This window comes from Arvicola amphibius, chromosome 11, assembly GCF_903992535.2.
Source record: "Arvicola amphibius chromosome 11, mArvAmp1.2, whole genome shotgun sequence".
Classification (NCBI taxonomy): Eukaryota; Metazoa; Chordata; class Mammalia; order Rodentia; family Cricetidae; genus Arvicola; species Arvicola amphibius.
This window is the reverse complement of record NC_052057.2, coordinates 95,398,929-95,459,876: the sequence shown is the minus strand read 5'-3', so window position 1 is coordinate 95,459,876 and position 60,948 is coordinate 95,398,929. Positions and strand designations below refer to the sequence as shown.

Sequence of the window (60,948 nt, the reverse complement as noted above, 5' to 3'; positions counted from 1 at the left end):
ATTAGTTAGGAGAGTGCAGTGCCAATAGAATGGATTAGGAACTGGGGTGCTGCTGACTCAGTACTAGGGTCTGGAGAAAGGGTGCCTAGAGCTAGTCTATCTCTGTAGCACTCGCTGGCTTCAAACTCTCAGCCCTCCTGCTCTTAGCTGTGGAGTACTGGCATCTAGGGTCAATACCACCATACCCAGTTGTTTTTGCTTTTTAAAATTTTATTTACTTAGTTTTCAGACAGAGTCTCACTATGCAGCCCTGCCTGGCTGTGACTCTTTTTTTTTTTTTTTTTAAATTAATAGATCAGGCTGATTTATAACTCAGAGATCGGCCCGCCTCTGCCTCTGAAGTGTTGAGATTAAAAGAATCTGCCACCACACTGCTTTTAAAATTTAATTTTGAGACACTGTATCGATGCTAGAAGTATAGATCTGCGCCACTACACCCGATCTGGTTTTGTTTTTCAGAAAAGGTCCTGTCTCCTGAGTTGATCTCCAACTAATAATCCTCCTGCCTCTGCTTCCCAACTGTTAGAATTACAGACCTAGCTCAACCACCACGCCCTTCGTCGGAGCCAGTGTTGTAAAGGAGCACGAAGGGTTGGTGTAGTGGAGTAAGAGGATCCCCAGCCAGGATTGGCGAGAAATGAACTATGTGGGTTACCATTACAACCCGACTAAATTAATAAGGGTTCAAGCCATTGTGTCAGGTTCTTCCTGCAGCTTATAAACTGAGGAGCCAATCAACTGGAGCCAAGTAGGAGAGGCCTCCTCGGAGGAATTAAAGGCTCTCCTTTTACCAGCTGAGCTGGCCTATTGCTTTTGCTGATTGGTCAGGAATCCCAATCCGTCGAGGAAGCGTAGTGCTGCGGCCAATTGACGTGGCGTTACTAGGCGTGTTGCAGCCTTGAGGCGGGGCCAGACCCTAAGCGAATTTTCTGATTGGTCGTGGTCCGCGGGTTGCTGGGGAGAGGCCCGGAGAGGCGGGCACGAGTCCCCAGGCAGGCGCTGATTGGTGGAGGTGAGGGCAGCTCTCCTTCCGATGATTCGGCTCTTCTCGGCTCAGTCTCAGCGAAGCGTTTGCAGCCGTCGTTTGATTAGTCGCTGCCGCTGCCCCCCTCGCGGATCCGGAGCTAGCGTCTCCCGCCCGCCTGCCGCCCTGGTGCCGCTGGGAGGAAGCGAGAAGGAGGCTGTCTGAGGGTCTGTCACTGCTGTTGATCCACCGCCTGAGTGAGTCAAGCCCGGGCCTAGCCGGTCGCCTGCCATTCTCGTAGCCGTTACCCTCAGGCCGCCACAGCCGCCGACCGGGACAGGCGCGCGCCATGGCCTCTGGAGCCGAGTAAGTGGATGCGCGCGCACGGCCGCCGGCTGCGGCGGCGCGCACCGTGGGACTCGCCGCGCTGGGTAGGCCCGGTAGGGCCGCGTCGGAGAGTCTAGGCCGGGAGGAGAGAGACGGAAGGAGAGGAAAGGGGCGAGTGAGGGCCTCGGGCCGGGCTGTGCACCCGCGCGCCCCCTAGGTCGGGCCCGCGCTGGGCCTGGGTCGGAGCCTGGACAAGATGGTGCTGTGTCATGCAGGCCCCGGTCGGCCTGCCTCGTTCCCTCGGCACGGTGGCCCCGGCCTACTTAGGCCTTAGGGTCCACGCTGCCGGCGCGGAGTTCCATGGCGCTGGGACACCGGTCAGGCGCTTCTCCGACCACTCGCGGAAGACCCTGAGCCCGCGAAGAGGAAACACTGCGAGCCGGAGGCCCCGACTGGGCCCAGTGGGCGTGGACTTGGGGCCACGTGAAGGCCCCAGGAGCCCCGGGACTCGGGAAGGCCGGGCCGAGCCACCCGGGAGAAGGAAGCCCGGGTCGGTCCTGGTAGAGCCGGACGGCCTTGCCGGAGGTTGGCATCTTTTGCACCCTGGGTAGTACGGGCCCGATAGGGAGAGGGAAGGTTGTGCTTTTCTCAAAAGTCGATTTTCACCTCGTTAGGCCTTTTGTAAATACAAGAAAGCTTTATCTATTATTATTACTATTATTATTATTTTATCTTTGTCCAGGGGGTGGCTAGAAAGGTGTTTTTCTATTTTAAGGTGCTGAAGTTAGAGTCTGAGTTGGTTTTGTTTTGTTTTTGCTTTCTGTATTACGGCTTTCAGAAGTTGCAGGTTAGAGTTGACTTAGTCTTAAATAACTCTTAAAAACATACACTTCTCTTTTCCAAGTAGCTACGATTAGAGATTGTTTGGGCCTTGGGATTTTATGGCCCCAACTTTCTCAGGAAAGCATCAAATAAAACCCAGTTACTTCAGACATTCCGTTTAGAAACTAGAGCTACCCAAGCAAAAAAGAAAAATCAGCAAGCCTAGGAAAATAATTTATACAAACCTTCTTGCTCTTTGAGGCGATTAGGTGTTTTAAGTTTCATTTCCTTGGGATGAAATATTCACTCGGTTGCTTAGTTAAAAGGACTATTAGTATTTTAAATAGCCAGGGTGGGTGGGGTGGTGCACGCCTTTAATCCCAGCACTTAAAGGCAGAAAGTTCTACCTAGGCTAGCCTAATTTACATTGAGAGTTCCCGGGCTACCTAGTCCTCGTCTCAAAAACAACAAAATATACTTTAAAAATATTCTGTAGTATTTCACCTTTGTTTTATTTATCTTTTTAAAAAAACTTTATTTAACTTTATTTCATGTACATTGGTATGATGATGTCAGATTCTCTGGAACTGGAGTTACAGACAGCTGCGAGCTGCCATGTGGGTGCTGGGAGTTGAACCCAGGTCCTCAGTTAGTGTTCTTAACCACTGAGCCATCTCACCAGCTCCCTGTTTATCTTTTTTAAAAATTAAGTTTGTTTGTTTATTTTTCAAGACGGGGTTTCTCTGTGTAGCCCTGGCTGTCCTGGAACTCACTCTGAAGACAAGGTTGGCCCAGAACTCAGAGATCAGCTTGCTTCTGCCTTCCAGGTGCTGGGATTAAACTCAGCCACGGTAGTCAAGGTTGTTTTGAATATCTGGTCTTGCTGCTGTGCCACCCTTATCCCCCAATAATGGGGTCATAGAAAAGTCACAGTATGCACTTTTATATCCAGATTTTTTTTTTAAATTAAAATTCCTGAAATCTGGCGTCATAGATGGTTTTTACCTTTAGGTCTTCTTGATGGTTCTTACCTGAACTTCTTCCAAGTTCCCTTGTGTGGTTTTGAGTTCTGAAAAGGACCTGAGTCATGCAGACAAATAGATTTCCCTAAAGAACATTTAGAGCTGCAGTTGCTCTCAGCTCTTTTCCGATGTTACCAGCTCTAAACTCCATGGGTAGATGAATTACAGGTCTTTAAGGGCATACCACTCATCTCTAGAGCCAGGGTCTGGACTCAGTCAGATTAGAGTTGCATTCTTTTTTTCCTTTCCAGACAGGGTCTCTCTGTGTGACAACCTCCCTGCCCTGGTACTCACCTTGTAGACTAGCTGGCCAATCTCAAGTGCTGGGATTAAAGGTGTTCCCCACCATGCCCCCATTCTGAAATGCAGTTTTGAGATTAAAATGCAAAGTGATAACTTGAGGAATTATCTTTAATTCAGTCCTGTAAATAAAATAAGAAGATGGGCAGCCTCTGGGCAAAGCAGTTTGGTAGAAAGCAGTTTGAGAATATGGGAAAATAGAAAATTTGGTGAATACACTTATTTTTAGCAGCATTGTGGCCACACCCTTTGAAATGAGGAGGCAAGTTAGAGCTAAGGAAACTACTCTGGAAACTAGTTTATCTGAAGTAGTGATTAAAGATGTAACATAGCTGAGTGTGGTGATGAATGCCTCTGATTTCAGTCAGGAGGATCACTGCAAGTTCAAGGTCAACCTAGTTTATATAGTCAGGGCTATATATAGCAAGGCCCTTTATAATAATAATAAAACAACAATAGTCTATAAGTGAGGGTAAGGTTATTTCCAGTGGCAGTGCTTTTTGTTTGATTTTGCTGTCTCATCTAGCTCCTAGAACAATGTGATGCTTTATAGGCACTCATTTATGATTACTACTATTGAAATAGTCTTGCTGTGCTGCTCAGGCAATTGCTGAGATAAATACAGGCATGAAGCACTATGCCTATTATTAATTTGTTGCAGAAAGTTTTTTTCCTCCCCTTCATTTGCTTTTTCCATCGTTTGACTTCTATTTTGGTTAATAAAGTTTCTCAAAACTTGGAAGAAAAGTGTTTTGGGGGTTTCATTTGTTTCTTTTTGATGAAATAGGGTTTCATTATATAGCCCCAGCCTGGAACTCTGTGGACTAAACTGGCTTCAAATGCATAGATAAATCGACATGCCTCTTCCTCCCAAGTGCTAGGATTAAAGGCTTATCCCACCATTCGTGGTTAGAGGTAACTTTTCAGAGGGAGAGTTCTAGTAGGTGGATGCTAGAAATGAGCTAGTTATGACATTTGGTACCAGTGTAATAATTTAGAAGATAAAGGCACATGCTGCCAGACCTGACAACCTAAGTTCAGTCCATTGAACCCACATGGTAGGAAGACAGAGCAACTACCATAACATATACACATTCAAGACAGATAGATATAAATGTAGAAAGAAAGGAATTAGTATCACTGTCCAGTGAATAACACTTAGAAAATTAGTGGGGAAAGGCCCATAAGGTCCCACCAGTTCCTCAGAGTTAGGGGCAGCTAATGGTTTGCATGGGTAAAGAGACACATTTCCTCAAGTAGTGTAGCCACTGACAGGTTGTTCATGTAGATTACCCCTCATCATGTTAGCTCTTTTTTTAAAAAATATTTATTTATTTATTATGTATACAATATTCTGTCTGTGTGTCTGCCTGCAGGCCAGAAGAGGGCATCAGATCTCATTTCAGATGGTTGTGAGCCACCATGTGGTTGCTGGGAATCGAACTCAGGACCTTTGGAAGAGCAGGCAATGCTCTTAACCGCTGAGCCATCTCTCCAGCCCTCATGTTAGCTCTTTTTTTTTTGTTTTTGTTTTTTTTGTTTTTATTTTTGTTTTTGTTTTTCGAGACAGGGTTTCTCTGCAGCTTTTTTAGAGCCTGTCCTGGAACTAGCTCTTGTAGACCAGGCTGGCCTCGAATTCACAGAGATCCGCCTGCCTCTGCCTCCCGAGTGCTGGGATTAAAGGCGTGCGCCACCACCGCCCGACTCATGTTAGCTCTTAATTAAAATAATTGGGCCACATATACAAAACAGAAGAAAAGGGTCAGTTGGAGAGGGCCTAGAGAGGGCAATGGGGGCTCATTAAAATACATACATGTATGAAAATGTCAATGAAACCAATCATTTGTAATTCATGTGGTAATTAACTTTAAAAAGAAACATGGTTTCCCTCCTTCCTTCCTTTCTTTCTCTTTCTTTCTTTCTTTCTTTCTTTCTTTCTTTCTTTCTTTCTTTCTTTCTTTCTTTCTCTTTCTTTCTTAGAAAAGAAAGGTGTTCCTCTGTAACTCTGGCTGTCCTGGAACTCAAGTCTATAGACCATGCTGGCCTTGAACTCAGAGATCTGCCTCCCTTGAGTGCTGGTATTAAAGGTGCCATTGCCCAGCAACAACTTAGTTTCTTTTTTTTTTTTTTATACACACAGACACACAGAGTTTTATTCAACTATAATGTCATTATAATTATGTCATTTATAGGAAAATGGATAGAACTGGAGGTCAGCATGCTAAAAGAAATAACACCCAAAAAGCTAAATGCTACATATTTTTTTCTCTCATAGGTACAACTTAGTTTCTTAATTTAAGTGAAGGATTTGAATTTTCCCATGTCTCAAAAATTCTTGATTTTTGTTTCTGGATTAACAAAAGTTATGTGCTTTTATAGATCCTCTTTCTGAAGGTTCTAGGCATTTTTTTTTTGTCCTGTTATATATTACTTTTTGTTTTATGTTGTTTTGTGCTTGGTGAACTTGTGGTACTAGGAAATGTTCTTGGATTCATGAGGTTTATTTTTTGAGGAGGATAGTGTTAAAATTGTTTTGTTGTACAGAGGCTTGCTAGGTAGAACATGGCTTCCCTAAACATTCTCTGGCTTACTTCATTCCTTTGGAAGACAAGCAATAAGAGAACTTTGTCAATGGTGACCATGCACTAGGCGCTGTGAAAGCATTTTCATTTCTTTTTTTTTAAAATATTTATTTATTTATTATGTGTACAATATTTTTTCTGTGTGCACACCTGCAGGCCAGGAGAGGGCACCAGACCCCATTACAGATGGTTGTGAGCCACCATGTGGTTGCTGGGAATTGAACTCAGGAACTTTGGAAGAGCAGGCAATGCTTTTAACCACTGAGCCATCTCTCCAGCCCCAGCATTTTCATTTCTTAGTCGTCGTCCCTCGCCCATTCCCCCGTCCCCCCCACCCACCCCCTCCTCCGTCCCCCAGACAGGGTTTCTCTGTGTAACAGTCCTAGCTGTCCTAGAACTAGCTCTGTAGACCAGGCCTGCCTCAGATCCACCTGCCTCTGCCTCCCAAGTGTTAGGATTAAAGACTTGTGCCACTACCGACCTGCTTATCTGAGCTTTTAAGCTTCATCTATCCATTCTTTCTTGCCCATGTGAATCTTAGGGATTGGTGGGGCTCAGTATCCTTTAGGTCTGATCCCATTTTCTTTCTTCTAGTTCAAAAGGCGATGATTTATCAACAGCCATTCTCAAACAGAAGAACCGACCCAATCGGTTAATTGTTGATGAAGCCATCAATGAAGATAACAGTGTGGTGTCCTTGTCCCAGGTAAATTGGGTATACAGTCCACTCTTTACTGCACTTAAGTAGAAAGATTTCCCCAGCTTTCTTTTTGTCGTTTTTCTTGCAGTGATGGATAAAGTGGGGGTTTATAGGGAATTCTAGCCTAGAGGGCTTCAGCCTACTGAAAAGCTCAGTGGCTCCAAGTCTTTAACTGTTTTTTTTTTTTTTTTCTTAGCCCAAGATGGACGAACTGCAGTTGTTCCGAGGTGACACAGTGTTGCTAAAAGGAAAGAAGAGACGGGAAGCTGTGTGCATTGTGCTTTCTGATGACACATGCTCTGATGAGAAGATTCGAATGAACAGAGTTGTTCGGAATAACCTCCGTGTTCGCCTAGGGGATGTCATCAGGTGTGTATGGGGTGGAGGGGGATGTGAGGCCATATACTACAGCATGCATTATAGACAGCAACCCTCCTCCATTAAAACCAGGACGGAATCCATGGCAGTTAAGCTACCTGGTCATGGGAAGACTCATGTTTTCAGGGTTGTCTTCAGGTTGCATTGCCTTTCTAGAGACTTCAAAAATCCACCTCCCCTGCATGGTTATTAGGACAAATTGGCATCTCCATGGCTTTCTTAATGGCTTGTGATGGTTCTGTAATGAAGTGGAAGTGTGAGTAGGAAGGTTGGTCTTCTAAAACAGTACTTCTAAAAATAAGTAAACCTAGGCTGGGCTTGGTGGTGCACACACCTTTAATCCCAGCATGTGGGACCCAGAGACAGGTAGGGCTATGAGTTCAGGCTAGTGTGGTCTACATAGTGAAACTGTCTCCAAAAAGAAAAAGGAAAGCAAAAAGATAAGTAAACCCGGGGGAAAAGAGCAGTTACAGCTAGACCTAGGGTTGCTCTTCCCAGCTAGGCACGAGGCTTCCACAATCTCCAGTTACTTGATCAGGATCAACCAAGTTTCTGAAGTTTTTTAAAACTTAAGTATCTTCTTGAGCCCACTTAGTCACTTTCTCAAGGTGTTTTGATCTTGTGATTGAGATTATTTTTTTATGTCTTTTCACTGTCATCAAGTTTCGATTTCTCTTGTCAAACCTTGCTGCCCCCCTCCCCCTTGTAAAAGTGGGATATCAATATTAATTAGAAGGCCAGACATGGTAGCATGTACCTATATTCCCAGTAATCTTGGGAGAGACAGGCGATGGTCAGTATTAACTAGAAAAGATTATCCTTGACTATTCCATATTGAAGACTCCAGTGGTAGAACTGTGCATATGTGCGGCTTCCAAGTATTTTTAATTTTGACTTAATGATGAGTGACTTCTATTACCTTTTTGTGGTTGTGACTTGTCTTAGTTCTGCTTGGCTGTTCCTTTGCCTCCGCTCCCACCCTGCTCTCCTTCTCTTCACCTAAGGCCATCCCTGCCTTTTCTCTTTCGCTTACCATCAGCTGTCTGTGCCAGGCCCTTTCGGACACCCAGTGCTTGGGCTTCAGTGTGGTTGGTAATGTGGAGTCTGCTTGTCATCCTCAGCATCCAGCCATGCCCTGATGTAAAGTATGGCAAACGAATCCATGTGCTACCCATCGATGACACGGTGGAAGGCATCACTGGCAATCTCTTTGAAGTGTACCTTAAGCCGTATTTCCTGGAAGCTTATCGACCCATCCGGAAAGGTGAGAGAAACTGAGTCTAAGAATGGCTGATACTTGAGTAAACTTTGGAACAGTTCCATGTTATTTTCATATCTACGAGTATGTATATATGTATCCTGCACACATATTTGTCTGCCCTCTCACCTCCTTCTGTGCTCCAGGATAGTAAGTAGTTCTCATGTATCTCTGAAGAATGATCTCTTTTTGTTGACTGTCAAGGTTAAAGTGTACAGCTCTGCCATTGTTGGTTGTAGTGAAAGCTTAGGCTATCTTACCGTAATTGTTAAAGGGGGCTTCTGTCACACCATTTCTGTATACTAGTCTTGAGTAGCAGAGAAATGCAATACAGATTAGAGTCTTACTGTTGCCTGGTTAGGGAAGAAGGGTATCTACTGAGTGATCATGGGTCTGGTGGAGAATTTTCACTTGATCTTGTTCTTGACACCTCTAATTTTGCTTGTATTGCTTTGTGTTATAGGAGATATTTTCCTTGTCCGGGGTGGGATGCGAGCTGTGGAGTTCAAAGTAGTAGAGACAGATCCCAGCCCTTACTGTATTGTTGCTCCAGACACAGTGATTCACTGTGAAGGAGAGCCAATCAAGCGAGAGGTGAGTTACTCCCTTATCCTAGTTTGTTTTCTGTTTGTGGTGCTGGGGAATTGAACCCATTCAAATTCCCAAATTGTGTATTTTAGGCAAGTGCTCTGCCACTGAACTGTATCCCCATCTCCCAATTTTATTACCACTCAAGTGGCATTTGTGTTGGTTATCAAGCTGAATGCTTTTGGAGATGAGATGATCTTATGAAAGTGAAAAATCACCTAAGTATTTATTGAAAGAACCCAATGTCATGGATTTGAGATGAAGTCTAGAAGATGTAAATGATTGACACTGAGTGTGGTAGTATATGACAATAATCCTAATGCTTAATAGGTGGAAGTGGGAGTATTACTGTAAGTTTGAGTCCAGCATGGTGGTCTATGATGGAAGATCCTGTCTCAAAAAATATAAACGGGGGGCTGGAGAGATGGCTCAGTGGTTAAGAGCATTGCCTACTCTTCCAAAGGTCCTGAGTTCAGTTCCCGGCAACCACATGGTGGCTCACAGCCATCTGTAATGAGGTCTGGTGCCCTCTTCTGGCCTGCAGACATACACACAGACAGAATATTGTATACATAACATATAAATAAATATTTAAAAAAATATAAACGGGCTGGAGATATGGCTTGGTGGTTAAGAACACTGGTTGCTCTTCCAGAGGTCCTAGGTTTAATTCCCAGTACCCATGTAGCTATGTTTGATCATATTATCCCTCCTTGGGTGGGTTTTTGTGTGTGTGTGTGTGTGTGTGTGTGTGTGTGTGTGTGTGTGTGTGTGTGTGTGTTTAAGACAGGGTTTCTCTGTAACAGTCCTGACTCAACTTTGTGGACCAGGTTGGCCTCACAGAGATCCCTCCTGCCTCTGCCCCCCAAATGCTGGTATTAAAGGTGTGCCCCACCACTGCTCAGCTTGTTTGTTTTTTAGACAGGGTCTCACTATGTCACTTAGACTGACCTGGAACTCACAGATCTGCCTGCCTCTGCTTCCCAAGCTGGGATTAAAAGGCATGCGCCACCATGCCTGATTCCACTGGTCCTCCCTTTTCTCTCAAAATCTCCCTACTTCATGTTTCTGTTTCTATTTATTTGTTTTTTCCCCTCTTGGTGGCCCACTGCATTTATTTAGAGTTGATTGTTGCTATGGGGGGTCATTGACCCAGCTACAGCTTATCAGTGACTCAGTGACTGTACCATAAGGAATATGATTCTGTCTCCTAGCAGCCATTAATGCCTACAGCTTGCTCCTCAGGGTTGGGTGGTGCTTTATGAACCACCCCCACTCCATTCAAAATGGGATGTTGATGGGCCCAGTCATGTATAGGTTAGCTTTAGTTTTAGGGATCCCTTATCAATAAGACTAAGGGCTGTGACAGAGGAGGTTTGGATTTTTGTTTCTGTTTTTTGTTTGTTTTGTTTTGTTTTCCTTTGACAGGGTATTCCTAAATAGGCTGTCTGGAACTCACTTTGTAGCCTGAGCTGGCCTCAAATTCAGTCTTTTCTCCCTCTGCCTTCCAAGTACTGGAGATTACAGGCGTGTGCTTAAGATGAGATTACTATAGAAGAGAATCTTCTCATACTGCATATTTTCCCATACCACATAGTGGGATGATTTAGAGAAAATGTATTTTTGCTGACAATACTATTCCTGTTTTCTTTGTTCTTTGTTTGCTTCCATTTCCAGGATGAGGAAGAGTCCTTGAATGAAGTAGGCTATGATGATATCGGTGGCTGCAGGAAGCAGCTAGCTCAGATAAAGGAGATGGTGGAACTGCCATTGAGACATCCTGCGCTCTTTAAGGCAATTGGTGTGAAGGTGAGCATCCTTAGCAGTTAGAGAAGGCTCTAAATTCATTAGAGCCATTATAAAGAACAAAATGGGTAGCGTATATTTGTGGATACATAAATATACATTACAGTTCTTCTTTCATGGATCATATTAAAATGTTAGTCATAAGTTTGCCAGTTTTGTAGCCCCATTACTCAATAAAGGAAGAAAATTGATCAAGTATTAGATTTCTGAGTTAAACATTTGAGAACCACCTACCTAGAATATAGTTTTCTGACCTTTTCTATGTAATAGAACATACCAAAAAAGAAATGACTAATTTGCCTAGTAAGCATACAAATGGTTTTGACTTCTTTGAGGGCAGTTTCAGTGTCCTGTGGATAAGGCTGCAGACAACTTCAAAGAAGAAAAGTTGCAAATGATTACTGATTATTAAAAAACAATTTGGGCTGGGCGGTGGTGATGTACACCTTAAATCAAAGCACTGGAGTGCCAGATTTCTTAGAGTTTGAGGTCAGCTGGGTCTACAGAGTGAGTTCCAGCACACAGCCAGGGCTACACAGAAAAACCCTATTTTGAAAAACAAAACAAATAAACAAATAGACATTCTAACCTGAGATTAAATCAGAGCAACAGTTCTCAACCTGTGGGTCATGACCATTGGAAAACACATATTTCTGATGGTCTTAGGTACTGAGACACCTCAGTAGCAAAATTACCATTATAAAGTATCAGTGAAAATTTATGGTAGGGCATGCCTAAGGCCATCAGAAATACGTGTTTTCTGATGGTCATGACCCACAGGTTGAGAATCCCTTTCCTAGGAGGTTGTAAATACCTGTGAAAGCCTCTAACAATGAAAAACAGACCCTGCTTTATCCAATGACCTAGATCCTGGTTTGTCAAATTGAGCCCTTGCCATAACATGTTAGTCATAACATTAAGTTGAATTTATAAATGTTACCAACTTGCTGGCATCACTTTCCCTGTCAGTAAAAGAAATGTACGATCGTTTAATCAGTGTTTATTTCCAAGGACTCATTATTTGGTTTTTGTTTGGTTGGTTGTTTTGGGTGGTAACAGGGTAGGATATTTGAGACTCTCTCTGTATCCCTGGGTACTTGTTTTTTTTTTTTTGGTTTTTCGAGACAGGGTTTCTCTGCGGCTTTGGAGCCTGTCCTGGAACTAGCTCTTGTAGACCAGGCTGGTCTCGAACTCACAGAGATCCTCCTGCCTCTGCCTCCCGAGTGCTGGGATTAAAGGCGTGCGCCACCACCGCCCAGCTCCCTGGGTACTTGTATCTTGGAATCTTGTTCTGTATCTTGGAACTCACCAGGTTAGCACTGAATTTAGATCCATTTGCCTCTGCCTCAAAACTGGGAATAAAGATGTGTGCTGCCAGTCCTTGCCCTTTGTGTTTTTGTTTGGTGTCTCCCATTGTTACCCAGTCTCACCTGAAGCATGTATTCTTTCCACCTTGCCTTCCTCACTTGTGAAAACAGGTCTTAAATGCTTGTTTGTTCTTTTTTATTGTTATTTTATACGTATGGGTGTTACTCCTGTATGAGTAACAAGCTGAGTCCTATGAGAGAGCAGCCAGTGCTCTTGACTGCTGAGCCATCTCTCCAGCCTCTGGAGGCTTTTTCTTAATAGTATCAGGGTAGAGCCCTGGCTCTCATCCCTCACTAGAGCCCTAGTCAAGCTAGTCTAGGATGGATGAAGTTGGGGGAAGGTAAGTTCCTGACCCTAACTACTCTCTACTTTCCTTAGCCTCCTAGGGGAATCTTGCTATATGGACCTCCTGGGACAGGGAAGACGCTGATTGCCCGAGCTGTGGCAAATGAAACTGGAGCCTTCTTCTTCCTGATCAATGGTAAGAATCTTGGTCTATCTTGTATCTGACTAGACCCATTTCTGAGTTGGGAAGCTCACAGACATATCCACTTGTACCCATACATTTCAGCATATTTTAAAATATTGTTTTATTTTGGGGCTGGAGAGAGGGCTCAGTAGTTAAGGCTGGTCTTCCATAGGGCCTGAGTTCAATTCCCAGCAACCACATGGTAGCTAACAAGATCTGGTGCCCTCTTCTGCCTGCAGGCAAAGCACTGCATACGTAATAAATACATCTTTAAAAAATTATTTTAACAAGTTTTTTCTGTTTTGTCTGCATATATGTGTGTATACTATGTGTGTACAATACCTGGGGAGGCCCATAAGAGAGCATCAGAACCTCTAGAACTGGAGTTAAAGCTGGTGTGAACCACCATATATATAGATGCTGGGGATTGAACCAGGATGTCTAGCAGAGTAGCTAGTGCTCTCAACTGCTGACTCAGCTCTCTAGCTTTTAGCCCTCTGTGTGTGTGGGGGGGGGGGGGGGGGGGGGAGTGTGTGGGAGTATGCATGCCCATGTGTCCAGTTCAGAGAATAATCTCATTCTTCAGATGCAGTCTACCTGGCCTAGAACTGTTGAAGTATATTAAGTTGACTAACCAGCCAGCCCCAGGAAATCCACCTACCTCTCTAGTGCTGGGTTTACAAGTGTGTGTCACCATGCCTGTTTTTCGGTTTTTTTTTTTTTTTTTTTTTTTTTTTTTTATTTTTTTTTGGTTTTTTCGAGACAGGGTTTCTCTGTGGCTTTGGAGCCTGTCCTGGAACTAGCTCTTGTAGACCAGGCTGGTCTTGAACTCACAGAGATCCGCCTGCCTCTGCCTCCCGAGTGCTGGGATTAAAGGCGTGTGCCACCACCACCCGGCCTCGGTTTTATTTTGACAGTAGGTTTTAGGGATCTAACTTGTGTATTCATTTTTCTAAGGTAGGTAGACTATTTTAGCACTTGAGCTATCGCAGTAACCTCACTAAAACATTTTCTGATAAATGAGTATATTTTGGGTGTGGGCAGTGAGGTGTCAGATGGGAGTTAAGACATGGTTTTACTGTGTCACCTGGCTGCTTTGCTTTGTAGACCAGTCTGGCCTTGAAAACCTACTGTTTATGCCTCCCGAGTGCTGGGATTCTTTTTTTTTTTTCCCTTAAGATAACCTGAAGACATCAGGGAAACAAGGTGTAATGATCAATCAAAAGGTTGTTTTGTTTTTGAGGCATAGTTTCTCTGTGTAGTCCTGGCTATCTTGCAACTCAGATTCACCTGCCTCTGTCTCCTGAATGCTGGGGTTAAAGGCATGTGCCACCCCCACCACCACCTGGATAAAATCTATTCTTATCTGAAGAGTTTTTGGGGAATATGGGCTAAAAGATCATTTGTCTGTCTTTAGAATGATACTTAGATCTTAGGGATCTAATGACAAGTAGCCTTTTACCAAAAGACATCTTTGTCATCTTCACAGTTGGAACTGTGCTATGGGAAGTGTGCGGAGTCCATTTCTAGTCTGGTCTGGTAGCTCTGGCTTGAGCTTGATAATGGGCCAAGAATGCTGTGAGAGACAGAAATGAATACATTCTTACTCAGTACCTGTATTGGGGCTAGGGAAGAAAATACAAAACAGTTTCTTTCGAGATTGTTTTTTGTTGTCTCTAAAAAACAACTATTTTATTAATTTATTGTGTTTGTATGAACATGTACACATGAGGACAACTTGGGGGTATTAGTTCCTTCTTTCTACCACGTGGGGTCCAGGATTAAACTCTGGTTATCAGGCTTTGTAACAAGCACCTTGACCCATTAAGCCACCTCATTGGCCCTTTCTTGTCTATTCTGTGTCTTTTCAGGTCCTGAGATCATGAGCAAATTGGCTGGCGAGTCTGAGAGCAACCTCCGTAAAGCCTTTGAGGAAGCAGAAAAGAATGCACCTGCTATCATCTTCATTGATGAGCTTGATGCCATTGCGCCCAAAAGAGAGAAAGTAGGAACTTACCTAGGGGGATGGTGGGGACTTGGAAGGTCCTGACTCAGTTTCTAACCAGACATACTGTTTTCACAGACTCACGGGGAAGTGGAGCGCCGTATCGTGTCTCAGTTGTTGACCCTTATGGATGGCCTAAAGCAGAGAGCACATGTGATAGTTATGGCAGCAACCAATAGACCCAATAGCATTGACCCAGCCCTACGGCGGTTTGGTAAAGAACACAAATTCTTTCCAGCTTGTTCTTTTTGTCTGTTTGGTTTTTAAGACAGGGTTTCTCTGTGTAGCCCTGACTGTCCTGAAATTCTCTGTAGATTGGGCTGGCCTTGAACTCAGAGATCCACCTGCCTCTGCCTCCTAAGTGCTGGGATTAAAGGTGTGCGCCCCCACTGCCCAAACCAACTTGTTCTTACTCGTTGCTATACTATAGCTCTGCTGGCTTGATTTCCTTATCTCACTGTCTTTTATCCAGGCTGGTTAAGTCCTCAGTTTCTTTGCCATGGCAGGGACTATTGTCTTTTTTTCCATTCTATATTCCCACTAGAACGGTGGTTCTCAACCTTCCTATTGCTGTTACCCTTTAATACAGTTACTTATGTTGTAATGAGCCTCCCGACCATTAAATTATTTTGTTGCTACTTTCATAACTAATTTTGCTACTGTTAAGAATTGTAAATATCTGATATAGGACCACTGTGAAAGGCCCTCTGACCCAAAGGGGCTATGACCCACAGGTTGAGAACCATTGCTCTAGAGTAACCACTTATCTTGGTTTACCTAAAGGTTTTGCAGGTTGCAAGGCATTAATTTTAACTCTAAATAATTAGAGAGTTCTGGAGTGACTTGTCTATGATCAGCAGTTATTCCTGTTTTACATCTCTGTATTGTCCCACAGGTCGCTTTGACAGAGAGGTAGATATTGGAATCCCTGATGCTACAGGACGCTTGGAAATTCTTCAGATTCATACCAAGAACATGAAACTGGCAGATGATGTGGACTTGGAACAGGTAGAGTGGTGATGATGGATGGCCAAGATTTAGGGTAGCTCTGTTTTTAGGAAGTTGCAAGGGACTACAAACATAACCTAGTATGAAAGGATTCATATCAGTAATCCTAGGACTCAGGAAGGGTTGAGGCAGGAGGATCTTGAGTTTGAGGCCAGTGTAGGCTACACAGCAATTCAGAGTTGGATGGAGATTATTTTGGTTTCAGGGCAGGAATACATTTTTAGTTGTTGGAGCAGCTTTATTTCCACCTCTCAAATCCAGGCTTGAGTATTTAACATCTCTGCCAATAAATGGTCTAGTGTGTATCTCTTCAAGAATACAGGAGGAATCAGAGATAGGAATCATGGGATGAAGTTAGGATTCTGTTTCTGACTTCTTAAGGAAGCTGGGTCTTAAAGATAGGTCGTCAGTAGATCTTCTCTCTCTGCAGGTAGCCAATGAGACTCATGGCCATGTGGGTGCTGATTTGGCAGCCCTATGTTCAGAGGCTGCTCTACAGGCCATCCGAAAAAAAATGGACCTCATTGACCTTGAGGATGAGACCATTGATGCTGAGGTCATGAATTCCTTGGCAGTTACTATGGATGACTTCCGGGTAAGGACCACATCCCCAAATTAGGAACACAAAAATGTATTCTGTTGTATGCAAAGCTTCCCTCCCCATCTCATTCCCACTTTTTCAAACACCCTTTTTAGTGGGCCTTGAGTCAAAGCAACCCATCAGCACTTCGGGAAACTGTGGTAGAGGTGCCACAAGTAACCTGGGAAGACATTGGAGGCCTGGAGGATGTCAAACGGGAGCTTCAGGAGCTGGTTCAGGTAGGCTAATTTGCCCTAGGGTAAGTTGGTCATTGCCTCGGTATGTAGTAGTTGGCCTTTTAAGCCTCAGACTCAAAAATCATGAGTACAACCCAGAAGCCTGCTGTTAGCCAGTTTTAGATAGTAAGGAGCATATCTTCAAAAAACTTGCATCATAGACCATAGCATGTACCATGAAGTAGATGATAGGCTTATGATTAATAACAATTTTATTTAAAATATGGAGGTTAACTAAATTATCTTTTTTTTTTTTTCCCAGTATCCTGTGGAGCATCCAGACAAATTCCTCAAATTTGGCATGACTCCTTCCAAAGGTGTTCTTTTCTATGGACCTCCTGGCTGTGGGAAGACCTTGCTGGCCAAAGCCATTGCTAATGAGTGCCAGGCTAACTTCATCTCCATCAAGGGTCCTGAGCTGCTGACCATGTGGTTTGGGGAATCTGAGGCCAATGTCAGGGAAATTTTTGACAAGGTGAGCTATCAGAGGTTGGCTAATGTTCATATGTTTGGGGGAAAGGTAGGTAAGAGGCTATTTCTCCAGAGTCAAAACCATTTTTTTACTGGCAGCCCAGTTGGGGCATTGGTGATTATTTTGTTTTCTTTTGAAGTCTGAGAAATCTAGTTAATATTTGAGTTGATCTCTTTCTCTTTCACAGGCACGGCAAGCTGCCCCCTGTGTACTCTTCTTTGACGAGTTAGATTCAATTGCCAAAGCTCGTGGTGGTAATATTGGAGATGGTGGTGGAGCTGCTGACCGAGTCATCAATCAGATCCTGACAGAAATGGATGGCATGTCCACAAAAAAGAATGTGTTTATCATTGGAGCTACCAACCGGCCTGACATCATTGATCCTGCTATCCTAAGACCTGGCCGTCTTGATCAGCTCATCTATATCCCACTTCCTGATGAGAAGTCCCGTGTTGCCATCCTAAAAGCTAACCTGCGCAAGTCCCCAGTTGCCAAGGCAAGTGCAAAGTTGTCATTTGTAGGGACTTTTTTTCTGTGAAGCTAATACAGAATGTTTTTTGATTCCTTAATAAAGATGCCTTTGGAGATCTCTGGGTTAGCTAAAGGAAACATGAAAGTTTTGTGACTAATAGGATAATTTAAGAAATAAAGAATAAAATGGGGTGACAGAGGCAGGAGCAGATGTGTTTAAAGTGGATGGCCCAAAGAGCCATGTGCCCCCATGGCAGGAAGGCACAATGCTAAAGTAGCTCTTTTGCTTCCTTTAGGATGTGGATTTGGAGTTCCTGGCTAAGATGACTAACGGCTTTTCTGGAGCTGATCTGACAGAGATTTGCCAACGTGCTTGTAAACTGGCCATTCGTGAATCTATTGAGAGTGAGATTAGGCGAGAACGAGAGAGGCAGACAAATCCATCAGCTATGGTGAGTCAGCTCTTTGTCCAAATGTGCCAGTCTAGGGGCCATTCTCCATGAGTTGAGAGCAGAAGGTATTAGGAAGGGTCCCTTGACTGAGGTGTTAAGATGGGTATCTAAGAAAACGAGTACTAAACAGCTAAGCTGGGTGTGGTCCATGCCTATTCCACTGTGTATACCTATTCCATCTCTCTGTAGTGAATACAGGAAGATGAGAAGCACAGGACCAAACAAGTCACATGAGACTGTACAAAAAAGGAAGTGAACCCATGTAGAAAGAGATGGGTTGACTATGTGTTCAGTTTAAACTTGATGCCTAGAGGGAAATGAAAGTACAATTGTGCAGCAGATAAACCAGGTTTTATTTTTATTTTTCAATTTTATGTGCATTGGTGTTTTATCTACTTGTATGTGTGAGGGTGTCAGGTTTTCTGGAACTAGAGTTGCAAACAGTTGTGAGCTGCCATATGGGTACTGGGAATTGAACCTGGGTCCTCTGGAAGAGCAGCCAGTGCTCTTAACAAACTGCTGAGACATCTCCCCAACCTGGAAAAGATTTTTTAAACTTAAGAGTCTGGACTTTTCCATTCTGGTGGGGAAGGGAATCCATGTACTCCCAAAATGAAAAATGTAAATTATGTATTTATAAGAATGTAAAACACAGAGAAACCCTGTCTCGAAAACCAAAACCAAACAAACAAACAAAAAAAGAATGTAAAAATTAGCTGGGCAGTAGTGGCGCACGCCTTTTAATCCCAGTACTCAGGAGGCAGATCTCTTGAGTTCGAGGCCAGTCTGGTCTACAAGAGCTAGTTCCAGGATAGCTAGGACTGTAACACAAGAAAAACTCTGTCTTGAAAAACCTTTAGGGGAAAAAAAAAGTGGTTCCACTCTGTTTGGAATTCACTCTGAATGAATAAGAAACGAGCAAGTGGCTTTCTTTGCCTTTTAGAGAGAGCCTTTGCAATATAACTGTTAAAGCGTTTCTTAAAGAAATAAAGCAATTGATGCTGGGAATTAGTCTCATAAATCATAGCAATTGGAGTTAATTCTCAATAGAAGAATAGGGGTTAAGCTGGGATTTGAATAAAGGAGTAAGAGGGCAAATAACTTCTAGAAAGGTTGTAGGAATCAGGATGTATGAAGACAGAATTTCCAGGCCAGCCTAGGCCTGGTCTCAAAAATACAAAGCAACTATTAAGTGTATAGTTGTTAACTGGAAATGAAGCTTCTAGGTAAAACAGTGTACAATATAGTATGTGTTGAATATTGAAGATCTATTGACACTCTGATTCTAAATTTGAGGTTTAAGGTGCTATAGTCTCTAAGTACTAATTTCCTTGTGTCTCACACATCTGTCTAAGTTAACTGCTAGAACAGTTAGGATACAAAAAGTTCGCTTAGGACACTTCAGTCAGTATCTTTTTTCTTTCTTAAGCCCCTGGCAACCTCTGATAAGAATTCTTTCTGTATAGTTTTCCCATTTCTAGGATGCACTGGTACATTTTTAAACAGAACAGTGTCTATCTTTAGGAAATTTGGCCTGGCACCTGATTAAGGTTGGATAGTCAAAGATCCATAAACTATACAATAATGGGAGGATAAGGACCAGGGATGGAGTGCAAACTGGGTCCTAACTAGCATAGCTGTGCTTACCAACTTTATAGGAAGTAGAAGAGGATGATCCAGTGCCTGAGATCCGCAGAGATCACTTTGAAGAAGCCATGCGCTTTGCCCGTCGTTCTGTCAGTGATAATGACATTCGGAAGTATGAAATGTTTGCCCAGACACTTCAGCAAAGTCGAGGTTTCGGCAGCTTCAGGTAATCTTGTTGGTGGCAATGGGCAGTTCCTAAGTTGCTTGGGGGACTTGGACTTGTAGAAACAGTGGTGGGGACTCATAAGGAGGCTAGAGCAGTAGTTATAAAAACCTTGCACAGGCCCTATCCATATCTCTTTTTTTTTTGGCTTTTTTCTTGTATATACAGATTCCCTTCAGGGAACCAGGGTGGAGCTGGCCCTAGCCAGGGCAGTGGAGGTGGCACAGGTGGCAGTGTGTACACAGAAGACAATGATGATGACCTGTATGGCTAAGTGGTGTGCCAGCATGCAGCGAGCTGGCCTAGCTGGACCTTGTTCCCTGGGGGTGGGGGCACTTGCCCGAGAGGGACCATGGGTGTACCCATGGCCTGTTCCATTCCTCAGTCTGAACAGTTCAGCTCCAGTCAGACTCTGGACAGGGGTTTTCTGTTGAAAAAATTACAAAAGCGATAAAATAAAAGTGATTTTCATTTGGGAGGTGAAGAGTGAATTACCAGCAAGGAATTGGGCCTTGGGCCTACACCATATTTCTGTTGCAGAGTGGGGTGGTGCAGGCAACCTGTGGGGTGTAAACCAAGGCACTACCCTCACCATTACCACAATAAAGCATCTGTACTTTTCTCAATGCTGCCCAAGCCCTCCCTTACCCCTAGCCAACCTGGGTAGGTGGATGAGGGGCCACAGTTTGCTGGGTGTTTATATAGAAAGTAGGTTGATTTTATTTTACATGCTTTTGAGTTACTGTTGGAAGACTAATCATAAGCAGTTTCTAAACCAAAAAAAAATTAAAAATTAAAAAAAAAATGACATGTTGTAAAAGGACAATAAATGTTGGGTCAAAATGGAGCCTGAGTCCTGGCCACTGTGCCTCTTCTTTTCCTGGAAGTTTGCATCCTACTGACATACTCAGGGGTCCAAAAAAGTTTACACTTTTAAAAAACATACCTGCTTTTGTGTAAGTGTGGTTACTTGCAAGTAGTTTAGAGGACACTATTGGGTATCAGTCCTTACCTTCTACCTTTTTTGAGACTAAGAAGTCTCTTTGCTGTTCTTTACATCTGGCTTGGGAATTTTTGGGGGGGGGGGATTCGCTTCTCTCTACAGTGTAAGAGCCGTGGCTGTCCTGGAACTCACTTTGTAGACCGGGCTGGCCTCACAGAGATCTGCCTGCCTCTGCATCCCAAGTGCTGGGATTAGAGGTGTGCGCCACCACTGGCACAGGTTCTTTTTTCTCTCCTTCCCATCATGCTGCCTTGAATGAGCACTAGAATTACATACTGTTGGCTTTGTGGGTCCTGGCGATTCAAACTCAGGTCCTCACATTTAACGTGGCAAGTGTTTGTTCACTAATCCATCTATCTCCCTAGCCTTTCATACTCTTGAGCCATAACTAAGGATGGGAATGAGTTTATTCCTTATTCTTTATCACAAGGGTAAAACCCACCAGGGACAGGATAATGCCAGGATACTTTGGGGTGAAATTTGTCACTGACCTGTATCTTGTACATGGGAAGAACTTAAATCAGAAATTTCCAAAAAAAAAAAAAAAAGACTCCTACACTCCTGAAGAACCCAATAAAATCCTTTGTCTCTGAGCATCCAGGATTTCCTAAAAGCAGTCCCACCCCTTTTCTTTAACACTTGAATGCAGCTTTACTGAGCAGGGTGGGTGGGGATAGCATTTGTTTTCAGTAGTGAAGGGGAGCAGCCTGATGGAGCTGCATGTGTGGCGAATGTGCTCCCCTTCTACCTGTATTTGATAGAGAAAACCAGGTTTGTAGAACCCTTTATCCTGAAGGATTAGGTTAGGGTACTCTTACTAGATTTGCCAAAAAAAAAAAAAAGTAGCTGGGCGGTGGTCTATAATCCCAGTACTCGGGAGGCAGAGGCAGGTGGATCTCTGTGAGTTCGAGGCCATCCTGGTCTACAAGAGCTAGGTCCAGGACAGGCTAAAAAAAGCTGCAGAGAAACCCTGTCTCAAAAAACCAAAAAAAAAAAAAAAAAAAGTTTTGGAGGGGTTGGACATGGTGGTTCACTCAGAATGCATGCAGGGGCAGACAGATCTCTGAGTCTGAGGTCAACCTGGTCTACATAGTATGTTCTAGGACAGCCAAAGCTCTGTCTCAAGAAGAAAAGGTTCTAGGCAGAAGAGAGTACTCAACCATTAAGAGGTCATACTCTGCAGAGGACTCCAGATCCTTGTACTTGCACGTGTTCTACATAGACATACATTTCTTAAAATAGTGGAGGTTTGTGCATCCCAGCTAAGCATTGTTCCACTGAACTGTACCCCCAGCTCTCTAATTTGGTCATTCAAGAATATACCATAGTTATGACTACTGTTTCTGAAGTCAGTGCCATGATAACCTTGCCCCAAGAGTGTAATAACTGAAAAGTTAGTAATCCACTAAGCAGAATAGGTCATCACAAAATCTACAGTAAGAAAAAGTTCTAGTCTGTATGGGCAAACTACAAGGACATAAGATAACTTAGATATCTATATATCTATATATCTCATAAGATAACTTAGATTGTCTGATTACAGACTGGAACATCTCTAGACATGTTCAGTCAATAGATTTTGCTGTTAGGATTTGAATCAGTGTCTCCACCCACCACTTAGCTTTTATTCCCCTTGCTATTTGGGCTTTCCTGATTATGTGGTCTGCAGTTTTTCTACCCACTTTGCACCGTGTCACCGTCTTCCTTGCATGTTGGCAACCCATTTTCATGGGTTGAATGAAAAATGGTCCTTCCATTTTCATGAAGGACCAGAGATGAGCCCACTTGGTGATAGACTTGGGGACTTTTTTTTTTAAAGGTTTATTACATATACAGTGTTCTGCTTGCGTGTATCCAGAAGAGGGCACCAGATATCATTACAGATGGTTGTGAGCCACCATGTGGTTGCTGGGAATTGAACTCAGGACCTCTGGAAGCAGTCAGTGCTCTTAACCTCTGAGCCATCTCTCCAGTCCGACTTTGGGGACTTTTTGATCAAGTTATAATCATAGCAAGACATGGATCATTTCCCCCAGGGCATAGGAATACAGGTTAAGTTACTGGAAGGTGCATTAGGATGATTACTTGTCATACTGGGGTTGACAGTTGGACCTCCACTTTCTTAGCTAAAATGTTTGAAAATGCCCTCTGAACTATAGGGTACTTGTGTAAGAAGGATGTGCTATGATTAGAGGACAAGATTCTTCAGGTCAAAAATATGGCATAACATTACATGTAACAACAGAAAAAGAGGCCATGAATTTGAAAGCATGGAAAGGCATGTGGAAAGTTTTGGAGGGAGGATAGGGAAGGAGGAAATAATGTAATTATCTAAAAAGAATGGCATAAACTGCATTATAGAGAACCAACATAGCAAAGGTAAGATTATAAATAACATCCAAAGACCTATTTGGGTCCAAGATAACTCAGAATTTGCCCTTAAGAAAGTCTAATGGATGTACAGTGCCACAAACTTAATGTCAAATGAACGTTTTTGAGACAGGATATCACTGTAGCCCTGAGTGTCTTGGAACTCACTAGGTAGACCAGGCTGTTGTTTGCATCAAAGGCCTGTACCACCTCTCCTAGCTAATGACTAATTTTGTTGTAGTGGTGGTCAGGGATTGAACCTAGAGCCTTGTGCATCCTAGGTAAGTAAGTACTCTTCTGTTACCGGCAGCCTGTTTCTCAGTTATACGAGTATTGGTTTATGCGTTGTGTGCTACCTCAGGCCAGAAGAATGTTGGGTTTCCTGGAGCTGGAGTTACAGGTGGTTTGCCAACTGTCTATTGAAGTTCTGCGACTGAATTGGGTCTTCTGGAAGAGCAGGAAGCTCTTAACCTCCAAGCCCTGAAATTTGGACTTCGGAGAAATGGGGCATCAACAAAGGCTCAAGGACTGAAAGCAAGGAGGGAAACCATGCTAAAATAAGAATCTCAGAGACTGGTGAAGTGAAGGATAACATTTGAGTTAAGTCACAGGGTGTGCATAAGCAGTGTGAGGTTAGGCATTCAAAGAAAGGAATCTGAGTTTGGAGAGGTCAGGAATCACCTAAAATACTTGATCCCCACAGTGCATTTTTTGCTAAAAAATGTGGGAAATTAAGGTGGTATGTAATATTGCAAGATTTAATATTAATTCACTTTTGAGCTAGGGGTGTAGATTGCCTTGCCTATGCATGGGTTTGATCCTCAGTATCGCACAAAAAAGACAACTTACTTTTTATCCCCTTTTCCTTATTTTTTGCATTTAAAATCTATTTTTAAAAATTATTTGTGTGGGCAAGTGTTTATATCTGCACCACCTGTGTGCCCAATAGCATCAGAGATCATAAGAGAGTGTCATCCCTTAGAACTGGAACCACAGATGATTGTGAACTTCCAGGTCAGTGCTGAGAAACAGGTCCTCTGGAAGAGCCCCCACTGCTCACAACTGAGTCATCTCTCTGGCCCTGAGAGACAGACAAGCAAAGTGATAAGTGCAGATGGAGGTCAGACAAATTTCAGGAGTCAAATTTTCTCATCCATGGAATCCTAGAAATCAACTGGTTGTCAGTCTTGGTGACAAACACGATCCACTGAGCCATTTCACCAGTCCCCTCTGCTCTCCTACCTTTTTTTGAGAGGGTCTCATTATGTGGGCCGTCTGGCCTGGAACTCTGTGGATCATGTTTGTCTTGAACTCTAAGAGATCTGCCTGTCTCTATCTCTTTAGTGCTAGGATTAAAAGTATGTGCCATCATATCCAGCCCTTTACCTTTAAGAAAATCCCAATCATCCAACTCTATGATACAGCACAGTGTTGTCATTCATATACTCATTGTTCTGCACATATAATTTAAATTTACCCTTGGGGGTTGGGTTTGAGGCCAAAGTGGCCTCAACCTTGGTTTTCTTTTTGTCATTCTTTCAAGTGCTGGGCTTAGAGATAAGCACTGCAATATATAGTTTTATAATTTACTCTTTTTTTTTCTCATGGTTTATTTTTTTTATATTTAAAAATTTCCATCTCCTTCCCATAATTTACTCTTTAACCTTCATAGAAGTAATGTGAGGCAGGTGTGGTGGTACACCTTTATTACCAGCAGCAGAGGCAGGCGGATCTCTTGAGTTTGAGGTCAACCTGGTCGGCAGAGCAAGTTCGACGGCTGTTTCACAGAAAAATCCTGTCTCAAATCAACCCTGCCCCAAAAGAAGTGGTGATGTGCATTATAGAAATTTAGAAAAATAAAAGCAAAAAGTTATTGAGGCAAGGTCTCACTTTACCTCAGGCTGACTTCCAATTTGGGATGATCCTCTTGCCTCAGCTGTACAAGTGCTAGGATTATAGGTATATACTATCATGCCTAGCAAAAACAGTATCTCCAGTGGCCAGAAATCAGCTTTCTGTATTGTCTATGTTGGTGTATAAATGTGTCTCTTCATGTAGTATTTGTTTTTCTTGACCATGCTAAATGAATGTCCTATAACTAAGCTGTACCATATCCCCAAATGTATTTATTTTGATTAATTTCCTTTTAATAATTAGTTTATTGACGTAGTATCCCATTTCATAGCCCAGGCTGACCTTGAACTTCTCTTCCTTGACTCTTCCTCTATACTATTGGGGGATTATAGTAGGTATGTGCTACTCTTCTAGCCCACACGTGGCATTAAAAAAAAATCTTTTTGAGATATTCCTTTTTTTGGACTATTTCATTTGCGTTTAATAACTATGGAAATGAAGAAAAGGAGTTAATAGCCAAAGTTCATGAGCATCTCTGGGAAAAGGCAAGGCAGAAAGGAGTTGCTTCTCTGCCAATCCCTTAATATAGCAGTGTGAGATGTGTTAGACTTTTGGCAAACGTGTTTTGTCTGAATTGTTACATCAACAAGAGAAAGCTAGTACCCTACCCAACCAACAGTGCACCAAGAAAATGGATAAAAGCTGTAAAGCTGTAAATTGGCAATTACTAAAGATGTGAGAATGGGTTGGGGATTTAGCAAGTGGTAGGGCACTTGCTGAACACTGCAAGGCCCTAAATTGAATCTCTAGGAAACAAAGTAAACAGCAAATAAAAACAAAAAGACAAATTACAAGTCTCAAAACAGGTCCAAAATGTGAAGACACTGTTTTATGTGGCCTTGGAGTCAAATTAGCTGATTGAAGGAGAGAGAAGGGAGTGAAGAGATGTGAAGATGAGGAGGAGTGATTAGAAAGATGTAGAAGCTAAATAAACATGGTGGACACATCTGGAGTCCCTGAATTTGGGAAGTTGAGGGAAGAGGATATTAAGTTCAGACTAATCTGGGCTATAGTAAGACCCTGTCTCAAAACAACAGAATTTATAGGTCAAGTAGATGAAGAGAAGGACTATAATATGAACAACAGTTGCTTATATCATTGGTTCTTATGCATTTTTCTTTCATTTGGTATGAAGTGTTTTTCTCTCAAGAACAGCACCAGACTCTGTTCCTCTGGCCTTGCAGCTTTACTCTAGAGAATAGAGACATGTGGACTCCTAAAAGCCTGGAAAAGAAAGTTAAAGATGTAGAACTCTTTATCTTTTCTCTAGAGCAGTGGTTCTTAACCTTCCCAATGCTGTGACCTTTTAATACAGTTCTTTGTGTTCTCTGGTACCCCCAACCAAAATTACTACTGTTAGGAATCATAATGTAAATATCTGTTTTTTTAATAGTCTTAGGTGACCCCTGTGAAAGGACTGCTTAACCCCTCAGGTTGAAAACCACTGTTCTAGAACCTAATCAATAGGGGCTATATCGGCTCTAGAAGAATAGGGAACTGACATCTTTAGTAACCTAGACATTAAAGAAGACATAAATGGGATTTGTCTAGTTGAACTACTTTATTAGGATTTTCTCTGTTTGTCTCTATTTCATACCCACACCTGGTTTGGTTCACACTGTAGAATATTGGGTCCCAGTACTATCATACTTTACTGATGATTTAGTTGGCAAGGGTCTACGGACACCTAGAAATTTAGCTAACAACCTTTGAAAACCTCTGGTAGGGGGACTATGGGGTGTGGAGGATGGGAGCTGCTTCCCCTTGGGGGTCCAAGGACAGTGCTTACGACGGCGAGGATTCTGGGTATCACCAGCTACCAGGCCTGCCCTTTGTTGATCCTGGGGACCAGCCGCATTTGGGAGAAGCTGCTGAGCAAGAACAGTGTGTGGAGAACACTGAAACTGAGACTTTGTAGGAAATCTGTGTCTAGGGGCCTCTGTTGGTCTGCTGGCCCGGGCAGGGTTTTTTCTTTTGACAGGGGAGGATCCCAATCTTGCAGTCCCTCCACGTTTCTCTGCTTTGACTTTTCTGGGGCTCCCTTTCTTTTGGGCTGAAAGTAGTACTGAAGTCTTGTCCTGTCTCTTGCTAGAGACCAGAACCACTATATTTGAGGGCTCCCCCATTCCTGAGCAGTTTTCATTAGCCTTCATGTGAACATTCCCTGGGGATGGAGTCTGGACCCTTACCTTCCATTTTATCCTCTTGTTTTTCTGAGACTCTTGTTCTGCTCTGCTAGAAGAGGAGTGAGGGCAGTGAGGGGCCTGGACAGGCTGAGGTTCTGTCCTTTGAACTTTTGGGGGACCGCTACTTGAAGAGCAGGGGTGCAGACTGAGAGGATGAGTCTGATGTTGAGGACAAGAGGAGAGTCCCCAAGATTCTGGAGTTGAGTTAAGAGCTGGGGAGCTGCAAAGTGGGCGATGTGGGTCTGGGGGTTTGAAAGTGGGGCTCTGCTGTAGTTTCTTTAGTCTGAGCTTTAATTCTCTACTCCATTGCCAGGCATGGCTCACAGGGTGGTCACACACCCCTGAGACAGCCCCACCCTGGGAAGATGGGGCCTTCGCCTTGGCTTCTGAGGACATCTTTTCCTTCTGTAGGCCAGGCTGGATAGACTCAGACTTTAGGGCTTTAGCTAGAATGGGAGTCCAGGATGTTGGTTGCAGAGGATTTACTACTGGAGGACTGGGGGCCTGGAAGGCCTGTCTTTCTTGTACATTTCTACATATAAACTCAGTGTTGGGGCAAGCAGAGAGAAAACTGGGGTCTGGTAGCTCAGTGGCCCAGGAGTCCTTTCTCTGCTCTCCTGCTGACTCCATAGGCTTATAGTTGCACGGATCTCCAGAAAGCTCGCTTGTGTGAGACCTCAAAACAGAGTGTGGAGGTGGACTGGATTCCCAAACTGAGGATGCAGAAACACAACAGTTTTCGTTCTGCTTCATGTACCCTCCAGCAGGCTCAGATTGGACTCCTGAGGAGCTGGCTCCAAGCAGGTATTGGGATAAGCTTTGAGCTAGATGCTCAGAGGCCAAGAAGTTATTTTTTCTTTGAGTCTCCCCACAACACACTTCAGATTTAAATAGATTCTCTACGGGGCTAACTCTGAGGGGTGACTGTACAAGAACTGGGGTTGGGTTGAGGTTCAGATATGAAGGCTCAGAGGACAAACATTTTCTTGTATGCTCAGGATCTTTCCATGTAGCTTCTGATCTAGGGAAGCCATCCACAGTATTGATTCTTTGTGGTTCTATAAAGGGGGCTAGAGGTATGTGGGCAGGACTTGGGGAGTCAGACACCCAGAGATTCTTTCTCTGCCCCTTTGTCTCCCGTAAAACTTTAGACTCTAAAAAGACTCTTTGACCCATTATTGCAATGTCTGGCAGAGAGGCAGAAGGAAGGCTAGGAGATGAAACTAGGTCTGCATAGACACAGAGATTTTCTGTACCAGGTCTACCCTTCAGTGGAGCCTCAGATCCCAGTGGGAGACATGCAGGGCTGGCTTCATAGAACCCCATGTTGAAGTTCAAAGTTGGGGTTTCAAAGGCCCAGAGACTGCCCAAGTTGTCTCTGTGTTGCCGTTGAGGCTTGTATGCAGACAGATGCTCTAGGGGCCTGTGGTGTTCTGACAGGGTGTTTAGAGGAGGGCAGGAGACTGACACTGGAGACCTGGAAACAGGTGGGCTCTCTCTATATCCCATGCTTCCCCAGAAGTCCTTTGGTGCAGGACGTCTTCCTTTGGGGTTAACATTTTCTGCATCTGACAGAAAACCTGGTGGTTGACAGGAGACTGGCATTAGGGGATCAGAAGTTTGGGGCTTGTCTTTATGTTGTATAATTTCCCACTGAGTTTCATATCCAGGGGGAGTTCCTGGAGGGCCAGTTCCTTGAGGTTCTGTCATGGGTACTGTGAATTGGCAGGGGGCGGAGATTGGACGCTTACAGATCTGAGGGTTCTTGTTTTGCCCTGTAGTTTCCCAGAGAGCTTTCAATCCAGACAGGTCTCCTATAGGGTTGGTTCTCTGGTATTCTGTCAGGGAAGTTGGGTGTGGGCTTGCAGTTGGCATTGCAGATTCAGAGGCTTTTGGGTGCTCATGTTGTTTCATGGTTATCCATGGAGCCTCAAATCTAGTTAGGACTTCCTGAGGATTAGAAGGATACAACAGAGAGGCAGAAGGTGATTCTGGATTGTGTTGAAGGAGGCTGGGGTCCCCTGGCATTTCCCTCCAGGCCTCAGATGAATATAAGAATGTGGAAGATCTGAATTTTTGGTGTTCAGGCTGTGGGTGTAGGACTTGATTCTCAGAGACATAAGGAACCTCTTTCTGCTGTGTAAACCACTGTGTGTGTGCCTCAGTGTCAGATATGATTCCCTTGCAACCTATAGGCAAGGGCTTAATAGTGGAGGATACTGATGGGGTAAGAGGGGAAGGTGGAGATTGAACTAGTTGAGAACCAGCTGCCGTTCCTTCCAGATTTCTCATAGTGTGGGCTTCAGGGGTAGGATAATAAGTTGGGGAGTGATAATAGGGAAGCAACAAGTTGTACACAGGCAGGAAGGCAACCTTGTTGAAGAAGACAGAAGGACAAATAGACAACTTTAGTGGAGAAGGGCCATCTGAGCTCAGGAAAATAGTCTCCAAGGACTCACTGTGTAGCGAGGGAAGGCCCCAGAAGAGCTGGCTTTTTCTCTGCTGTAGGGAATTTCCTGAAGCTATCTTGTTCTTCACAGGTAGGTTGGTCAGGATCTGGAAGGTAGGGAAGGATCTGGAAGGGCTTGAAGGTTGCGTGAGTACTTGTTCTCGTAACTCTGTGGCCTCTGGGAGGCCCTCAAAACTACAGGATGGCTGGGGTGGAGCTGCAGTGAGTTCATTTCCTGTGCGAGTGTCTTTGGAAGGACAATATGGTTTCAGTGGATCCAGAGAGAATGATTCTTCCGCCTTCTCTTCCCCATAGTCCTCCTCCTCCTCTGACTTTTGCTTCCACAGGCAATCAAGGAAGGCTAAATGGTACAGAAGCTGTAGTCCCTAGGGAATAGAGCATACTATTAGGTATGACATCTCAAGAGACATGTGATGTATCATACATTCATTAGCTCTATGTGCAGGCTCACCTGCCTCAGCTCTGGTCACTTATCCTGTTCTTCATCCATTGTTGACGTCACATTCAGAGGTCAGCATCTCTTCATGTCAGGGTCTGTGACTAGTCTTTCACATCGTGCCACTGAACACCCATCCCGTCATGAGTCTGTGGCTTATAACCACACACCTGGGACCACATCCATAACATGGACCCTCTGTTTTGACCTCACGTGTCATTTCAGCAGTTATTCATACATTCCACATCAGTGGGCACCTACCTTGCTGTGCATCCTTATGTCTCCAGAGTACCAGGGCCGAAGCTGTTGCCATTTCCTGAGCTGCCGCCATCTTCGGATCTGCCAAACCATAAACAAGAATAATATCACCAGACTCCCTGGACTTTGAAGGCAGATGCTGCTGCTGCAGTGTCTGCAGACTAACGCATGGGTCAGCTTGCCTTGGAGAAGCCCCATATCTCCCTTAGCCCTAAACTGGTCTTCTAGCAGCCGTTCCGTTTTCTTCAACTTAGTGGCAGTTTCTTGAGGTCATCACTACATCATAGAACACAGAACTCCCAACCTCCACATGGATCCCAGAGCTGTGTCCTGGAGCTTAGGGCCAACATGTTACCTCTATCAGAGAGTGAAAATGAGTGTTGCCCTTGTCTTGACTGCCAGGATCAGAACTGTCCATGCTCTAGGACATGCATTTTAACATTGAACTGTGCCATCCGAACTCTACTGTGAAGCCTCAGTCTACCAACTTAGTACCTCAGGGTTTTTGTTCATTTGTTTTGTTTTGAGACAGGGTCTCTCTTCATAGCTCTGACTGTTTTGGAACTCACTTTGCAGACCAGGCTGGCCTTGAACTCACAGAGGTACACCTGCCTCTGCCTCCTAAGTGCTGGGATTAAAGGTGTGCGCAACCACTGCTTGTGTGTGTTTAAATTTTATTCCTAGCACAAACTGGTTTTATTATGGCATTTTCATAATACTAATTTTGGTCTTTTCTCTGCCAACCCCTTCCTTTTTGCAGGCTGGCCTTGAACTCAGAGATCTGCCTGCCTCTGCCTTCTGAGTGCTGGGATTAAAGAAAGGTGTGTGCTCCCACACCTGTTCTTAGTTACAATTTTTATTTCTGGTATGAAATACTATCACTCCCCCTTGCCCAAAATAAAACCCCCAAACCAAAAAGCAAAACATAATAAAACAAACAACTTGGGGGGAAAAGGGTTCATTTCATCTTATACTCCCACATCGTAGTTCATCACTGAGGAAGTTAGGGCAGGAAGGAACTCAAGGCAGAACCTGGAGGCAGGAGCTGATGCAGAAGCCATGGAAGAGCACTGTTTATTGGCTTGCTCCTCGTGACTTGCTCAGCCTGATTTCTTATTAATAGCATTCAGGATTACCAGCCTAGGGGTGGTACCACCCACATGGGCTGGATCCTCCCACATCACTCATCAGTCAAGGAAATGAGTCATAGTCTTGTCCATAGTTCAATCTGGTGGGGGTAATTTTCTTACCCGCGTTCACCTTCCTGGATGTTAGCTTGTGCCCGGTTGACATAATACTAGCCAGTACAGCTTGAGTTGCCTCACTTCCTGTATTTTCCAGTTCTTTTGATTTTCCATGATTTTTCATTTTTATTTGTGTGTACAAGTGCACAACTGTCATTTTTCTTTAGGAATGGAAATTCTATTGTGTATGTTTATCACATTTTAATTTTCCTTTTTTAATAATTATTTATTATGTATATAATGTTCTGTCTGTGTGTATACCTGCAGGCCAGAAGAGGGCACCGGACCCCATTACAGATGGTTGTGAGCCACCATGTGGTTGCTGGGAATTGAACTCGGGACCTTTGGAAGAGCAGGCAATGCTCTTAACCACTGAGCCATCTCTCCAGCCCCTTAATTTTCCTTTTTTTTGCTGATTTCATGTCCTTGCTACTGTAACTAGAGCAGAAAAAAAAGAGAGAGATGTGCAGGTATCTCTGAGGTTGGGTATCGAGCCATTTGTGTGCATATGCCCAGGAGCAGTATTGCTGAGTCATATGATAGCTCTTTTTTGTTGTTGTTTTTGTTTTTGTTTTTTTGTTTTTTGAGACAGGGTTTCTCTGTAGCTTTGGAGCATATCCTGGAACTAGCTGGTCTCGAACTCACAGAGATCCGCTTGCCTCTGCCTCCCGAGTGCTGGGATTAAAGGCGTGTGCCACCACCACCCAGCTGATAGCTCTATTTTTTTTTTTAAAGATTTATTTATTTATTATGTATCACTGCTCTGCCTGCATGTATGCTGCAGGCCAGAAGAGGGCACCAGATCTCACTACATACTGCTGTGAGCCACCATGTGAGCCGCTCAGGACCTCTGGATGTGCAGCCAGTGCTCTAAACTGCTGAGCCATCTCTCCAGCCTCCATGATAGTTCTATTTTTAATTTTAGTTGTTGTTTTGAGAAACCCCCACAAAGATTTCTATGGCACCAGTATACACTCTGACCAATAGTACGTAAGTATGGGGACATAGAATTCTGTGATTTTCCCATTCATCAACTCTTTCCCACTGCACACTTCAGTTTACATTGACATGGTCTCTCTTTGTAGTGGTGGCTGTTTTGGAACTCATTGTGTACCCCAGGTTGGCCTCAAATCATGGCAATCCTCCTGCCTCAGTCTCTTGAGTGCTTGGATTACAGGACTGAAACATCATTCGGGTTTTTTTCTTTCACATTTTTTCCAAGATAGGCTCTCACCATGTAGTCCTGGCGGGCCTAGAATTTGCTGTGTAAACCAGACTGACCTAGAGCCCATAAAGATCGGCCTGCTTCTGCCTTTCAGGGTTAGGGTTAAAGGTTTGCATATATGTTTTAAAGACATGGTCTCACTGTCATGTGGATTGTGCTCAGACTGTTGAACTGAAGTAGTCCTTCCTCAGCCTCTTCAGTAGCTGGGACTATAGGCTTGAAAGGTAAATGTGTAGAGAGGTTCAACATCTTCAAAATTTGAATTTCAGAAAAAAACACAAAAGTCATTAATTAAATTAGCAAACCACGTTATCCATACATAGTGAATGTCTATAGTTTACCTAAACTGAAGAGAATGACAATTGGTACCAAGCCCTTCTTTTATTTCTTTTTGTTTGTTTTGCTTTTTACCATAGAGTTTAAATTACTGTTCAGAAAAAAAAATGATGGACAATTTTCTCTGAAAAACTGTGTTGGTTTTGTGTGATTTGTGGTTATTTGGGAGTGGTGAGACCACTGGTAAGTTAAGTCACCCTACCTTCTATTCTGAAAATGACAGAAGGTCTTGTTACAGTCTGTAAAGATACATGTGCCCTCAACTGGCAGACAGTAAGTGCAAAACAAAAAGCTATAAATCTAAGGGCGTGCAAAGGGTGCTAAAGGGAGATAAATCTCAGAAGTGCCCAAAGTGGCAACAAGGCATGATTGGCTTGAATAGGAAGGCCTTTTAGACACCGTTGTCTTTTGCTCCATGTGTAAGAATGCATATGAATGTAGTAGTTGGAATCCCCGTTTTGTCAATTTGTGCTTCCATGTACTGTTGATTTAATTTGCTCATCTGTAATTGACTGTATGTTTGTCATCAGCTCGGGTAATCCTTCTGAATGGTGCAAATTCTTCTTCCTCTTCCTCTGTTCCAGGCTTTTTCTTTTGGGCCACCAACCAGCTCCCAAATCATGTTGTGGAGACTTATTAGTTTTGAATGCTCAGCCTTAGTTCTTTTCTGGTTAATCTTTTAACTGAAATTAACCTGTTTCTCTTCATCTACTTTTTGCCTCAGGGCGTTTTACTTTCTTTTTGTATGTCTTACTTTCAATGCTCCTCATGTCTGCTGGCTGGCCCAAGGCATCTCTACTGCTCTCTCCTCCTCCCCTCTTTCCTCCTGTTCTTCCTCTGAGCTTAGATTCCTCCTATTTATCCTCTCTGCCTGCCAGCCCTGTCTATCTTTCTCCTGCCTAGTGATTGGCCGTTCAGCATTTTTTTTTAGATGAATCAGGTGCCTAAGGCAGGCAAGGTGAAACAAATGCAACACACCTGTGCAACATTAAACAAATGCAGCGTAAACAAACGTCACAGACCTTCACATAGTTAAAGTGATACTCTGCAGCATAAACAAATGTAACACATCTTTGCCTACTTAAATTACTATTCCACAACATTCCTCTTCTTTTCATTTTATTTTATGTGTATGGATGTTTTACCTGCATGTATGTTTTTGCATCACCTGCCTTCTTGATATCCAGAGGTCAAAAAGGGGGTTGGATCCTCTGGAACTGGAGTTACAGATATGGTTGTTGGGAATTGATCCTGTGTCCTCTGGAAGAGCAGCCATTACTCTTAGCTGTGGAACCATCACTTTAGCTCCCACCAATCACTTTTTTGTTTTCATTTTCAAGACAGGGTTTCTCTGTGGAGCCCTGACTGCTCTGGAACTCACTTTGTAGAGCAGGCTAGCCTCAAACTCACAGAGATCTGCCTGCCTCTGCCTCCCTAGTACTAGGATTAAAGGCATACATTACCATCGCCTGATTCACCAGTCACTTCTTTATGAAAGCAAGCTAAAGCATTTCTGATTTCATTTCCAGGATCTGTACTATTTAGCTTTTCAACAAACATGCTGAGAAAAATGGTGAAATCAGTGGAGCTTCATTCTTCACAACATCCAGATATTTATCCGTTGAGTTTTTCTCCATTGAGGGCAGAATATCATGTGAATCTTCTCTGTCAATGAATGAAACTATCTGTTTTGGTCGTGATGAAAACCTTTTGGAATTCCTGGATCCATAACTGTTCACATATGGCAGACATACCAGATGTTGCCCTCTGAGGAGCCTCTTGGTTATCTTGGTCTTGGTCCTTTTAACGGACATTGTAGTTTCTGCACAATTGTGAGAGTCACGTTGGTGAAACCCTTGCTGTCATCAGTGCAAAGGGAAGAACACACAGCAAAAAGGCTTTTTTGGCTAAAGGTCTATTTGCTCAGAGCTCTCAAGTGTTAACGAAATTCCCTCTTTTCATAGCCCACAGTCTTTGAGAATGTTCATTGCTAGAGCTCATTTCCGCAGCAAAACACTTCACTATGAGGAAACTAAAGACACCAGCATTCAGAATACCAGCTTTCTGGTTCTGCTTAGCTCTGAAAATGGAAGAACCATGTATTGCTGGCAAATGCCCACCAGGTGGCAATGTGATACAGTAGAACAAATGTCCCAAGACCTCGGCTTTCTGAGTCTTGATTTTAAACAAATTATTTAACTTCCTGCGGCTCAGATTCCTCCTTGAGATACTCTTGACCTGTATCCCTCACAGCATGGTATACCGGACAAGAAAGCACTTTAAAATATACGGTGTTCTTGTGCCAGCTCATTAGTTGTCATTGGCCACTCAAGTGCCCCAGAGCCTCCCACAAAAGACTGTTTTAGGCAGCTTCTGTACTACTTTTGCTTGCTCCTTCTCCATCACATGTGACCAAGCCTTGGAGAGCTTACCAGAATACAGCTCGTGAGACTCAGGACTTGCTTGCTCTTTGGTGGGCTGAGGTGGGGATGGAGGGTAGTATTCATTAATCTCTTCTGTACCTTTTTGTCCTAGCATGACCCATGCCAGTCTAGAGCCCTAGTGCAGGTTGGATTGAGGTCAGGTGAGTAAGTCAGAGAATTTATGAAAGAAATATATGGCACGAAGAATAAAGAAGAGTCATAAATTAGTCTTCTATACAAATTTATATTAATTTTCTTACTGCTAATTCTGTTTCCTGTTTGACATGCAGTCTGGCACCACTATTCACAGCTGTGCCTTGGGTGCCTTGGAACTGAACTCAGAACACACGCCCTGGGCAGTTATTTTCAGCAAAGAACCTCTTCAGTGGCCTTCTTAGTTCAGGATCTCTCTCTCCAAATGAACTTCATTTTCACAAGATAGGATCCTCAAAGGCTGGGAGTCTGTCCTTAAGGCTATTTTCTCATGATCTCCACACAGAGCTTAAGTTTGTTCATCTTAATATTTTATTATTCCATTTTCATGTGTGTGTGTATGCCTGTTTTTGCATATGTGTGGGTCCATGTGTATGTGTATGTGCATATGCACATGGCTTTTTGAGCATAAAGTAGTATTTTTGCAGTGTATCTTCATCAACTCATATTTATAAATACTGATTGATGTAGGAATCTGATTTCTAATTATTTCTTAAATTTAATTTTATGTGTTTGGGTGTTTTACCTGCATGTGTGTGCAGTGCCCAAGAGAGATGAAGAGGGTTTTGGTTCTCCTGGGACTGGAGTTGCAGATTTTGTGAGCTGTCATGTGGAGTAAGATAAAAAAATACAAATAAAAATATTTGTATCTACTTTTATTTTTATCTGTGTAATTCCTGTGACTAAATTCTCTTTATTTCATGTAGATCTGAGTTACTCCTTAGTTTCCTTTATGTCAACCTGAAGGGCCCTTGAGGAATTTTCAGACATATTTACTGGTGAGTAATTTTCTCAGTATTTACCTAGGGATGTCTTGATTTCTCCTTTAGGATTTTGTTTGAGACAGAGTCTTACCATGTAGCCCCGGCTGTTCTGGAACTCACTAACTAGACTAGACTGGCTTTAAACTCCAAATATCCACCTGCCCTTTCCTCCTGAGTGCTGGGATCCAAGGTGTAATTTTGTTAGTGTCTGACTTCAGCTTTACCACCCTTCAAGTTCCCCTCAAACTTGCTGTTTAGTCCAACCTGGTCTTCCTGCTGTGGTCTCTTCATTGTAGGATGAAAGCAGTGACCCCCATCCCCTGTCTCTTCATTTTTGATAGGTAGTTTTTCTGGGTATAGATTTCCCTCCAACACTTGGATTATATCATATGTGCTTTCTGATTTGAACAACTTCTGATTACAATCAGCTCCAAGCCTTAATGAAGTTGGATGCAATCTGTCCAGCTTTGGGTCTTTTCATTGTTCCCTACACCTACCTGGGATTACTCTTTTATTGTTCTGGAATTGAACAAGGCCTTACACATGCTAGGCAAGCACTCACCAATGATCTCCATTACTGAACATATTAATAAGTTCTCACATCAGATTTGGAGAATTTTCAGCCATTTCATCTTCCTCTTTCTCCTCCTCCTTTTCTTCCCCTTCCTTCTAGTGCTAGGGAATCCAACCCGGGACTTGTGCATATTTCTTACTTTCTCTCCTCTGTTTCTAGGACTTCCATTATTTAAGTTTTGCTTGGTGGTGTTTCGCGGATCAAAGGTTTTCTCCCCCTTTATTTTTTTTCTCTCTATTCTTCAAATTGAATAATTTCACTGACCTATTTTTTTTTTCCTGAGACAGGGTTTCTCTATGTAACAGCACTGGCTGACCTGGAACTCACTTTGTAGATCAGGCTGTTTTCAAACTCACAGAGATCCACCTGCCTTTACCTCCCAAGTGCTAGGATTAAAGGAGTGAGCCACCACACCCAGCTCATTGACTTATCTTTAAGTTTACTGGTTTTTGTCTGTCTTCCTAATCTGTTAATATGCTTATCAAAAATTTTATTTCAGATATTGTATTTTTCAACTCCAAAGCTTCAGTTTGTTGACTTAAAAAGGTCTCTCTCTCTCTCTCTCTCTCTCTCTCTCTCTCTCTCTCTCTATTTTCCTTTCTTCTTTGTGTATGTGTGTGTGTGTGTGTGTTTTGAGACAGTTCTCTGTGTAGCCTTGGCTGTGTATTTTACTTTCTTATATGCATGAGTGTTTTGCTTGAATGTATGACTGTGCAAATCCATGCAGTGGCTTAAGGAAGCCAGAAGAGGGCATACGCTCACCCAACTGTGAGCCAGTTGTGAGAGGGTGCTCTAGAACAGGCTGCGGCTGTGGAGGGCTGGAGGGCTGCAGAGTGCATCACAGAGCGGCAGCTTTCAGCCTCCTCTTTAGAAGGATAGTGGGGATTTGGAAATTCCTTCGTAATCCAATGAGGCCCAGGAGAAGTGAGGTCCAAGTCACAGTCAGAGATCCTGACAGCCAGTGAGCTGAGGGTATGCAGAAACTAAATGTCTGAGTGACTGAGTGACTCCAATGGCTAAGATGGTTCACGGTAGGATAGCCGAGTCTAAAGACATCTTATTGTCATACAAAATGATTGCCATAGTTGTTATTACAGAATATCTCTCTCTCTCTCTCTCTCTCTCTCTCTCTCTCTCTCTCTCTCTCACACACACACACACATACACACACAATCACTCATATACACTAAAAACTTAAATCCAACAGAGATCCACCAGGAAACACTCCCTAGTTTCTTTATTTTCATAAAGTTCTACCCTGCATCCCTTCCTTTCCTTTCTCCTTCCTCTCCTCTTTCTAGTGTGTGTGTGGTGTACATTTCAACAGAAGCTTATCTTGCCTCAGGTAGCCTGTTTTCTAGGATCTCAGGGTCCCGTGGTCCCAGATGTGTGTTCAGTGAAAATATGAAGACAGGACAATTTCTTAGGTCCTGTGTGTTCACAGAGGGGGCGGAAGGAGAATTCTGGTCCAGGACATTCAGATCCTCAAGTTTTAGGTCTCAGGGAAGGCACAAGATAATATTTAGCCTCAAGTGAGACCACTTTAGAATTCCCAATGAAGGAGAGAATGAAGTAGGATTATGCAGGGCAGGGTCCACCCTGCCCTTTGCAGACATCTTTGTGATCCAGACCCCCTGTTTGGGGAGTAGTAGAAGAGCCTCCCACAGGAAGTGGGAGGACAGGAGCCTTTGTCAGTGTTTCTGCACAGGATGAAGAAAGGTCAGAAAGGTCCCAAGAAGCCCAGTGTCCACCTGTGGGGGGGGGGGCAGGCCCAGCAGAAGGCAGCCATCCTGTGCTACTGGGGAAGTGGTCTCAAGACTGTCTTGGGCCTCTCTCTAGCAGTGTGACTGGCATACTTGAAGGTAGCCATATCTGTAACCACAGGATTCGTTCCTACCCAGATCCAAGGGGAAAAGGCAGTGGCTTTTATGTAGTATTAACCAGACTCTGAGATTCAGGGTTGTCTAGCAGGGACAGGCAAGTCAGGTACCAGGACAGACATTCTCAGAAAATGCTGTGATTCGAGGAGTAGCAACTGTGGTTAGTGCCCTTAGCGGAACCCAGATCCCCAGCCAGGCCTGCCAGCATGCTCTAGCTACATTCTTTGTACCCAAACTTTAAAAAAAATTAGTTTTATTATTTTTAATTAATTGTGCATGTGAATGAATGCAGGTTCCTGAGGAGGCCAGGGTTGTCAGGTTCCCCTGAGCCACTGTGAGCTGCTTGATGTGTGTTCTGGGAACTGAACTTGGCTCCTCTGTAAGAACAGGAAGTGCTCTTAGCCGCTGAGCCATCTCTCCAGCCCACTTGGTGGCCAAACCGTCTTTGGGAGTGTGCCTATTCTCGTCAGTCAGAAAGTCCTCCGTTCCCTCCAAGGAATAAAATGTCTCTAATTCAAAGAGAACGTTCAGACAAGTCTGTTAGCTCTCATGTTGACACAGCTTCTGAAGAGAACAGGCTCTGTTTCTCACAGCCAAGGGCATCTTCTCCACAGACAGCTAGGCTGTGGCTTCTAGCTTTGTTGTTTGGGGTATATGTTCCAGAACTCCAAAAAGTCAGAGCTTACAAGAAGAAGGGGTCGGCTTCGGCTTAGACTGAGGTTGCTTAGCTTTTCTGGGGGTGATCAGGGCTCTGGAAGGAGGCTGACAGTGCCCCTGCATTCCTGCCTGCACCCCGGGGGCCCTGCTCCTGTTCAGAGGCCATATTTTTAAAATACTTTATTTTTTTCATAATACTGTCATTACAAAAAAATACAAAAAACTACTATAAAAACATTCAGGGGCTTGTCAAAGTGAGAAAACCTAAAGAGCCCACCCCAGGACCAGCTGAAGCAGCTTCTCCCATCTCCTTCACTATTTGACTTCTGTACAACTGTGGGAGTGAGGTGGGGATCACACAGGTAGAGGGGCTGGAAATCTCCGACACAGCCTCCAGAAAGGTAAGAAATAAGTAGCTTCACATATCACAAAAGTGGGGTTTGGAAGTTTGGGGTGGCTAGACCCTGAGTTCAGAGATGTGGGGAGGAACCTATGATCCTGAATCTCTTAGTGGGGAGTAGCTGCCACCTGACCCCAAAGCCCTTTCCTTCCTGACAGTGGCTGGGAGATGGGTCCTGCCCCACCTCTTAGCTGTAATGTAATCCTTGAACACTCCTCAGAGCAGCAGGGGGAGCGGGCCCTCCAACTCGGTGGGTGTAGGGCAGGGCAGTTGTTGGGGAGGCTCCTGAGTGGTGGTTCACCTCCCTGCCCCAAATGAAAAAGTGTCTCGTGCTCAATGAATGGCCTTGTTCACAAGTAACGACCTCTCCTTCCTATGTCCTCTCCTCTCGTCTCCCAGGGAGACACAGACCACTTCAGGCAAGTGCTTCGTGTGCATGAATACTTGTGGGTTAGTCTTGGACACTACAGACCCGGGGGGGGGGGTCCTTTCTGTCCTCTTTCTCCAGAAACAGGAGGACGCCAAAGGGAAGGGAGAGGAAAGGGTTAGCAAGGCTGAGAGGGAGGAGGACATGCTATTTACAGGCATGGACAAGGACTCTAGATCTTCAAGTAGCACTCAAGTCACTCTCCAGCCCCTGGAGTGGGGACTGGATTCAAAGCTAGTGACAGAAAATTGACCCCTGGCCTGGGCTAGCTCTCCCCACCTCCCTCCCATTCCCCCAAAGCAGCCCAGCTCTGAAAGGGGTTGGGGACAGGAACGTTTTCCTGAAAATCAGTGGCTTTTGTTTGCGTTTTAGAAAAGTGCCAGTGTCCAGTGGACATCCAGCTGGGTCCACATGAGATGGGGTGAGTGTGGGGGTATTGCTGTGGTAGGCTCCAGACTGGCCGGGGCAGAGCCTAGGAGCAGGGTAGGTGCTGCTTAAGGATCTGCCGGGTCTGTGGTGTTAATCTGTCTGGGAATCGAACTTTGAACTCAACAATAAGGTCTCCCCGCTGAGTGGGCACCTTGGGGAAGGGGAGACCCTCCCCACGGAGTCTCTTCACGGTGCCTGGCTTGATTACATCATTGCAGGGCAAAGGGATCACTCGGCCATCAATGGTGGGAATGTTCACAGTGCAGCCACACAGCGCCTGGGAAAAACAAGGTAGAGAGTGAGGCAAAGGGAGGCGGAGGGTGGGGAGGAAGGAAGATGTACACAGGGTGTGGGGGATGTGAGAAAGGAAAGAGATGACTCCTATCAGACAGACAGACAGACAGACAGACAGACACACACACACACACACACACACACACACACGCCCCACCTCCTTGAGGCTGATCAGCGCACTGTAGAGCACATTGGTGCCATCTCGGCGGAAGTGTGCATGAGGCTTGTCTTTGAGCACGAAGACAATGTCGGCTGGGATGTTGTCAGGTGTGGCATCACCTTCTTTGGGGAAGGTGATCTTGGTACCTTCCTTCCAGCCACGCTTGATGACGATGTGCAGGATTTTGTCTTCAGTGCGCACAGTTCGCCCATCAGGGTTAAGGCGCCGTCTTGTGATCTTCATACGCTTAGTGGAGCCATGGTAGATCTCCTCCAGGGACACCCGAAGCTCATGCACCACAGGGGGGTCCTGCACCTTGCGCCGGGAGTACAGCTGTTCTGGGGCTCGCCTTGGACCCCTACTCAGCCCATTGAAGCCAAAGCGGCCAAAGGCACCAAATGGGTCCTCATCTTCATCCACATCCATGTCATCTGGGTCAAAGCCACTGAAGGGCCGAGTGGAGCGGCTGCTGGCAAAGAAGATATCGAAGGGGTTGGAGCCACCAAAGAAGGAAGCAAAGGTGGCATGAGGGTCCCCATGAAAGGTGTAGTGAAAGGAGCCACCGGAGCCACCTGACGTACCACCGCCGGTCTTGAGGCCTAAAGGGGAGGAGAAATTAGGGGCAGTGTGGCCCATCCTGGCCCCAACCCAGTCTTTTTCCCCTGCCCGCTAAGCTGCCAGTTCATGGACCTAGAGAAAGAAGCAATCTTTAACTCCCACAGAGAGGGTAACAGTATAAAAAGTGTTGGACAAAATTAATATCCACTCAATTAACTACATATTTAGGGGCAGATATCTGGGCGTGGTGGTGCATATTTGTAACCTCAATATCCAAAAGACTGGGTAGGGGACTGAGAGTTTCAGGCCAGTCTGGGCCGTGCGATGAGACCTGTTCTCAAAACACAAACCCAGACAACCTGCATCTTGAGATTCCATCAAGCTAGTTAGCCAGTGAGTTGAAAAGATAGGACTAGTGGACTTAGGAGATAGCCTCTGTTATGTAATCCTTCCCACTTACTCAGTCCAAACATGCCTCATAAAAGCTTAGGCAGCTGGCCTCGTATCACATGACAGACTATACCTGACTCCCAAATCCCTGTTTACTTCCCAAGACACACAGAGCTAGAAACAGACAGACAGGTTGACCACAGAGGGGCTAGTGAGTGACCTGTCCTAAATGACGTGTGGACACAATCCAGGAGGAACCCTGCTTTGGTTCTTCATCTTTCCTTAACTGTTGCTCCAACAGGAAAGCAAGAGGTCTCAAAAAACAGGGAAGCTCATTGACATGGAAATGGAAAACGATTTTTCTAGAAAAAAACTCAATTACTTTCTTCCCATACTCTGGTCCCGTGACACACAGCTTCAGAGACTGTCATTCACATATTGTACAGACATAGGCTCCAATGGACCAGCTTCCCCAGAGTTACTTCACACCAGCCCTGCATCCCACAGCTAATGTGGAGCAACCACCACACAGTGGGCTGGCACCATGCAAGGGACGACCGCAGATGCTCTCTCTGGAGTTGGGTCTTGTCTAAGGGACTTGGATTTCTGGGTGGTATTTTTATGGTAGGTGTGTGATGGGGTAGTGGGAAGTATGGGGGAGGGGATTAACACAGACTGATTCAGGGCTGGTGCCCCTCTCATTGAGACTTACTGGTTTATTTAGTGCTTCTGGGATGATCCTAGGGCTTCGTGTGCTGTGCTCTAGCACTAGACTATATTCTTAGCCCTCTTTGAGCCTTTTATCTAAAATTTCAATTGGCCTTGGGAACCTGGGCCTAAGTTATCCTCTTATTTCATGGGACCACAAGGACGGGTTTGGGTTTCATTAGAGAGGCCAAGCAAATAGCAGGCATTCAGGGGCTTGTGGCAGCTGCCTCTGAACCTCTCACCTAAGACGTGGGGTCTGTTCTTCTGTTAAGGGCTAGCAATGAAGCAAGTTTACGAAGCTAGGCAGAGCTTGCTGAGAAAGCAGGAGTCTGGACTGAGAACAAGAGGCGGGTAATTCTCACTGTGGGGACTCTACCACACCACCCCACTTCAAAGAGAACAACTTGTCCCAAGCCAGAGCTGCACACACACTCCGTGCACAATTGTTCTGGCTGGCTGTTGAGGAAGAGGCAGAGCAGACAGAAATAGACCTGACTTTCCAAGGCGGTTTCTCCCTCCTCCAACCCAGAGGTCTTCCCTGGGCCACAGAGATCTACACCAGAACCCAGGGGCCTAGGGTTCGAGTCTGGGTGTTTCCTTCATTTGGGTTTGGGCTTGTATGTTGTGGGGGAGGAAGTTTCTCAGTAGCTTCTCCAGCTCCTTCTCTTAACAAAGGTTACGTGCAGGATTAGATGCAGTTCTGAGACAGGCCACGTGAGGCGTGGCGCCTGCACTGCCTGTCTTCTTTCCCCACTCCCATCCTTCCCATTCTCCCTCCCTACTGGGAGAATGCCGGGGATTCAAGCAGGTGCCTGATCTCTCTGAGAATTGGCAAGCCTAGGAATGATCAGGGAAAAATGGAGTAAGCTCACAGCATGGAGACTAAAAAGAGGGGGCTGGGAAGACAGGGCACAGGGAGGAAAGCGGCAGAGACAAACAAGACACAAAATGAAGAGGGGACGGAAGGAGCATGCTCTTGAGCCCCTGCCTTTAGTGAGGCATGGTACATGCCATTAGCCGGTCTCATTCTAAGCACACGCTGGGGAAGGTGAAGAGGAGGACAGTGTGAGAGAACGGTGCATGTCGTTAGGAGGAAGGGCAGGTCTTCCCAGGAAGGAGAGTCCTCAACTGTGACAATGTCTCTTAATATAGCCTGACAGGTGCCTGTGGCTGGCGGGTGGCAGGCGGGCCCCGAGGGGCAGGCCCAGAATTAGCAGCTACATCATGCCCGGGGGATGTGCTGGGAGGAGCCACGCTCTTAGAGGCTTTATTTGGGCCTTTCCTGCTGTCCGCCCTGTGCATGCCCACCAGCTGCCCTAGGGATGGGGTAAGATGCCAGCAACATCTCCCCTTCCACTCCTGGATCCCTGCCACTTCCTCTGGGAGACAAATCTGTGCTGCTGGCCCAAAGTGGCCAGGGTTTGGGGGATGGTGGCAACAACCATTTCCACTCAGAACTCTAGTGGTTAATTCCCCGCTGTTCAAGGGCCAGACTTTTATGCTGATGAATGTAAATGCCGTCCTCAGAGAGTCACGGCTGGATCTCCCCAACCTTTCAGATCAGCCAATGAAGCAGCGGGGACTTCAGGCAGGACTAATAAGGCTGGGAAGGAAAGAAGGTAGGAGGAGAGGGGGAGGAGGCCTCTGGCTCAGACGCCAGCCTCTCTAGGGCTAGAAGGGGACAAGGGAGGGGGAAGAGATAGATGGGGAGGAGAGTGAGCAGGGACCAGGTAGTGAGTGAGTGGGCTGCTCTAAGGAAACTTGCCTCCTTCAACACCATTATGAGAGCTGGCTCACCTGGGGTCCAGGTTTGGGCAGCTGTACCACCTTCTTACCTTCCTCCCCATACTGGTCATACAGGCTCCGTTTCTTAGGGTCACTCAGCACGTCATAGGCCTCAGCAATCTCCTTAAACTTCTCCTCAGCATTGGGTTCTTTGTTCTTGTCTGGGTGGTATTTCAAGGCCATCTTCCGATAGGCTTTCTTGATCTCATCCTCATTGGCCCCTGACGGGATTCCGAGAATCTTGTAATAATCTTTCCCCATCACAGCCACTGGACCAGTGCTGGGCTCCTTGTTTCTGAAAGAACCCAAGTCCAGTCTTTGGTGCCTTGTTCTCTACAGCCCAGCCCCACTCCTGATGATCCTGCAATCCTTAAAATGACTCCCTGTCTGACCTTCAATAGGTCATGCCTGTTCTCTGGGCCTCTCTCTCCCCATCTGTACAATGAAAGTTTTGGGCTAGATGACGTCTTCCAGTTCTGACATGCTAGGATTCTGTGATTCCTTTGTGGTCCACTTCTTGGGGCTAGGCGGAGGCCCAGACCCTTGAGCCAGCCTGAGGACCCCTGGGAGGCCCTTCTGAGTGAGATGGCTCTGTAGACTGACAGACTCACAGAAGCTGGCGAAGGTCAGCGGACTGAGTGAGGTCACCTGAACTTCGTAGTCTTCCTACGCCACACCTCAGGCATGGTGCCCGGACTGAGGACAGCTGGGGTAGTAGCCCAGGACTGGGACCAGGCTCCAGTCTTCGGCCAGTTGAACCAGGGTATGGGAGTTTGGAGTCTTTTATGCCCCTGGGGACCCTAGATCTCTCTGCCCTTTCTCCCCAGACTATACTAAGCTTCACGTGTAACTCAGATCACAGGATGACTCACAGCCGTTGGAACCTGCTGTTTCTAACACCCTCATCAGCAAGGGGGGCACTGTCTATCCCCCAAGCAGGGTAACAGTTGCCTTCACTTGTTTCCTGGCATCTACGCACTGACGTGGGAATACATGTCTATGTGGCCTAAGCACCAACGGTAGTGAACAAAAGCACCAGAGATAAGGCTTTCTTAAGCCTCGATGCCAGGAGACGGATGGACACCAACCACCTTATCCTAAATACCTTTATTGAAGCCCCTCCTCTACCTGCTCCTACAGTTTAGGATCTGACTCCTCCGATAACCCCTTCTGGTGGGGTTCACGGACACCAGCATACTCTGACTCTTCCACTATAGCCTGCTCTCATCAGTGGGTCTGTGGACAACATGAAGGGAGTGGCCAGATGCTGTTCTTTAGCATTTTTGAGGTGTAGCCAACCCTTGTCAAAACAGGGAGAACCAGAGTCTTTCCAGCAATGTCTGGCAGCCACAGCTGAGGCCTGTTTTTCTGACCCTACTACTTCACAGTAGTGAGGTGTACCAGGTATCCTGGCAGGACTAAGGGCTATGTCGGGGTGAAGCCTCGGGGGCTCCAGGTAGGCAGGGAGAATGGCCTTAGCTCCTGGCCCTATAGGGCCTGCTGCAGGTGGCTAGGTTGACTCATGGCTCTGGGAGTCACCTCACTCTGACAAAGAGAAGTCACCATAGAGGCGGGTACTCCCCCATTTCCCCACACCAGCATGTCACGCCTGTGGGGGAGACAGGAGTTGGGGGAGGCAGAGAAGAAAGAGCATCTGGGGGAGGGCAGCCATTTTCGGAAGCGGCATTAGCAGTCTGAGAGGGAGATGGGGTGGTCTGCCATCTTTGCCTCAGCCCACACTTTCTTTACCCCTGGATTGAAAGAAACCTAGAACAGCAACAGGGTGCCAGAAAACTCCAGCAGGCTCTAGGCAGAGGGGCAAGTAGCATAGCCTACCGGCCCGCCCACCTTTTGTGGTCCTTTCATTACCTCTTCACTGCCAGCTTCCTCCCTGGCATCCACCTGCTAGCTATTCTCAGCCCATAATTCTCTTGCCTCCACAGACACAGGGCAAACTCTCAGGACCTGCCTCCTTTCCCACCTTTCCACCCTCCTTCCCTCTCCCTCCCCACAAGCCACGTGGCAGAATGACAAAGGAGCCCCATGGCATGGCTCTGTCTTTGATGAATGAGGAATATGTTAGGGTAGAGCTAGGAATGAAAAAAAAAATAAGGATAAAAAGCAAAAGGGACTGTCAAGGACAGGGAGGCGTGGGTACTGACAGAGGGGACGAGGGATGACAAAAGGAAATGGCCAAAGTGGAAAACAGGTGACCCATGGCTTGAAAGGGAGAAGGGAGGAACTGAAATATCGGAGATGGTGTGGAAACAAAGAGTTTGAGACAGATGAATGATATAGGGGACAATTCATTCAAACGATCAGGTGAGGTCAAAGGATGTCACAGGGTGAGATGAGGATGCAAGGGAGGAAGGAGGGAGGCAGTGCAGGGAATGGCTGATGTGGAGAATCGACTCGGCATGGGTATGAGTGCCCTTCTCAGGAGGGACTTACCGAAACTTTACAAACCCATTCAGCGTCCACGCTCGAAGTTTTAAGGGCTCCAGCTGAATTTTAAACATCAAGCTGGCTAAGAAGTCTTCTCCCCAGAAGTGTGGGAAGCTCCGGAAAGCTCCTCGAGCCTGTAGTGGGGGTGCTGCTGGGGGTGGGCAGGAGAGCACTGTGCGCTTAAACATGCCCAGCCAAGCCCCTCACCTCTGATCGCTCCACCGGAGCCTGCTTGGGACGCTGTAGCTCTGGCAGCCACCTCCTCAGATTCTCAGAGGCCCTTGCCCAGCAAGGCCTGTCTCGTGCCGCAGGAGCTGGACCTGATCCCCAGGTGCGGAGTGGAGGGAGAAGGTCCAGAGGCCACCTGCTCTCAGGTACAGCAGTGTCTGGCTGAATGTGAGTGGCTGTATGGCTGTGTGACAGTGAGGCTGGAAGTGACAGTATGTGCTTGTTGAGTGGCAGCGTGTGTACCTGTGACAGGTGTGATAGTGAGGGCCTGAGAGGCAGTGAGCTCCTCTCGCCTCTCTGGGGAGGACCTAAACCCAATCTCCAAGAATCTACTCAATGAAGTCACTGACGGGGAGTCTCCTCCTCCGCAGATGGGCGGGGAGGGGCGGGGCAGAGCCGAGCCTGGCCGGGACAAAAGGCGCGGCGGGGAGAGGAAGGAAGGGGGTTCGCGCGGGGGAGGGGGTCGGTGATGTCACCCCAGCTGGCTGGCTGGCCTGCTCAGAAACGCCTCTGCCCGGCGCAACCCAATCCGACCCGACCCAGCCCGACCCTCGTCGCAGACACCCAGCACCTGGCAGACCCCAAACTTCCAGGCCCCACACCCTTATGGCAGAGGAGGCTATGGACCCTCGGTGTCCCCCGTTCCCCCTCCGGCTCCGGACCTGTCTTCTCGACGCCCCACTCCCGGGACCCCCGAGTCCTCGCTCAGCGCCCTCACCGGTGAGGAGCTGCGGGCGCCGCCGCGGTCCTTCTATCAGCCGCTGCCCCCTCCCCCGGCTCCGGCTCCGCCGCCTCCACTCGGGACAGGAGTCGCCTGCCCGCCGGCCGCAGACAGCGGGACCGGGAGCCCGCCCCCACGGCTCCGCCTCCGGGCTTTCCATTGTACTGTCTGCCCGTCACTCAGCTCAGACTCTGCTATGATTGGACATCTCTCAACGAGCGTCCGGGTGATAGCCACCCCTTCTCCACCCCTGTCACCCGGCCACACGCGCACACATTCCGGGCAGTGATTGGTGTGGGTGTGATTGGTGCCCTCCGGGATCAATCAACCACACCTCTTCTCCATCTCGTCGTGTCATTGGTGAAAAGGACAGAGGGCGTCAACTCCAGGCGCCCTTTGATTTTATTGGCTCGTCCCTGTGACTTCGACCGTAGCCAGCGGGGCAACTATATTAGTCCAGTCTCCAGTATGAGGTGAGACGTGCTGGCAACTGCTTGGGTCCAGGGAGAACCTTCTGGAATGAATTCAGCCTCAAAGACCACCTAATAGGAAAACTGCGTTCTCCACTTGGCGGTGACACCAGTCATTCTTTCCTTTCTTCATTTAGGAGAGTCGAAGGAGAGCGGGAATAGTGCACTGGGGGAGGTGTAGCCTCTCTTCTTACCATTTAGCAAATTGTGAGCCAACCCGACCTGGCCTGGTTTAGCCTTACTTTGTCTTGTTCTGGGGTTGACCTGACATGGCTTAACTGTAGCACGAAACAGACCAGGACAGACCTGAGAGTCTGTGTACCCTTGCCACCTCCTCTCTGCACACTATAGTAACTGGTAACTCCAGGAGTGACACCTTCATGATTCTCTGTCCAGCTGCCTTCCGTCTTCCGTGTAGTCCTTTCTCACTGGCTGTTGACTCTCTTAGGAGCGGCCACTTCTCAGCTACTTGGAGTCCACAGTGCCCCTTATAATCAACCTTTCATCTTTGTCTTTAACTTCTTTTTCTTGCCCCCATGATACCCGTCCTTCCCTCACCCCAACATTCTGTCTTTTTCTGTATCTTTCTTACTTTTTTCTTTTGTCTTATTCTTAATTTATCTCCCTATTTCTGTGGTCTGCAATATCACAGCTCATGGCTTTCCCTTTAACTCTTTACCTCAGCTTCTCATGGTCCCCTTTCTTAACACTCTCATACACTGTCACCTCTGCTCCCCCAACCGCCCCCCCCCCGTAAATCATTAAATCTCAGCCCCAGTGTCCCCGATACTCAGAGCAGGCGGGGCTGCGGAGGCGGTCGCCAGCGGAAGCCGCCGCTCCAGCAGACACCGAGCTTGGCGCCCACGTTACTGTCTCCCAGGCCCATCTGTGCTGGAGGGAGCGGGGGTGGGAGGGGGTAATCTGGGGGTGAAGAGGGGGAAGGGTTCTTGGGAGATTTAGTGACAGAGAAAAGGCCTGAGAAAATGCTCTCGTCTCTCATTCTTTGCCAGTTTCAAGAGACAGATTTAGATACCTAGGAGGCCATGCAAGCTGGATAGAACTGTAAACTGAGGCTTGGACTATCTAGGCCACAGATTAGAGCAGGAGAGGGGTCTGGGGATTTGGAGGCAAGGTCTACATATTCTTAACTACCTGTCTCTCCCCGCTGGGCCACCTGGGACTCCTGAGTGTAAAGGAATTTGAGTAGGAAAAGGAATGAGGGTGGGCAGAGGAAGCGGGGTAGAGGAGTGGTGAAGGATGGGAGATGGCGTGATCAGTTTGGGAACAAGCAGGTATCTGGCTGAAGGAGGTGGGATGGGAACTGGAAAGGGGCCAGAGGAAGATAGGGTGGGAGGCAAAGAGGAAGTGAGGGGTGAGAGGAAGGTGAGATAGGCCGGGGCGGAGATTGTAGGAGCAACAAAATGGGACAGAGAGGCCAGGGGGGCAAGAGTGAGGAGGAAGGGATGAGGCAGCGATGAGGGGGGATGAAGTGGTGTGGCATGGAAATGGGCAACGTAGGAAGAGGGGCCTGGGAGTGGTACTGCCCCCTAGGATTTGGGGGCTCTCACGGGACCCCAACATCCTGCAGCTATGTTCCTTTCTAAATCGAGGTCTGCCTCTTGCTGCTTCCAGCCTTGTCCATGTTGCGTCACCTGGCTCTGCCCCTACTAAACTTCAGGGACTCTAGGTTTGTGTCCTTAGGAGTGAGACCCAAACTCCCCTGTCTACATCACCACCGCTGCCCTCTGACCCGCCATCCAGGGCGTCTGAGCAGAGTGCACAGGGCAGCATGGACTGTAAGAACCTGAGTGCTGAAGTCGGTGAGCCTGTTGACCTCGGGAGGCACTCGCCCCTTTGGCGCCTCATTTGTTCTTGGCAAATTGGCCAAGCAACAATGGAAGCTCACAGGGCTTTTTTAAGGGTTAATTAAGGTGACACATGTAATAATGGTCTTCGTTCTGAGCTTGGCATGTGATTAATATTCAAATTAACTCTTACTGTGTGTTCAGGGCTGTCTGTGTGTTGTGAGAGTGTGAGTGTGTCTGATTGGGAGTTATTTACTGTTATAATAATTCCATTGTAAGGGTGTATCTGCACAATTATCTTTGTGTGTAATATACCCAATTCTGTACTTGTTATCGGTATGTGATTTTCATGACAGCACACATGTATGATTAAATGAATGGCTGTACAGGCAAGTGGCTACATGATGAAGAGGGGGGATGTATGTGGCTACTGACACCATTTCTGCCAGTGTATGTACCCATCTGTGATCATGTTGGCGCCAAACACCCCCGCTTGTCCTCCCCGCTCACGGAGACGTCATAAACCTAGGTGTCCCTCATTTCCTCACCCTGAGGGAACCGGAACCTGTGGGCAGGGGGTGGGGGTGGGTGCCAGTGAGGAGGTGTTTGAGCAGGAGCTCATGTCCCCTCCCAGACTGTGTATGGGAGGGGAGCCCCCTATCTTGCACATCCCAAATCCTCCAGAGGAAGTGCTTCCCCCCTCGGCCTGTTCCTAGTTCCCCGTCCTGTCACCATGGCAGCAGTTGCCAGGGGCTCCCATGGTTGCTAAGATATGGGTGTGGGAGGATGCCAGGCCCTGTTGCTAGTAGAAACAGAATCCTGGAGGCAAGGAAGACTACCCCCACAACTGCCAGCTCTATGCAGCGACAGCACCGGCTCTTGGGCTGCCCCTTTCCCCAAATTGAACCTATGATTCATGTGTGGCAGTGTGATGTGTGAGGAGCCTATAATATGAAGCTGGGATTGCAACATCTTCTGAGGAGAAAGGGGGATCCTCAGTCTACCCCATCACCACGTTTAAAGCGAGCAACTCCTTAGAGAAACTAGAGGTTGCTTTCTTCTGTTTCTCATCTTCTCTACTGGTCCCCTGGGTCGCATCTATGTCTGGGGCTCTCCAGTGACTGGCTGCTCATCATGTGATGTTTCACCTGGTCATACGAATGCTGCTTTGAATGCAGACTGACTCCTTCCTGTGGTCAAACTCTTAGCATCTCATCTGATACGTGCTTCGTGCTGACGTATGAACATAGACTTGGTCCCACACTGAGTCCCAACTTTGGCAACTGCTTGAGACACTGCCTCTAGTTATAATTTTGGCCAAAGCAATCCTTTGAATCCAGCCTCAGCCTTAGCTTATTTCCTAGACACAGTTAAGCCCTAATTTTAAGGCTAGTCACATGAACTTATTGTCATTGTTACTCTTGTCTTTTTCTTTTTTTTATATTTATTTATTTATTTATTTATTTATTTGTTTATTATGTATACAATATTCTGTCTGTGTGTATGCCTGCACGCCAGAAGAGGGCACCAGACCCCATTAGAGATGGTTGCGAGCCACCATGTGGTTGCTGGGAATCGAACTCAGGACCTTTGGAAGAGCAGGCAATGCTCTTAACCTCTGAGCCATCTCTCCATCCCCTCTTGTCTTTTTCTTGACCAGCAATTTAACTCCCTGGTACTTGCTGGCATCTCCTTGAGCTTCAAGGCCGGAAATGATCAGTACCTTTGGGGTTTTGAAAGATTTAATTTCTCGCTTTAGGATGAGAAGGCAGTTCTAGGGATGGCCAGCAGAGGGCGTGTAGCATAAGCGTCTCAAGGCAAGCTTCCAGGAGCCTACCAGTGAACTAAGGAAGTTTTAGGTTTTTGATACCTAAACTTTAAAGTCATGTGACTGCTTGAATTTACTTATCTTCAGATCAGCTTGAATAAGGGTTGGGAAGGCGCTTAATGTGGAATGGCTCCTCAGGTGTCAAGGGGACTCAGTACCTTGCCAGGTATCACTCTCAAACTCAACAACCTTTGTCGAATGTTTTGATGGCTTCACTGCCTCTCCTGGTGGTTAGTTGTCCTTCGTTCCCCTCTCAGCTAGGCTCTGTCCTTGAGATTCCTCCAGCTTTATAGATCCCATTGCCAAATCCCAGCCATCTGCACCACTCATGACCACCCTCTCCAGGATTCAGCCTTCACAGGCTTTTCATCTGCCTTGTGTGATTCCAGCCACTCCAGGCTCTCAGTCTGTGCTTGTTCCAGAGGTGCTGGATATGAACAAGGCTTGAACAAGATGGCTTGCCTCAGCCGGGCGGTGGTGGCACACACCTTTAATCCCAGCACTCGGGAGGCAGAGGCAAGTGGATCTCTGTGAGTTCGAGGCCAACATGGTCTACAAGAGCTAGTTCCAGGACAGGCTCCAAAAGCTATAGAGAAACCCTATCTTGAAAATAAAAAAAAAAAGAAAAAAAGAAAAGAAAAAAGAAAAGAAAAAAAAAGATGGCTTGCCTCCCCTCCCTGACTAGCTAAACTTCTTTCCATGTAGCCTTAGGTTGTATCCATTTTGTTTTTCCTTTTTTGGTAGCTAACTCATATAGATCACTCATACCAAGTTAAAACCACAAGCACTTTTTTGCCCCTGAGCTGCTGATTCATCTCTGGTCTATTATGATTTTGGAAAAAAAAACTTGAAATAAGTTAAATAAAAACATTTTGATGATACTTTCTGAATTTGAGGACAATCTTTGAGCCTGGAAATCTCTACATTTGATGTTTACTTAAAGCAGGAACAAAGGACCGATAGTCTCTAGCTGGCTGTGACTTCAGCACTGTGGACAGAGACCACGGGCGGTACCTAGAGCTCGGCCTGAGACTGCAGGAGGGTGGAAGATGACACACAGCTTCAGAGGGAACCAGAATCTAGCTGCTCGCTTGCTTGGTGCCCTTCCTCTCACCAACCTCAATCTGTTTTTTCTAGCAGCTCAGAAGGCAGACATGACAGGAACTGTTCTTTAGCTTTTTAAAGATGAGGAAACAGATTTGTCAAGTCAAATCCAAGGAACCCCTGGAAAAAGTGGAGTTAGGGAGAACACTGGGTTTAACTTGATGTTTAGAGAACTGAGTAGCACACTGTTTCTCCTTGGGGGAATGACTTTCTTGGTAGACAGAGGGAGCGTACAGAGCCAGACAGGCAGAAGTTTGTGCAGAGGTGGGATTCCAACAAGCCCTGGGAGCAAGTGGCCCCTGGTGAGAGTCATGGTCCTAGCAGGGATTAAATCTCCAACTAGGATTGCTGAATGGGGGGAAGGGAAACTTTGTTGTTCGTAGAGATACAGGATTTTATTTTATTTTTGTTTTTTTGAGACAAGGTTTCTCTGTGTAACAGTTCTGGCTGTCCTAGAAATCGCTTTGTAGATCAGGCTGACCTCAAAGTCACTGATATTTGCCTGCCTCTGCCTCCCAAGCGCTGGGTTTAAAGATGTGCACCACCACCGCCTGGCAGGATTTTAATTTTTAAAGATTGCAAGTTTATTTATTTTGTGTGTGCATACATGCCATGACATGTGGAGGTCAGAGGGCAACATATAGCAGTTATCTCCGTTTGCCAAGGGGATCGAACTCAGGTCATCAGGCTTGGCAGCAAGTGCCTTTCCTCTCTGAAGCCATCTTACCAGCCAAGGATCTAGTTTTCACGCCTTTTGCAACCCTGCTGCTCAGCTTCCCCAGTCTGGAGATAAGAAGGAACTCCTGTGATATTATCAAACTTCCCTAGTCATGGACACTCTCTGCCCTGTGGGGAAACCCTAGCTGGGGGAGGTGTGGAAGCAGGATGGAAACTTGTGCAGGTGGTGAAACGTCTGTAATGTGGCTACAAGCCTGGTTCTCTGTCTGGGTCTATTCTGAGGAGTGGAGATGGGAGGTGCTAGACTACACGGCAACAGGTTCCTTAGGTGCTCTGACAGGCGCGCGCGCGCGCACACACACACACACACACACACACACACACACACACACACACACACACCTAAGAATATGAACACCGAAGACAGACCGAAGGCTGCAGTGTCCTGTTTTATACTCAGGCCAGGAACTGGTCAGTGATGGGAAATGACAGAGAAATGGGAGGGTCCCCAACAACAGGAAGCAAGCAGCAGAAACAACATCACAATCTCTTTATTCTGGTTTCTGCAGGGCCCAGCCTCTGGGAGCTCCTGCTGGAGTACCGTGAAGGCTGAGTCACAGGGAGGAGCATGCAGTTGTAGATAGGAAGAGGGCTCGGGGTTGGTCCCTTCTGATTGCTGCCAAGTTACCTTCAGCAGAAAAGGCTGTGGGAAGGACGTGAGGATCCAGAGACTTGGGTCCTCAGTTACTTCAGGGTTCTCAGACCCACCACCCCCTGCCCTCCAGCCTGTTTGGCTGGAAACAGACCACAATATCCCTTAATGGTTGGAGGCTAAATCTGAAGGCCTTTGCTGATATGGAGAGGCCAATCCTTTCCATCCCAAGCTGGACTGGAGTTAGGCTTCTTAATCATTATTTTAGATCAGATCAGATCCTCTTCTCCATGCTCTGGGCTATTGGAGCATGCAGCCCATAGCGGGCAGCTTTTCTTTAGTGTTGGTCTAGTGGGAATTCTTTTCAAGGTTGCCAAAAATAGTGGCAAAAAGCAAGCAACTCCAGGAGGAAAGCTCGGCCCCACCATATTCCAGGGCTGAGCGGTGGGAACAGGCCATATGCTGATCATGCCCACTTAAGATCTCCATTGTCTGGGCTGCAGCCAGGACCAAGGGAGATACAGTGAGCAAATTAAACCCAAATGGCCAGGAGAATGTGGTGACTTGACTCCACTGTAAATGACAGGTTAAAAGGGGGCCATGGTGACAGGTACTGCCAGGGTTTTCTGAAATTCTGGCATCAAGGTTGCTTTGCCTTTTAGTGCCAAGTACAGAATAGTCATGTGCCACATAGTGACATTTCAACCAACAACAGATGGCATGTACAATGGTGGTCCCATAAGTTATATTGCCTAGTAACATGGTAGCTGTCTTGGTTTATGTAAGAGCACTCTTTGATGCTTACACTAAAAAGTTGCCTAATGGCACAGTTCTCCGAATGGATTTCCAGAGTGAAACTGGGCTTCTTACTCATTGGTCCAGACAAGGCCTGACCTTATTTTCCACGCTCTGGGCCATGAATGACCCTATATACTTGTCTTTCTATTACACATGCAGTGCATGACTGCATGTGTCTTTACTCTGCTGGTTGGAAGGAGACATAAAATATCGACATCAGAGTCTGTTGCCAGTTTAAGTTTTGTGCCTCAAGGCTGCTTACTTTTGGCTCTTGGGTAGTGATGGCTGGATGGGCCCCTACTAGACAGTTTCTGTGGAGCCTGACTCATAGTTTGAGTGCTCTCTGCACTGTTGGAAGCTGTGATACCTGCAATGACTGTTGTGCTTTGGGCTAAGGCATGGGGCAGCCTTGGTATTCATTTCCCTGGGGAGTGGCCTCTTTCCAGGCAGTTGAATTCTGTGCTTTCTGTTTTGGTGATAGGAATGGGGGAACTCCAAGGCCTGGCCACTTAAACAAGGTCCAGGTGACCTCCCATAGGGAGCACTAGGGCTGGAAAGGCAAGTGTCTACCCTGCCAGCCCACTGCTTGGGCTGGGAGTAGAAAGGCAATGTATTCATGGCTTCTGCTGCAGCTATCCACAGAGGAAGAGCACTTGAGTGGATCAGACCTAGGGATGAGGAAACTGCTCCATCCCTGGGATACCATAAGGGGTCACTGCCTCAGGGGAGGAGGCCAAGGAATAGACCTGGAGAGGTTGTGCAGGGCTAAGCCAGTCTCAGGAACTCTGACCCTGCAGCTCTGCTGTGTCATCACGATGCCCCTTCATTTAATTTTGAACATATGGACGAAAACTGCTGGAGGGAAACCAGGCTCGGGGCAAGCAGTCTTCAGGGAAGCATATGTGTAACCCAAGCCTCCAAGCCTCCCTTGGTTGGAGTTCAGGATGGATGGTGTTTGGGAAAAGCATTGATCTTAATTGTTGGCAGCCAAGACGGAAAAGACAGAAACATTTTCTCATACCCTCATCAGAGCCAGACATTAATGTTTGCACTTGGCAGGGTTTCAGACAGTCACAGTGACAGGAAGGCTTGAAAAGGGATGAGTCTCACTAGGTGATGACAGTGCACCTCTGTGCACGTGGCAGGGGCTCCGGGAGGCCACGTCAGAGAGAGAGCATGGACATTGGGGTTGGGGGGAGCCTCTGTAGCAGTGGATTAGGGAGCAAGGGACCCTCCCTTTGGTAAACTAGATGCTTATGGGGAAGAGGCCAGCTGTCCTGTATGCTTTTTTACTTCTCAGGATTGTTGTAAGTTGGAACCCCCGTTCTTTGTTGAGGGTAGGGTCCCATGGGCCCTCTGCATCAGGCCCCCACCAAGGAAAACCACTGTCCTGGATACAGAGGTGCTCCCAAATAGGCCTGGTCCTGGTGTGGATGAGCTGTGGGGCTGGTTCTGCAAACTTTGGGACCCAGCCAGCCTGTGGTCTTCTGCCCTTCAACTGCAGGAGCAAGAAACTCAGAACAAACAAACAACAAATAAATAAACAAACAAACCCCCCCACAGCTCCAAAGTGGCAAGCATTATCTTGATCTGTAAAGGACGGTGGAGCAAGATGGGCTCCCAGTACCTACAGCTGGGGAGTGGCAGGAAAGCTCTGTTCAACTCCCAAAGCCCAGAGATGATGTCTTGTGAGGCTCAGCAGCTCCCAGCCACAGGGATAGATGATGACTCACTGGGAGGGTGAGCAGGAGACCTTGTATTTAACATCAGTGGAAAACCCCAGGCCTGGCTGCTACAGACAGTCCTTGAGCCCAGGAGCTTTGTGCTTTTTTCTTTTTTTCTTTTCTTGTCTAGATTGAATAATGGGCCCCCTTACTAATCAGTCCCGGGGACACGGCTGAGTAGTTTTCATTGTTATTCTTGAGACCAAGTCTCACTTGTGTAACTTACTATTTAGACCAGGCTGGCCTTCAACTTATAGAGATCCACCTGCCTCTGTCCCCAAAGTGCTGGGATTAAGGGTATACCACTATACCCAACTTTAAGTAGTAGTTTTTAAAATCTGTGGGTTTCACAATGAACCCCAAAATGTATCTCCTATCTGTATCATCTCAGTCCTACATAATCTGTCTCCAGCAATTTACCACCCTGCTTCTGGGGCAGGCGGTTCCTACAAACAGACCACCCAGGACTCTAGGCAAGGCCCTGGCTTCAGTTCCCACTCCCCCTGAGCATGTCAACACTGGGTGATGGGCTCCTTCCGTAACCATCCACTTCAGTACAAGGGCTTTGAGCAGTGGAGATAATGCAAGCTTCTGCATGACTTGGCTCAACCCTCTCTTGAAGAACCCTTCATTGTCAGAACTGGCTATACCTAAGCCATCGGGTTGAAAACAGAAATCCAGAACCTGGAGCTCAGGTCTAAGGGCTGACCCATGCCATATACTGACTTGAGAGCTTCAGAACTGGGCAATGGGCTTGGGTAAAGCTTGCTGGCCAACCCTGGTGCACCTGTGGCACTCTCTGCTGGTCCACAGAAGCTTCTCAGGCTAGCTCCAGCTCCTAGCATAGAGGGGAAGACATGAGTTAGCAGCAGAGAGAAGCAGCAGCTGAGGCTACACCTCCATGATGGGCAGAAGGACAAACTCTTCCCCCTTAGGATGCTGACTAGGACTTCTTGACAGTTGAGATACATATCTTCGCAAGCCTTGGCTGTATCCTCTTCTGTTTCAGCACGACTGCTTAGGGATTCTGCAGAGCTCCTCCAGGCAATGCACGAGGCTGGCCTGCCCTCCACATTTCTATGTCTGTGGTGGAGCTGGGCCGGGAAGCAGGAAAAGCCTGCTTTTCTCTCCTCTCCTATGGGACTGTACCCTCATCGACCTCTGTGGCAGCCAGTGAAGCATCTCCCACCGAGGGCTGCAATTCCTGCCAGTGCATCTGTCCCACTCGGGTCCCTAGAACATTGGACCATGCGATACCATTCAATAAGTAGGGGGCAGGAGTCTCACCTTGGCTTTCCTGGTCTGCTAACGACTTGTGAAGTTGTATGACCTGGTCGAAAAGTTCCTAGAATTCTGGGTTTCTGGGAGAGGCTTTCTCCACTTTTTTGCAGTGAGAAACCCACAAGCTAGTTTCCTTTTCTGTCACGAGGAATTAGAATTTAAACACGAACTTCAGGGATGATTTTTCACTGTTCTCCCACAGCACACCTGAGGGACACACAGACACTTACGAGCAACAGCGGCTCATCACGGAAGGGAGTTTCAATGTGGGCAGGGGGCCTCTGGGCATCTCCTAGAGGGGAAGCGAGGCTTGTCTGCCCCTTTCTTTCTATTGGAAATCAGAACTGGCCAATAGGAAGAGTGAGATGAGACTATCTCATCTACACCAGGGGGTTCACAAAGGGATTTTGGTCCTTTTTCATTGAAAAAAGAACCAGGAGTTTGAAGGCATGGCTACATAGGCATGTATGTGGCTGCATGTGCATGTGCACATATGTACGCATGAGGTGGCAGGTAGTTTCGTGACGTGAGGGCAGGAGGTGGTCCAGTAGCAGGTGAAGATGCCACAGCTCTCAGGGCTTCTCAGTGTGGCATTATACATACTGCCTCTGTTGTCAGGGGAACGGTGGCTTCAGTGCCATAGAACTTAATGACAAATTAAGATGCTGGCATTGCCCCATTCCTGTGAGTCTAAGTGCCAGAGGTTGGTTGAGGAAAGAGAAAGGAGAGGAGGGGGGAAGATGCCACCGTCCCAGAACTAATCTTCTCTGCCCCACACTATCCTGGGGGTTTCAGGTGAATCGCTCCACTGTTAGGACGAGCAGCCAAGATGTAGATGACATTCTCTCTTAGGAAGGTGGGCCAGTCCACAGATCTGCAGAGAGAGAGAGAGAGAGAGAGAGAGAGAGAGAGAGAGAGAGAGAGAGAGAGAGAGAGAGAGAGAGAGAGAACAGATTTGTCAGGCTGGGTAGAGAGCCTGAAGTCCCAGAAGACCCAATCCTGGTGGCAGGCTGGCCTGGCCTGGCTGAAGCTCGGGGAAGCTTGCCTCATGTCTAATATGGTCAGGGTGGGCTATGCCACAAAGCTAGCAGACCAGCTGTCTGGCCCTAGAGACCTGGGGTCGGTCAAATGTGTCCTTTTGGCCTGGTTTCTAGGGTAGACGCTTGCTCTTCTGGGGTGGAGTGGTAATGCCTTCTTTTATCTATAAGGGGTGTTGTGGCTGTATACAGAAGAGAGGGGGCGTCAGCTCACCTGGACTCCTGCTCTGCGGGCAGCAGGGTCTTATCTTCACTCTTGCTACTGCTGCCGGCTGGGCTGCTCTCTGCTATGGGACCCACGTGGCTGATGCTGCCAGGCACAAGAACATACCATTAGGAGTGCGAAAACAAAAGGCTGTGAGCCCTCCCTCCCAAAATCTGGTGAACCCATGGATCTAGACACGCCTGTCCAGGCTTTCGGACATGGGGCAGCACAGTCTAGGACAGAGACTGCCCTACGTGCTGCCTCTACCTAGTCCACAGGGGGACCTTCTGCCCACAGGAGAAGCACATGCTATACCAAGGGCGTCCAGATGGAACAAGCAGAGGGCCAAGGGGGCAGGACTGGCGAGGAGCAGACCTGACACTGCAGGAGGACGCCTCTGCCAGGCGTTTGCAGAACCAGGAGTGCCGGGCATGGTGGCACTCTGCCTCACTAATGCTGTTCCCGCTGCCCCGTGCCAGGAAGGTGGCCCGGGCTCGTTCCCTCTCCTTGACAGTGAGAAGCCTCAATAGAGAGTTCTGGGGAAGAAGAGCTAAGTTAAGGTCTCGAAGGCGAAAATATCTTGAAAACCACAGAGAATTGCACTTCCATGTCCAAACCTCTGCTGCCCTCCCTAGATGTTCCCAGAGCCTTTTTGATAGCCTGACATTTTTAGGGGCATTCAGTCACAGCCGATCTTCTCCAGCAGTCTCCTCAGCCCTGGTCACTGGTCATCTATCACTGGATGGACCTGTCACCCTTTCCTGATCCCTGCTCTTGTTTAGACAGTTCCAAATGCTCCCCTAATGTGCCCAGCAGGCACCTGAGGCCTCTGACCCCCATGGACATTCATTACTGCTGCTCCTCACCTGGGGACGCAGCTGCTGCAGCAGTAGGAGAGATTCATGGGACAAGAAGTCGGACCACTCTATGTGGCCTCGGTGTTCAGGATCCAACGCTGCAAACTGGCGGGCTGCCTGTTCCTCTTGCTCATCGCTCAGGGCCCTGTTGCTATCCCCTCGCTTTGCTGCTTGGTGGCGGTAGCGCACGAAGTCGTCCAGGGTCAGGGAGCAATCTGTGGGAGGCATCCGTGCTGGCTATGCCCACCCTTCCTCAGCCCTGGACACCTTCACTCACCTCTAAGGCACCGCAGTGTCCCCACAGTCCCGGTTCTCGTCGGGTTATACCTCCCATAGCCAGGAGAGCTCAGGGGAGCTGTGGTGGAAGGCAGTGCCTCTGATGGCCACAACCCA

The 60,948-nt window shown here is 46.5% G+C and overlaps 4 protein-coding genes across 9 annotated transcripts in view; 1 reads left to right on the top strand and 3 right to left on the bottom strand.

Moving 5' to 3' along the window:
* Window positions 1-1,033: 1,033 nt before the first annotated feature.
* On the top strand, window positions 1,034-20,465 carry LOC119826416 (valosin containing protein). The gene is made up of 17 exons (XM_038347722.2): window positions 1,034-1,330; window positions 6,612-6,723; window positions 6,914-7,086; window positions 8,217-8,359; window positions 8,817-8,947; window positions 10,619-10,750; window positions 12,494-12,596; window positions 14,456-14,589; window positions 14,668-14,803; window positions 15,485-15,597; window positions 16,028-16,192; window positions 16,294-16,416; window positions 16,676-16,888; window positions 17,073-17,381; window positions 17,653-17,808; window positions 19,467-19,621; window positions 19,787-20,465. Exons 1-17 carry the CDS (start codon window positions 1,314-1,316, stop codon window positions 19,890-19,892), a joined length of 2,421 nt encoding a protein of 806 aa, XP_038203650.1. The 5' UTR covers window positions 1,034-1,313; the 3' UTR covers window positions 19,893-20,465.
* A 6,053-nt stretch (window positions 20,466-26,518) lies between these two features.
* Window positions 26,519-30,480, bottom strand: C11H9orf131 (chromosome 11 C9orf131 homolog). The gene is made up of 2 exons (XM_042055954.1): window positions 30,259-30,480; window positions 26,519-29,926 (listed from the first exon to the last, which is right to left on the bottom strand). The coding sequence occupies exons 1-2, from the start codon at window positions 30,451-30,453 to the stop codon at window positions 26,519-26,521; spliced, it is 3,603 nt and encodes a 1,200-aa protein (XP_041911888.1). The 5' UTR covers window positions 30,454-30,480.
* A 9,256-nt stretch (window positions 30,481-39,736) lies between these two features.
* Dnajb5 (DnaJ heat shock protein family (Hsp40) member B5) lies at window positions 39,737-48,226 on the bottom strand. Of its 5 annotated transcripts, XM_038348130.1 has the most exons (5): window positions 48,114-48,189; window positions 47,375-47,638; window positions 44,773-45,017; window positions 41,279-41,880; window positions 39,737-41,104 (listed from the first exon to the last, which is right to left on the bottom strand). In XM_038348130.1, the coding sequence occupies exons 3-5, from the start codon at window positions 44,981-44,983 to the stop codon at window positions 40,871-40,873; spliced, it is 1,047 nt and encodes a 348-aa protein (XP_038204058.1). In that variant the 5' UTR covers window positions 44,984-45,017; window positions 47,375-47,638; window positions 48,114-48,189; the 3' UTR covers window positions 39,737-40,870. The 5 variants fall into 5 exon arrangements, with proteins under 5 accessions (XP_038204058.1, XP_038204056.1, XP_038204059.1 ...); XM_038348128.1 differs by lacking the exon at window positions 47,375-47,638 and having other exon boundaries at window positions 48,114-48,226; XM_038348131.1 differs by lacking the exon at window positions 47,375-47,638 and having other exon boundaries at window positions 48,058-48,190.
* An 11,007-nt stretch (window positions 48,227-59,233) lies between these two features.
* Window positions 59,234-60,948, bottom strand: part of Phf24 (PHD finger protein 24) — a 6,577-nt gene continuing 4,862 nt past the window's right edge. For both annotated transcript variants that reach the window (XM_038346904.1, XM_038346905.1), the window contains 4 exons: window positions 60,565-60,770; window positions 60,074-60,234; window positions 59,708-59,803; window positions 59,234-59,330 (listed from right to left, as the gene is read on the bottom strand). In XM_038346904.1, coding sequence (XP_038202832.1) covers window positions 59,234-59,330; window positions 59,708-59,803; window positions 60,074-60,234; window positions 60,565-60,770 — 560 coding nt within the window. The remainder of the gene's footprint in view (window positions 59,331-59,707; window positions 59,804-60,073; window positions 60,235-60,564; window positions 60,771-60,948) is intronic.

Excerpts from the sequence above, each read along its gene's own strand:
- LOC119826416 (XM_038347722.2), top strand. Across the intron at positions 14,590-14,667 it reads TTGCGCCCAAAAGAGAGAAA|ACTCACGGGGAAGTGGAGCG; the intron begins GTAGGAACTTAC and ends CTGTTTTCACAG. Across the intron at positions 16,193-16,293 it reads TTACTATGGATGACTTCCGG|TGGGCCTTGAGTCAAAGCAA; the intron begins GTAAGGACCACA and ends CACCCTTTTTAG.
- Dnajb5 (XM_038348126.1), bottom strand. The coding sequence starts at position 47,355 with ATGTTTAAGCGCACAGTGCTCTCCTGCCCACCCCCAGCAGCACCCCCA. Across the intron at positions 45,018-47,173 it reads AATGGGTTTGTAAAGTTTCG|AAACAAGGAGCCCAGCACTG; the intron begins GTAAGTCCCTCC and ends GGGTTCTTTCAG. Across the intron at positions 41,105-41,278 it reads CGCTGATCAGCCTCAAGGAG|GCGCTGTGTGGCTGCACTGT; the intron begins GTGGGGCGTGTG and ends TGTTTTTCCCAG.
- C11H9orf131 (XM_042055954.1), bottom strand. The coding sequence starts at position 30,453 with ATGGGGCTTCTCCAAGGCAAGCTGACCCATGCGTTAGTCTGCAGACAC. Across the intron at positions 29,927-30,258 it reads ACATAAGGATGCACAGCAAG|GGACTACAGCTTCTGTACCA; the intron begins GTAGGTGCCCAC and ends TCTATTCCCTAG.